Source organism: Netta rufina, assembly GCF_964035555.1.
Source record: "Netta rufina genome assembly, chromosome: 2".
Taxonomy (NCBI): Eukaryota; Metazoa; Chordata; class Aves; order Anseriformes; family Anatidae; genus Netta; species Netta rufina.
This window is the reverse complement of record NC_140124.1, coordinates 15,366,679-15,438,767: the sequence shown is the minus strand read 5'-3', so window position 1 is coordinate 15,438,767 and position 72,089 is coordinate 15,366,679. Positions and strand designations below refer to the sequence as shown.

The 72,089-nt window shown below is 39.2% G+C and overlaps 1 protein-coding gene across 2 annotated transcripts; it reads right to left on the bottom strand.

Moving 5' to 3' along the window:
• Positions 1 to 17,277: 17,277 nt before the first annotated feature.
• Positions 17,278 to 61,136, bottom strand: ITGB1 (integrin subunit beta 1). Of its 2 annotated transcripts, XM_084283200.1 has the most exons (17): positions 60,936 to 61,136; positions 41,318 to 41,387; positions 40,997 to 41,082; positions 39,240 to 39,462; positions 37,130 to 37,300; positions 36,591 to 36,829; positions 35,545 to 35,700; positions 34,315 to 34,410; positions 33,293 to 33,382; positions 32,277 to 32,417; positions 31,953 to 32,155; positions 29,763 to 30,001; positions 27,503 to 27,725; positions 26,049 to 26,281; positions 25,287 to 25,453; positions 24,384 to 24,464; positions 17,278 to 18,488 (listed from the first exon to the last, which is right to left on the bottom strand). In XM_084283200.1, the coding sequence occupies exons 1-16, from the start codon at positions 60,942 to 60,944 to the stop codon at positions 24,390 to 24,392; spliced, it is 2,421 nt and encodes an 806-aa protein (XP_084139326.1). In that variant the 5' UTR covers positions 60,945 to 61,136; the 3' UTR covers positions 17,278 to 18,488; positions 24,384 to 24,389. The 2 variants fall into 2 exon arrangements, with proteins under 2 accessions (XP_084139326.1, XP_084139327.1); XM_084283201.1 differs by lacking the exon at positions 24,384 to 24,464.
• Positions 61,137 to 72,089: the final 10,953 nt, after the last annotated feature.

Sequence of the window (72,089 nt, the reverse complement as noted above, 5' to 3'; positions counted from 1 at the left end):
AATAAAGAGTGTTTATATCAGTCTGTTTTTGGATGCGTGATTAATGTCTAACCACAATCAGAGTTTTGTGAGCTCCTAGAGTGATATGTATGTATTTAAATGTATTCAACTCTTATTAATTTCATTATGACAGAGACACCGTATTAATACCCACACTGAAGAAAAATAATTGCACAAAAAAAAGACCTGCAGTGGAGGCTAGATTTGTATCCTTCCACTGTTTTAAAAATTCTCTAGTTTCTACTACCGAAATTATTTTTAACAAAGTACCATCCTTTCTGGGGACATTTTTGTTTGTTTGTTTGTTTGTTTGTTTGTTTGTTTGTTTGTTTTTGTGTGTGGGTCCATTACCATGTTAACAGTTCATTTGTCTGTTTAGGATTGCATCCTATTCTTTGGCGTAAAAGGAATACTTTCACCCCATTTGTTGAAAATTTTAGAAATTGTTGAGAAACCTGGTTCCATTATTTTACGAAGTAAAATGTATTTTCTGGCAGAGGTAATCTCCCTATTTCTACTGATTATAATTTTAAGAAACATAAAAGAAGAAACTCAAATTTAAACCCCTGTTGAAAAGTAAGGTGCCTCCATAAATAGATAGTTCTGGGTGGTGGGGAATGGGAGAGCTTTCACAATATCAGAGAAATATTTTCTTTGATGTGAAAACATAGCAAATATACAATTAGTGGAAACTGAAAAAAGCACAAGAATCTAGGCCACATACAGATCACTGAATGCTTTTGCTTGTTAATTTGGCATGCTCATATTTCTCAGTAATGCAAGAATGTAAGAACAGACAGAGTGAAATGAAATGTCAGGCTGCTGCTGCTGCTAACGACAGCAGGGAAGAATATAGGAAACAGGTCAAGTATAGAGTGATCCTTGCACTGGTATACATACATGCTCAGCTCTGACAGGTGGCAAGTTAGGGATTTCTGAAGCTTGTGTTTGCGTTACTACTGATATAGCTGATGTGGTTCACAATGCTTATTTGCCACCAATGGGAATACACTCCATGACTTCGTGCATTATTTTTAAAAGCCATTAATATTTTTCATTTGTATAATATCCCATGATGTCCAGTTTGACTTTATTTGTAAACGGCTGATTGTCTTCTAACATACCACTCCCACTCCCTGTCTATTTAATTTTAAAAATGGTGAATAATAATTTTCAACTCATATTCTCCAATCACTCGTAATTCTACACCATTATTTCTCTGACAGATAATAGGGATTCTGCTGTATTTTGGGGGAAAATAAAAGCAAGTTCTTGACTTCAAATGAATCACAGAATCACAGAATTTTCTAGGTTGGAAGAGACCTCAAGGTCATCGAGTCCAACCTCTGACCTAACGCTAACAGTCCCCACTAAACCATTTCCCTAAGCTCTACATCTAAACGTCTTTTGAAGACTTCCAGGGATGGTGACTCCACCACTTCCCTGGGCAGCCTGTTCCAATGCCTCACAACCCTTTCAGTGAAGAAGTTCTTCCTAACATCTAACCTAAAACTCCCCTGGCTCAACTTAAGCCCATTCCCCCTCGTCCTGTCACCAGGCACGTGGGAGAACAGGCCAACCCCCACCTCGCTACAGCCTCCCTTGAGGTACCTATAAAGAGCGATAAGGTCGCCCCTGAGCCTCCTCTTCTCCAGGCTGAACAAGCCCAGCTCCCTCAGCCGCTCCTCGTAGGACTTGTTCTCCAGGCCCCTCACCAGCTTCGTCGCCCTTCTCTGCACCCGCTCAAGCACCTCGATGTCCTTCTTGTAGCGAGGGGCCCAAAACTGAACACAGTACTCGAGATGCGGCCTCACCAGAGCTGAGTACAGGGGGACGATCACCTCCCTAGCCCTGCTGGCCACACTGTTCCTGATACAAGCCAGGATGCCGTTGGCCTTCTTGGCCACCTGAGCACACTGCTGGCTCATATTCAGCCGACTATCCACCATCACTCCCAGGTCCTTCTCTGCCTGGCAGCTTTCCAACCATTCCTCTCCCAGCCTGTAGCTCTGCTTGGGGTTATTGCGCCCCAGGTGCAGGACCCGGCACTTGGCCTTGTTGAACTTCATGCAGTTGACCTCAGCCCATCGGTGCAGCCTATCCAGATCCTCCTGCAGAGCTTTCCTACCCTCAAGCAGATCGACACACGCACCTAACTTGGTGTCATCTGCGAACTTACTGAGGGTGCACTCGATGCCCTCGTCCAGATCATCGATGAAGATATTAAAGAGGACCGGCCCCAGCACCGAGCCCTGGGGGACGTCACTAGTGACTGGCCTCCAACTGGACTTGGCTCCATTCACCACGACTCTTTGGGCCCGGCTATCCAGCCAGTTTCTAACCCAGCGAAGCGTGCGCCAGTCCAAGCCAAGAGCAGCCAGTTTCTTGAGGAGAATGCTGTGGGAGTTCAAAGCCTATTTTTATCTTTGTGTTCTTTCTTTGCACCTTTTCTATTTTTTTTTTTTTTTTATTCTGAGATAGGAATGTCAGAAATAGATATAGTATTCAAGGTGTGACCATGCCATTCATGCATGCAGCAATAATGAAGTTTTCTGCTGTATTTTAGTTTTCTTTTTTTCTTATTCTCCTCTCCTTATTTTTGTTTTCATTTTCCAACAGTTTTTAACATTATTTTCTAAGTACTAAGAGTTAGTTTGGAGAAATAACTGCAATAATTTCCATGTCTTCCTTTTGCAGGAGAGGCAGGAATAATTAATAGTGACTTAGGATCCATTTATATATATGTAGTTTTGTTTGTTTGTTTGTTTGTTTGTTTGTTTTTCCCAATGTGCATTATTTTATACTTATGGAAGTGATGATGACTCTTCCCCAGGTATACCATATTTATCCATCTGTCTTTCAGTACTATATCTATAACAGTTTCTATGAATTTTCCCAATATGAAGGTAAGTCTTGGTGGTTTATAGTTCCCACCATGTACCATATTTTTCACATTTAATTTCCCTGGTACTGAGATTTTAGAACTATAAGGTCCAATATCACCACATTTTGGAGCAGGGATTTGGAGTTTGGCAGCAGAACCTCTCTGATATTAATGATATGAATTTGCTACTTTTATGACAGCCATCAAATATTGGCAGAATAAACCCTTGAAAAACAATTTCCATCTGTTCAGTAAATACTACTAGGTTTCTCTTACTTCTGCCTATAAATTGTCCAGTTTTATTGTCTGCACTTCTACATGCACATCTTGTAGGGCTTATACATTTCAGAAAGATTGCATCTGTATTTACTCTGCATATGTAGAGTTCCTCATAGCCACATAGCTCCTATATATTTACTAGACTCATATTCTGCTGCATCTTGAATGTCATCAGATCCTTACAACAACTGTTTATATAGTTCTGCTCTGCTTTCTCCTCCCTTCTGGCTAACAAAGTGGTAGTTAGTCTGAAGACTTCAGAGCTCAGCAGAACTTCTTACACTTCTGTTATGGCATTAAAAGTTACAGTGGTGCTAAAACTAAGACTGAGGATAATGTCTGAGGGTTTTCCTTGTTCAGCCACTGATGTGCAGAGAGTTTGCAGATGTAGTCTGACTGGAATACAACTCTGCTGGGCTGCCCTTATTAAAGAAGACAAAGAGAACTTGATTAGGAGGAAAAAAGCAATGTAGAATGGCTAAGGAGGAAGGAGAAACTTCCCTGAGTGCCTGGAATTAACCCGTAATTCTTGGAGCCAACATGTGCCTTTGCCATCTGCAAATAACAGTGGAAACAATGAAAAGGTATGTGACCTCTCTTCTGATTTCTGTGTGTAGAAGACAGTGACAAGTTACTGGGAAGTTGTCTGTGTGGCCAGTCTGAACACCGCAGTATTGTTCAGAATCTGTGTAACGTATATACATTTCTACATCATTAAATGTCTGACGTAGAAAGGCAGAAAGCATGCATGTGTATCTCCTGCCCCCTCCCCCCCTCTTTTTAAAAATGTTCGATAAGTTATTTGCATATTAAAGCAAAAGAAAAACAACATACAAGGCCCAGTTTTAGAGGTTATCTCTGATATTCCAAGTTCATTTGTTTTCAGAATATGGAAACTGAATGTGCAGTGAATGAGGTAGAAAAATGCCTCAGAAAAAGAAAGGATTAAGGCAGCTTCATAATCCCCAAACACGACTGAATTTCTCTCTTCCTGTATGATCCTGGCCCAGTTACTCCAAGAGAATTTAGAAAAGTGGTGGAAATGACCAATCTGGAAATGTCACAATGTGCAGAGGGACTTAAAATTCCTAGTGCATGGGAAGTGAGTGGGAATCCTGTTTGGAACACACCAAGTGTTAATGCCAGAAAAATTAAAGCTTTACTAACTCATGTTGGATTTCAAAAACAGGTTGACACTACTGACTTTGGTCTTCTTATGCTCATATGTAAAATAACACCATGACCTCATCCACCATCCAAAGCGTCTTTGAAAACGCGTGAATTCACATTTGTAAGGTACTCATATTGGTGACCTGCATTGTAAAGAGGAAAAAGCCATAAAGTATTAATAATCCCTTATGTGTATCAACAGTAAGAATAGAAGGAAACAACCACTTACTGCTAGTTTAGGAAAAGTGAACATGGAAAGTGAAGAAGTTTTAGGTATATGATAACATATTAGTTTTTCCATGGGACCTTAAGGTGTATACAACACAGAGAGGCAGGAATTAATATTTTTTTGTGCAAATTTTGTTATGCCATTTCCTAACCTGCAAAGACTTGACCATACAACAATAAATATTTAAATATAGTTTATATGCATGTTCAACAACTACAATATAGTCCAGTCTAATGATCTGCTAATGATTATGCAGCCTCACTGTATTAATTATGAAGTATGAATAAATAGTCTCTGTGTTTATATAAATTATTCAGCTTCAGTGTCTTTTCAAAAGTGAATGATCATATTCATTTTTTCCCCATTTTCTATCTTAGAAAATACATGGTATAATGAAGAGTTGGTGTATAAAATGAACATACACAATTGCAGATGTTTATATATTTCTTTATTTTTTTTTAAATGTTAGCCACTCTTATTTGCTCTTGTTTTATTCAATCTATCATGTAAATGCTACTCTGTTTTATTTAGACTTTATGGCAGGAAGGGGGTTTCTGTCTGTTTATTCAGGGATGATTTCTCTCTCGCTGGAGCTGAGCACTCCTAATGAAAATATTATGTATATGTCAAGAAGTGCTATTTAAATTATATTTCAGTTGATAAATTTACTGCACTCTATTGTTGCATCTCATGCTTCTCCTTGAATTTATATTTGATCTAAGCAGGTTATTTGTAATGGGAGAATTTTCCATTACAGAAAGTCCCTGTTGTGCTTAGCAACCTCTCCCCCTCCACATTTTAAAACAGGATTCTCTAAAACAGGATTCTCTTTGGGGTTTATGTATACATTAAGTCTGATGTATTGGAAAGATTTATTTACTCTTTTTCCCACAGGGTGAGAAAGAGATTCTCCTCTTCCCCTGTCTAAAAGGCTCATTTCTGTTTTTTGTTTGTATGTGATGGGAATACACCACCTGTTGCCTGTGTGTAAAACAGAAAGTGTTGACGTTAGAGGCCACATCTAGCTGCACTTTAATGTCAGATTATTTTAATTAGAGTCTGAGGCTGCAGTAACAATAAGGACTTTAGATTACTTGGTTGCTCTTTGACATCCTACATTATTCATTTCTGAATTGCACAGCCCTGGCTGGGTTAACCAGTTCCAGGCCCAGACCACTGCTATCGTGTGACTATAGGTATGAACATGTGATGAACAATTTTTTTTTTTTGGGGGGGGGAGGGGAAGAGAAGGGGGGTAAAATTCCTTGTGGACACCTGAAGCTGTTACAAAATTATAATAATAAAATTTAGGTGAACAAAAATTCCTTCTGGCCTTTGGCAGATTGTAAGCATGCCGGAACACTTCACATTATGTAGATCATAGTTGTCTGAAATGATACCATACCTATAGTCTGCTGCAGGCTGAAAAGTAGCCTGTGCCTCAGGTACTGTTTTACGCCTTTGCCTTTGTTACTACATCCTTGTAAGTCTTCAAAAGGGAAATGAAATTACCCTATTCAGAACAAACACCATCCAGAAGAAATGTTTCTTAAACTCCAACAGCTTGGTGCAGTGACTACTTCCCTGGGGAGCCTGTTCCAGTGTGCGAGCACCCTCTCAGCGAAGAACCTCTTCCTGATGTCTAGGCTAAACCTCCCCTGCCTTTCCAGGCTGAACAGGCCAAGTGACCTCAGCCGCTCCTCATACATCTTCCTCTCTAGGCACTTCACCATCTTGGCAGCCCAGTATCTTACTGACTTGAAGAAAGAGGCTTTAATTTGTCCTGGTTTGTTTACTAATGAAGGAGCACAAAAGATGCAAGGCATGTCCTTGTCTCTGAAGAGGAGGCGAAGGAACAGCTAGTGCAAGGAACACAAAAATCCGTTGCGCCAGCCTAATATGTAGTTGGCTCTGAGCTTGGAGACTGCAACCCTCTTCAAAACTCCAGATCTAGAGGAATACTTTGTCTGCAGCCTAAAAGCCACGTGTAGCCATGAGCTCCCCCAAGCCAGCCAATCTTCTGTCCATGACCTGCCAGGAAACAGAAGTGAAGGCATGTAACCAAATTAAAGTCCAAACCTTCAGCCCAGTCCTTGACCTGAATAGGGAGTGGGGATCCGGATCCTGACATTTATACATGATAGTTTATACGCAGCCAAAATAAATAGTGTAGTCAGAGGTCACGGGGCTAGATTACGAAAAGTCCTGCATAAAGAAGAGATCTCAGAGAAGCAAATTGAAATAACATTAATGTCAAGAAAAGTCATTCTGATTGCTACATTCTTTATCTGTCTTGACTAGACAGATGAAAATCTATGACGGCAATTTTTCCTTTAAGGTTGATTTCAATTTTCTTTTATTTATTTAGTTTATTTATATTTATTTATCTTATTTTAACAGGCTCTGTACTACTTTTCCTCACAGAATGACTAACAGAAATATGACCCTTACACACCTTTTGTAGTTAATTCATTAGGTCAACTCTAACCACTAAGCCCCTTGTCAGGTTATTTCTCTTAGCAATAAGGAGCAATTGACCTCAAAACATTGAAGCCAGGTTGATGAGCCTATTCCACAAGGTCTCTTGGCTCCACCTTTGTTAAGTGAAATCTGCCAGGTGGGGATCATTTGACCTTTGCTATATATGAAGCATGAGGAGTTATGGGAAGAATTGCCTCTCCAGGGGAGTTTGAGGCTCAGGTTACCTAGGGTGCTTTTCTACTGTCATGGTGAAATGGACTCAGTGTTCCCCAGTAGGCTGCTTTTTCTTCATGTTTTCTACCATCTCTGTGCAATAGTTTTAGAGACTCTATGAACTAGTTATGTTGGTGGTGCCTTCTCAGTACAGTAAAACCCTGGTGGTACTACTTCACTGGGAAGTAGTTTGTCAGTGACTCAAGTTCAGAAGCTGGCAGGTAAGTGTTCCTGGATTCTACAGTTGTTTCATGTTGGGGAGTTGGAGTACTTCCTTTGCCTTGTCTGTTTTCAGTGAAGTTACTTAAATGAATTCTAAGCTTCCTTCCCAGCCCTAAATAATAATAAAACAACCTCTGAAGCTCAAATGTATGCAGGTAAGGCTGACTTTGAAGAATATTTTTAAGTATTTGTTAAGATTGAAGAACAGGCTGCATGAAAAAGATGCCTTACTGTGAATTCTTACCTTGCTTTGTGGTAAGAAGAAACAGATTTGGGTAGATACAGGTGGTGTTATCATTACTTTTGTGAAGTGTCAACTGTGGGAATATGCTGTTTGTAAAAAATGCTGTTTTCACACTGAGCAAGTCAAAAGCCTTTAAACTACTAGAAGTTACAGTTTCAAGGAGATAACTTGACAGATAGAGATGATTGTTGGCCATCTCCCCCTGAACCCTCCATAGACCAGATCTCCGAAGAAAAAGTCTGAAATGTGTCATTGTTAATAGTTTCTGAGGTAGGGTCATGGGAATATGTGTTTTCCCACTTGTTCATTGTTCCTTTCTTCTTCTCCAAGCAAGTTCTGGCAGCTTTGCAAACCTTTGATTGTTCTTGGGATATTCTGATGAGATGTTCTTCTTGGTATGTCTCTAGAATGCATGTGAGGTTTTATCTAAGGTTAAGCAAATTCTTAGGGGTGTCATCCACACATAAGACTGAAGCAAAGACTGAGGCAAGGAAGGCATTAAGCACCTCAGCCTTTTCCTCATTGTTTGTAACTAAGTTTCTGCCCTCATCCAGTAAAGGACAGAGATTCTACTTAGTCCTTCATTTTGTGCTGATGTATTTGTAAAAACATTTTTTGTTGTCCTTAATGGCCGTAGCCAGACTGAGCTCCAGATGAGCTTAGGCCTTTCTAATTTTGTCCCTGCACAGCCTCACAACATTCTTATGGTCTTCCTTGAAGTATGTAAGCTAACAGTTAAAAGGCACGTTGTTAATCCCCTGGGGAATATGTCCGAATACATGTTGTGTCTCCTGTGTGGAACTTGTTTTCTGAAATCAAGGAAACAGAGGCTTTTTTGTCCTGCGTGCACTTAGAAATAACAGAAGGGGCTTTACAAATGAGGGGAGTGGCTACATTGTCTTTACTGAGTTGTGGTTGAAGCACTAGTATCTGTTAAAACAATTAAAGTGGGTTAATTCTTATACTGGTGTGGTTGTCACAATTAAAAATACAAGATTTGGATTAGATTAAAAAAAATCAGCAATCTGTACAAAGTTAGATATTGATTTACTTAATTCAACTATTGTCTTGATTTACTTAAAATTTAGATTACTTCTTACTTAGTTTTTTCAAGGTAGGAAAGAGTTTCCATCTGCTGAGAAACAGTAATGTAAAATTGAATTCTTAGAATATTTCTTCTAGTAAGTATTTGTTTCTTCTAGTTTTTCTTGTGTTCTAATATCAAGGTGTCTTTAACTTTCCATTACTTTAAAGGTCATGAATGCTTGTAACTAGAGGGAGCTTTTCCACAAATGCAGAAATGGTGAATGCAATAGTGGCAATTATATTCACACTAAAGACTTTGATTCATGATGTTATAAAATGGTTTATAAGTAAGCCCTTCTTTCTTACCATATTCCTCTTGTTTCAGTAAGCTAAATTGTGACTTTAGTTTAAAAATCTATATGTACATAAAGCATGAACAAAATTGAAGTATAAAACAAAATCTGATCTATTTAAGAAGGAAAGGAATATATGGAGAAAACATTAATGCCCTTCCATTTGCATGCTGAACACAAGAGCCAAAAGCCCAAAGGTGTTTTCTGCTGTGTTTTGTAAGGTGCTCAGAGTCAGCTTGAAGTCAGGGTTATCCAACCAAATCAGAAAAGCCCGAGAGCTCTTTCATTTTTACCACTCTGGAAATGTGATCATCTTGCAACATTTTGTCTCTGATTATTCTGGAACTGTGCATTGGCTTCTAATATTTGATTTGGCTATGAGGATTTGTAGGTAACCCAAAATGTACCAAACACTTCAAAAATATATATTTTTATGTAGTGCTGTGGAACACTTTGCTTTTAAACTTGCCAAACATTATCTTGAGTGTAAGTGAAAATGTATAGTACTCTGTTTTGAAAAAAACACTTTGTATACAATTGCTGCAGATAAATGCTAACTACAAAAAGCATACATCCTCTTAAAAGTAAACAGTACAATTTCTTGCTTACCTGTTTTCTTTATATTTTTATGTTTAAAAACAATACAATAATGCCATGTTCTTCACAGTGATTTGATTTCCTTGATAGCAATCAGGGAGCTGGATTTAGCTTTTCAGCAGTATGACTATGCAACAGTGGGAAAGATCAAAACATCAGGTTGTGTACATAGTGACCTACCTCTTAATTAGGTTTTCCCCATTTAATCATTTAATTAACTGTTTATATCAGGTATCAGTAGAAGATGGGATTGCATGTGCTGGGAGACAGGGCTATGAATTGTTGAACATGGTGGTTTTGGTATAATTTTAGGCTTTAGTTTGTGAGGAGGTGGAAAGAAAACTTTTGCTCTGTGTACCAGTTTTGTACACAGCCTCAGCTGTTTGCTCTTAGCTGTCCCTGAAAACATAGCAGGGAATGTCTTGGTGTGACTGGCCATAGTAATCACAGTATAAATACGTATGGCATTTATGATGCCATTTTGACCAGCTCATACAACTCTTCCATGTAGAGCTCGCTCTTCTGTTTAGGTTGATTCTAACCAATTCAGTTCGAGTTCTAACCTGAATTCCTACCCCATTTTCTTGATATTTACTTTATTGGCCATGTATTTGCACACAAATTGTATACAAGAATCACTATTTATAGAAATAGCCTATAGCTTTCCAGGGATGCTTTATTCTAAGGAGAAACTTTTCAGCAGGGGTAATGTTATCTTGTGTCTTAGCCAGCCAGGAAATGCTTTGGAAAACACAGTAATTTATTTTGCTTGTCTTCCTCGTACCAGAAGTGACCTGGAAGGGAAAGAGAAATACCAGCTTCTTCTGCGTTGTTTAGGGAGGGAGGCTTGAAACAATAGAAAAATAAGTTCAGAGTTAGTAAGAAAATAAGCTTGAATGAAATTGGGTTTGTTCATCTGTAGGCAATACACCCACTTCCACTAAACCCATTTGCAGTGTCTAAGCACTACTTTTATATTGGTCAATTTTTATATTGGATATTAACTGGTTCTGCTAGTCCAGCCTAATGCTGTTACTGCCTTTTGTTACCAGAAGTGGGCAGTATCACATGGACACTTGTAAGGAATGAGAGCTTCCGTAATTGGCTCTCTCTCCCAGCCTCAACAATGTCTGTGGAAATGGATGTTTCATAGTTTTCTACAGCTCTCAGCCTCTCTGAAAACATGTACCTCCTCAGACAGGGCTGAATGAAAGCAAAATAAAACCTGATAGGTTTGGCCATGAACAAATGAAATTGCATTTTCTGTCACTCTGGTATCGATTAAACATAGTTTTGTATTAACAGCTGATGAGGGTTTTATACTGTGGTAAGCGTTTAGCCAGTCCCAGACCTACCCTCATATACCCATGGCACACCTTGATGATGACAGGAAACAGCTGCCATTCCTGCAGGAAATGTGATTGCAATCATGTCTTTCCTTCCTTGGGTGTCCTTCCTTTTCTACATGTTATTCATTAATTGCTGTGTGTTTATTTTGTCTTTAAACATCTGCTTTGCACAGCTCCTGATAGCACAAAATGAAAATGTTCCAATCTGTATGAGACTGCTTTACCATAGCATTTTTGGCTTCTGGTGCTCTAATAGAAGCTTCTTATGCATTAAAAATATGAAGAAAATGATTGTCCTGATTGTGTCCTTAAGCTTTCCTCAAATCTTCCTGTCTTTCCACAAATCAATACTACTAAGTTTTAATTTCCTTGCAATAATGTTTACAGAAGCACGTAATTCTGTCTCCCTGAACATAACAAACAATAACAGAAGTCAATTTTGTATGTTTACACTAGCAAGCTTTGTCTTTAGCTTGCTCTCTGGCTTCCTATCTTCAACACAGACTGGAATAGGTCTGCTTGTGGCATTTGACAGTTGCTAATTAACTTCTGTCAATACATTGGCTAATTTAAAACTAGCTCAGATATTTCTTTAACTTGGTAAGTAGCTATAGTCTACCTAATATGAGGTTTGATTTTATATATTAAAGATGTATGTTCATTGCACCTGGACACTTACTGAAAAACAATCAATGTCAGAGAACTGGGAGCTGGTGGAAGAATTCATGTAGGACAGTGTTGAAGCAAGGGTACATTAACAAATCAAAAGGGTTTTTATAAGGGTTTCCTATTCCTAACCTTATATAAAGACTGGAGGGAAGCCACTTATGTTTGTCCAAACAGGGAAAGAGAGAGGATGTTGAGTAGGGAGCAGGCATTGGTGATGAAAGAGGAAACAAGATCTTCAATCCTCCCTCTGCTTTTTATAATAACATTATGAGGGAAAACTGTAAAAGTATCTGAGATTGTGTACCTGAGTATCCAGAAAGTTATTTTCTGGAAAGTAAAGATACTTGGGAAAGAAAAATAGATCTTTACCAGAAATTTCATCAAAGATGATAAAACATTGAAATGATGTAATCTGAAAGGACAGAGGGAGAATATTACAAGAAGAACAATTGATGCTGAGCTTGATTTATTAGTCATCAGCATAGGAATGATAACTGAAGATGTGTCAGCTGATGAAATTGCTTAGAGAGAACATAATGTGAGATGAGGAAAAAGGCAATGGATTCTGCCCTGGGGAATATTGAGGGTGGGAAAACAGCAAAAAGGCTCATCAAGACTAAAAGAACAGTCTTCAAATGGACTGGAACAAGAAAAGCAATCTTCAAGCCTAGTGGGTGTGAAGTGCCAGGAAGGCAAGAGGGGTCAACAGCATCCAAAATAGAAGATGGAAGAGAAAGAAAAGATGGGAGAAGACATCATACATTCCCAATCCATACATCTGACCATGATTCCCTCTTGCTATTGTAACATGTAAGATGGGAAAATAAGATAATATGATCCAGAGATTGGAATACAAATCACAAGTGCATTGTGATACAAATAAAAATAATCTTTGTTTTGCAGGGCTTAAATATATAACACATAGGGGAGGGCAGGGCTGACAAAGATAATAAAAGTATCATTGCTTTTGTGCCTTATGCAATGTTTCATGTTATTATTTAAATACAAGGAGAAGACATTCTTTTCAAGGCAAAGATTTCTTTTAAATATTACTTACTCTACAGGCTGACTTATTATATTATGGATGTTATTTCCAATATAAAGTAAGTTTTATGTTTAAGGTCAGTATGTTAGGATTAAATTTTTAAACAAAATACATAAAGGTAGTTTTCCAATTAACCACCTATATTTTACATTTTTTGCAAAGGATAGACTAAATGAGCTACCAAAACAGAAGAGATCTTGTGATTTTGGTATCAGATCTGAAAGGAAACATTGCCTTCAGGAAACTGTTTCTGGCAGCTAGCCGAACAGGCAGTATGTGTGGAAAGCACACAGCTGAAGTCTGACACCATATTGCTTACAGACACAAAATTGTTACTGAATATACTGGAATTATGGAGACAGTCTTATCTTCCTGGAGTAACAGTACTGGATTTTTATGAACATGGAAATTATTTCAGAAAAATGTTAATGTTTAGAATTCTTTTGTTTGAGACCTATGTAAAAACAGTTAGAAGGCAATGTCTATTTTTGCATATGTCAAATTATTCATTGACTAAAGGAATGAGCAGTTCTGGCAATGGAGAGTGATATATTAGGTTGCCTAAGTGGTACTCTGGTATTTTGTAAAGAAAATGTATTTTTAATGGCTGATAACTTAGGAGCATAGTACTTGAATATATGTAAAAATATCCTCCTGATCTTTGTCTGAAATACTAGATTGTTACTATAATTAGAAAATGTTTTCAAATGTACTATATAATAAGGTGCATGTTTCAGCAGATAGAAAACTATTTAACTATTTCTTTCTTCATTTTTCCCTTTATGCCGTACGGAGGCAGGGTTTTACATACCTGCATGGTCTCTTTTGTGAAACTGCCCATGAAGTTTATAGAATAGTTTAATTCTTCTGTGTAAATATTTTTGAAACAACTTGGAGTAACTGTTGTACCTGATACTTAGTGTATTGTTTTTACTATGGGGATGCAAAGGCAAGTTTAAACAGCCTCTGAACTGTATTATACCCATCCACACCGAGGGGAGGCTTAGTGCTCTGGATCCTGAATGGATGAAGATGACACAAGTGCCAGTGCAATTCAGTAAGTGATCTGCAATTTTATTTTTCACAATTCTTATTTAATGTTTGTTATTTGCTGACTATGGATAATTTTTCAAATGGGAACACAGAATCATCATTTTAGTTTTGGGGATTAAATTTGTTGGTATGTGGTTTATTGCTAAAACACCAATTCTCATGGACATACTTCAAAGTCTTAGGTGGTTTTGAACATCCCATATGTTATAAACTATATTCAAATAGCTAGATTTTCTGTTCTGGTAAATTCCTGCACAGTGTAAAAACTGAATATAAAGCAGCTGACTGGTATCTCCTTAGCCATGTACCTCGAAGCATCAGCATATTTTTTTCTAATATATTAGATTAAAGGTAAGTCTGCTTCTTTCAGGAGAAAAATCAGGAGGTAACAGAGCATAAATTTGCATACTAACCTGGAATCAAACTGGAAAGGTCTGTGTTCTTATGCTTTGCCATTTTGAAATTAAGCATTGCTGTAAATGGTTTGTTTTCCAGTCTTCCAATAATATCCAATCAGTTACCACCCTTAGACTTTCTGATACACCTATTGCATCAGCATTCTTATTTAAGAAAGCAGAAATACTTATACTATTACTGCTTTTGTAGAACAGATATATTTGATCTGTTTTACTGCTTTTCTGTGCCTTTTTATTTTTATGGAGCTCTGAAGTAGGCTTTGATCTTGATTCTGTACTCTTCCACAAGTGTATTACTAATTTATTCTTAGAGCCTCTACTTTGGTTAGGAAATATTTCTAGAGTAAAATGTTTGACACCTTTAGATATGCATTTATTTTTCACCTGTCTTCATCCTGTACTAATGTAAAAACTAAATTAGATGAGAATAAAGAAATAGTTTGTTCATTTTCAGTATCTGTTTTACATCACTTAATTACTCAATCTAATGGAATGCAGTGGTTTTCTTAAACTACATGGACTGTTTTGTGTTGCCATGATAGTATTGTTGAAAAAATGCAAGCATTTTTTTCCATGTTCAGCATTTCAGTTTTCATTTTACAGAGACAATCTTTAACACCAATCACACCTTGCGCAAGTGCCATGTACTGGCTCCATCCTTTTCTTTGGTATACGGCCTCATAGTTAGCAGAGGAAAGGAAAAAAGCAGGTCATGATGAGCAGGTGTATTAGAGGCAAATCCACAGTACCTAATATATGAAGAACACTCTAAACTTACATCTACAGTGTTAACTCATTCTTCACACTGAGGTAATTTTAGCTGATAATGAGTATCTTGATAAGAAGTACAACTTGAAAATTTCAAATAGCAAGAAAACTATGACATGTAAAAGACACTATTGAATATAGTTTGCAGACTGATAATGGAAGTCTTATTCTTCAAATTATTTAACAGTGACATTAAATATAAAGTGTGCATTAAGGTTTGCTTTGACAATCCTAATGTATGTAAAATGAGACATGGAAACGAGTTTATAATTTCACAAAGCAGAGAATCAACAATGCAGTACTCTTAGATCTTCTCTGGATCCAAATACTTGGTTTATATGCTGTGTAACAGTATTAAAGCATGTCAAGACAGATCATACAACCATCCCATCAAGAATGAATATAGTGTATCTGCTAACTTTCCATTGACAATATTTTGCTCATCTTGTTTTCTAAGATATTTCTTAGAAGGATCTGTATTATTCTCTTCAGTTCATCATTAATCTTATTTAAAAAAAGTCCTGCCTTCAAAAATTAGTATTTAACCCCAACATCATTATTTGATATTGTGCCATAGAGGTTGTTTTTCTTCCTAGCTGCAATTTATCCATTTTAATGAGGAATACATTAATCCCATGTGATTATCATTAACTGGCATTCATGTGAATTACTTTGCAGCACTGTGTCATGATACTTATATTCATGGTTGCTTATAAGTATTTTCTTTCTGCTGAATACTTTTTTTTTTTTTTTCAAGAAAGAGAATTGCTTAGAAAACAGCCTGTAAACAGTACAGCTTTGTAGCTGGAGTATTCTTTATCACCTCATCTCACCTCATTTGATCAAAACCAAAGCTTCAGTAAATAGTTCTACTTCAGAAAAAGGTGTTTTGGTATCTTTGTTTACTATAAACATGACTAAAAAAAAAGATAGTGAGGTGTTCTGGACAATATTTGATCATGTAATCTTTTCGGATAGAGAGTGAAGACAGCTACTTGACTAAGAATAATATGCACACACTGACGTTTAGGGAAAATGGATAAACATTGACACTGTTTAGGGAAAATGGATTAAAAAATAGAAGTACCAACTTTTTGACTAGATAATTTTGTCCAAAATAAATCTGATTAAATTATTATTTACAATGCCTTTTTTTCTATATTTGGACTGAGAACACAAGCACATTCTCAAAGTAAGAAGCAATTCAGAGCACTACTGTGGACTTTGTTATGAAGGACAGCAGGCTACAATAATGTGTGGCTTCTTCTGATCTGTGAATTTGCTCTCATTTGCACTGATCAGCAAAAACCACACCTGTTGCCAAATCCAGTAGCCCAGGAGAAGCAAGGCTGCTGCAGCACCACATCACCAGGGCTAATTAATAGTGAGACATCACCAGGGCTAATTAATAGTGAGCTGAAGAACAGAGCAACTGTGTATACACAAAATATGCATATAGTACATACATAGACACTGACAGAGAACAGCACTTGGGATGAATGACCTCATCCTATTTCCCCTGTCTGGCTGATTAGAAATGAAGGCCCACTAGTGGGAGACAGACTGACACCGTGTGTCCCTGCAGTGACTGGGCTTGGTTTAACCAGCAGCTGGCCACTGTGTCTCCATTCCCCCATTGCTGCTAGCTGTGAAGGCCCTGCTCCAGCAGAGATGCAGATCCTCCCCCCCCGAAGATACCAATGCACACAGACACACCCAATCTATTGCTACTTTAGTTTATCCTGAGAAGTTTAAAAAAAAAAAAACCACAAAACCCCAAAATCATAGAGTTGATTCCATGAACATACTATACAATGTTTTTAATTACAAAGTGATTATAGAAATACAGATATATCATCTGGAACATTGCACCCTTAAAACTTCATTAACCCTTTATTTTCCTAAAAATGCATTATTTTTCTAACGTTGTGTGTTGTGAAACAGCATTACCCACGTAGTCCATTTGGTAGAAGAGTGTTAGATGACAGAACTTCTTTAGCACACATACAAATAAAAGGCAGTGGCTTAACATCAGTTGTCACTGTACCTGATACGTTGATGCTGTATGTGCTGCACCCTGGCCTTTATGCATTTTTATACAACAACTAACTTCTGTTACTTGAGATCACTTTTACCTAATCTACCTTTTTAACCTAAATTTTCTCAAATTTGATGTAAAAGATGTACTTTGTATTATTACGATATTTATTACCTCTTTCCCAGACATAGTTCTTTTTTTCCCCCAATAGTATCATCTTTTAAAAGACAAAGAGACAAGATTCAAGTATTTTAAGGTACTTTTATTTAATAAATAACTTCAGTAATAGCACTGTAAAAAGTGAACATCTGTTAAAATAAAAAGGCACTTAAAACAAGAAGATGACTATGATGCAGTTTGAATGGTCAAAGGCAAATATACATGGCACATGTCAAAAATATGTGACTCGTCACATGACAAACTATGCAATCTTAGCTACAGGGCAAAGGCAAATTTACAGCTAAGACTGCCCAAAAAAAAAAAAAAAAAGCTTGTGTTGATACAAAAATATTACAAAAAGAATTGCAAACAAATACATTAAAAAGATTAGAAGGGTGACAAAGCACCAGGCTTTAAACTAAGGAAAAATTACAGAAGAAAGACACAGTATGACATAAGGCCCTTATGGGTTTTGAGGATGTCTTGGTAAAGTACTTCACGATACTGCCACCCAGGGCTTGAATTTACAAAGAAAAACTAGGCAAGTTACCAGTCAGCAACTTTTTCAGTAATGGCACGTGTTTTAAAGCTATTTATTCCTTCTTAAAATTCTTTCCAAACCCTTTCATCTTAACCATAACCTGGCAATAAGCAATTAAAATTCAAAAATAAGTATACACACACTTTTTCAGTCCTTTACTCTCCTCGCTTCCAACTTACTCAACTTACCACATACTTAATCATATAAGTAAGCAGAACACCAGTTATTCACCAGCTCCATGCTACATGAGTTTAATTATACCTGCGAACTCAAGCCCTGATTTCCCTGTAAAGCTAAAAAATTTAATACTAAATGGCTAGGCAGAGCCCTCATGCTGATTGCTTTAACCATTTCCCTCCCGTCATGTCATAGCAGTATCACACCCTGTAGAAGATCTAGATTCACAGCAAGGGAGTGGAAAAAGGTCAAAAAGGCACCATGTGACCTTAGCTGACTAGGCTATACAGTCTCAAGTTTTTTTGTCAGACCCCGGCACTGATTATTTTTATTTGAAAAAAATAAAAAATAAAAAAATTACATATGGTACATTCTCAAAACCTGAACAGGAAAACAAACCTATATGTAATGAATTAGTAAAATCACTGCAGTTTGCCCTAAATCTATCTTACTGTGACTACAAAAATTGCTATGCTGCATACAGTGTTGTGAAGTTATACAAGCAGTGTTCATTTTCCCTCATATTTAGGATTGACCACAGTTGTCACTGCACTCTTGTAAATAGGATTTTCACCCTAGAAAAAGAAAAACATTTTATTAACATTCAGTGAGATGACATAAGCACTCTGTTTGCAAGAAGTATGAAAATTAGCTTAAGAAATTACCCACAAATGTTTTGTTTGTATACAAACTGCTTAAATCAAACTATTTTTTCCTCTTGCAACTTTAACAAAGGCATGCTTAGCTAATTAATAAAGCAAAGGGTTAGGGCATGATCCTATTCAGTTTATGCCACAGGTTTACTTCGAAACTGCTGCACCTCATATGCTCGTATCTCAGGGCTGAGCAGTCAACTCACGTCTGTAGCCCATTACACTTTTTTTAAAGAACTGCAAACGATATCTTTTGAAACCATTACAGATCACAGACCACATTCTGCTATAATTAACATTTAAATAGCTTATTTCACATTATAAATTAATTCTAGACACAGACTGGAAAGGCTTGTACTACTTTAACAATACACACTCAATATTTCATGTTGAACATTAGCACTTGTCATTCTCATTTTATTCCTGCAGATTTCCCCCTGTCCCAATATACAGAAAATGCATACTTAAAACTAAGAGATTACTGTCCTGGTGAGAATACTGTAATAAAAACATTATTTCTGCTGATAAGAGGAATGCCCACATAACTGCTTATATCTCTCCTACTGAGATTTGAAAACCTCTAAAATAAGCTTATTTTAAGTTTAAACTTCCCTTGTTCCCAAGTTTCCTTTTATCTCAGTAAATCTTACTCCATTTATGGCACATCCTGGCACACCTACGATGAACTCCTTGAATTCCAAATGAATATGGATATAGACAGATCTTATTCGAAGTAACTGCTCCAGCTAGAACTCTACTGATACAGCCTGCATCTCCGGTGCTGTACTCTTACCACAATTGAACTTAAAGCTAAATAAACATTGTTTACCATTGCGAAGCTCTTCTGTGTATGCATGAATAATTTCTGAGGAAATTCAGGACAGAGCAGATCTCAGCCTGAGCATAGCTCAGGCCAGAACCGTATCTGGCCTTCATTAGCAGCAGGGGAATATCTGAAGGTTAGGAAGGGAGTATCTTTGAGGTTCCTCCCAGATGAGATAGCTTTTACATTTTGGGTTAAAAACACTGTTCCTACAGTCAAAGGAAATCCTTCCCCAACCCTGGATGCTAATTTTTTTTCTTTAATCTTTGATAGTCTGGTTTTGGGTGTACAATAAGCTGTGTCTGGCGGAGACTTCTTGCTTTAATAAAGTAGATTTTCAAGTAGTCTTTTATTGTTCTTCACACAGCACTACAGAATAGCTGCTATATACCATCTGAGCTGAGAAGTGTCTAAACTTAAGTGACTCATATTTACCCATTAAACGGGTTGCGTCTTGCTATGAGATGCTGTTCTGAATATTCGTTTTATTTCTAAGAAACCCAAAGCCCCTGTAAATATATGTGATTCATAGAGATTAAGCATGCCTGTTTTTTCCAGGGTCGTAAAACCTTGAACATCAACTACAGATACCACAGGATGTGCCAAAAGGCGACAAGGCAAGTAAGAAACAACTTGGTCTGAAACCATATCAATTCCTAGGAAGCTTGTTGCCTTCTGTTTTCAAGACCTGGTAAGGGACAAGTGACTGGTCTACCCAAACAGCAGCAGCTCCTGCTGCTAGGGCAAGGCCATTTAGCTGGTATTCTGCGTTTCTGTCACAGTGTCTCTCAGACGGAAAGAGTATTTCTCCTTAAGGTAGGCTTCTCTACATGCCAAAAACAAAGAAGCACATGCAGTCTTGCTAGATCTGCCACCCCAGCCTAATCTCTCAAGTCCAGAAACTGCACTGCTGGACAATGTCTCTTCCCTGGAAATCCAGATTCTCTACTTCATCTCCTCAAGACCTGAGTCAGCATCATCTGGTTTGAGGTAAGCTTGGAACTGGGTGTCCGGTGTTGGCTAAACTTCACAAATACACAGTAACGGCAAAAGGCCCTTCTATCAGATGCCAGACAACTCTCTCTTGATTAAAAATCTGTCATCTACTGGTTTGGAAGGGGATGGGGAGCTGAGAGAAAGAATTTATTTATCACAGAAACACAGTGTTGTGGCTAGTTCTCAGCCAGAAAAATTATCAAGGCAAAAATTACTTGTACCCCCTTCCCAGGATATTTTTTATTAAAAGGCTTTGCAACAGTAAGATACAGATTAAAGTTAAAAAAATATCCAGGGAGAAGGGATTTCATCAGTAACTGAAATACCTCATTATGCCTCAAAGGGCTTGGCAATGTATGTTGATTTTTTCCTAGACAAGTTTTAACACAAACTTCTGAAACAAACAAAATAAGAAAAATCCACACACACACACGAAAAACCAAAACAGTAAAATTTGTAATTCAGAGAAAGTCTGTAAGCTTAGTAAACTATATTGAATACAGATTAGAAAATAATGCACATAGCTCTTCAACAGCAAGACATTATATAACACTTGTTACCCTGTGCTTTTAACCTTCACCATTTTACAAAACAGACTACCCCCTGCACAAGCAGGGAGGTACATGTTTACATTTTCTTATTTGTAAAAGATATTCATCTTTTACAAATCAGATATTGCAGGAATCAGTCCAAAGGTTAGGAGTAAAACCTGGAAATCTGCAGGGTACGACTCATGTAATTAATTTCTATTTGGAATCAGGTCCAAAATGCAATTTGCAGAATGTGACTGTAAATATTTATTATAACGCTTCTTCAAGAGAAATCATGATTTGAGATGTACAAGCTCTTTATTTAGCTAGCATAAGGCCTATTTACATGTACAAAGAAAGTGAGATGCTGCACTGTCTTCCCCTTTTGCTTGCATTTTACATTTACAAGAACTCCCAGTGGGATTTAGGCAGCACTTAACCAGGTGCCTCCCCACACCAGCTGAGTGTCTCAGTTCCCACTACAAATACTGGAGATGCAGTCACCGCAATCAGAACTGTTCAGCTTAACCCAACCTTACGCTTACTCAGCTTAGCAGCTTGTGTGGCTTTACTGCCTGTAACCAGAACAGAGGCGCCCAAATGGCTTCTGTTAGCCAGGCACTGGCAGCACTGGCCTTGCCAGCCATGCTCAGTCTCTATCTCAACAAGGTCTTCTGGACAGACAGCTTATTATTAAATCTAACATGGAAGTAGTAAATAATACGTGCACTAGTCTAACCCAACTCTCACCTCACTTAGGCCCCTGACAGCTGGCACACGGTACGAACTTCCAGAGGTTAGCAGCATTCTGTGTTTTTAACTGGCCACCAAAACGTGGCATTTCAAACTTGCTTAGGCAAGAGCTACGGCTTTGTAAGTAAACCCATTTCCTTTATGCCAGTGCAGAAAACACTGGTTTAAGCATGCAAAGTTAGGAAAAACTTCTGTCACAAGTTCTTATAAATTAAAACATCACACACACTTAAACAAAAGCAACAATAAAACAAAAATCAACAAACAATAATTATATGCAAGATAGAGTGAAATACATTGGACAAAAGATAGAGGCATTTTAAAAAATACCTTCAAGAGAGAATAAAGCATCATGTTCTTGCAACAGTACTTATTTTTAAGCAGACTGGGCTGTTCAGAAATAAACAGTTTAGTCTGGTGCTTTGTAAGAATAAACTTATTATACAGGATGTTTGATCAACCTTTTTATTCCTTTTATTTTTTTTTTTCCCCTGTGGACTTACTGCTTTAAGTCACCTAAAATACCTATATAGTGGGTTTAAATCCTACCATCCTACTCACCCAAATTGTTCAAGAGCTGGCTCCTACGATTTTCAGCTCTCATACTTTTGTTTTATTCATTATATTATCAATATTATTACTCATTATTTTACAGTAATAAGACAAGTCATCTGTCAATCTGTAAATATAGCAACTGAATCAGAGGGTAAAGCAAAGGCCCAGGTCGAGGGCAGCACAGATGACAGAGGGCATCACCTACTACAACTGGAAGACTAGAAGAAAACAACTAGCCTACAACTAAGCAAATACTTTTTTAATGGCACAGATCTAAACCACGCAGTCAGTGCTGCAGGCCAAGGACAATACTTTCTGCTGGCCAATAAAGCTAAAACTGCCTGCCCTCTCTCTCCAAGGATCGGATATTTCCATGAATGCTAGAAAGGATAAAAATCATACTTGAAAACCTACACTCCTTCATAGTTTTTGATTTTCACAATGAGTGAAACAAGAAGGCAGGATTCACTCTCCATGGAAAGAAAGCTTTCTGCAAGAAGTAATATGAGGAGAAATGGCAACACTGAAGACATTATATTTTGGGAGGAGTCATGGGGTAGAGAGTGAGAAGAAAGAAAGGAAGTTACACACCACGTGGTTTGTTACATGCTTGTTCTGCACGGAACAGAAAATACACAAGTCAGTGAACAGCAGAAAAGAAGGTAACAGAGACTTAACAGATGGAATACGTGAAATATTAGAGAAGACTAAGAACTCAATTTCCTCCCCAAAATAATCAACTCTGAGAAGAAAAAAAAAAATGGAAAGAAGGTGAATGTGGTCACTGTGTCAAGCAAAACAATTTTCATTTCTTTTTTTTTTTTTTCTCCAATCAATTTTGGACACGCTGGAAAATAAAAAGATTGTAAAGAGAAAAGGAAAGTACTTTTCATCAAGCTGGAGCTCAGAATGCTGGACAAAGTATTTGAAAATGTCATAGTGAGGACAGGTAAGAGCTTAAATACTCTTAATTCCCATTTTCTCTTTACAAAATCTTTCAAATGCAACACTGAAAAACTGAAACAGCAGACAGAGTAAAATTTGAGATAGCGATCCTTCCCTTCCACTAGCTCCTGAAAAAAGCCCTTTGATATTTAAAGGGATGTGCTGCCTTCCCAACTTTTTCAGGTCCCACTCCCTTCCTTTACTCAGATTTTCTGCATTTCTTAACTCTCAACACTCTGTTGACATCTGCTCCCATCATCCTCCCTTTCCTACTCCTTCCCCAGCAACTGGGAATCCCAGGGAAGGAGGAGAATCCTAAAGCATTCAAGAGAGTGCAATCTTAAAAGTCTACACAGAATATCCATCACTTCTGGTTTACTGTCTTGCTCTTCTGGATACTTCTGTTTCTCTTTGGGTATGAAGAGAACTGAAGTCAGCATTTCCAAACAAATTAGAGTTCAGACAAAGTTTAGGAAGGACTAAGAAACTAGGGCAAAAAGTACATCTGGAGGGGACACGAACACTTCCTCCTCTCATATGAATGCTTTTTTCTAATAAAGGCCCCAAGCTGACTGAGCTACAAGGACTGATATTGCCAGTTACAACAAAAATAGGGATGGAAAAAATAAGATGCATATTTAATTACCAAATGAGTAGAGTATATGCATTTCACACTTTAAATTCAGGCTCATTCTATTCTAGGTTAATAAGCCAAAGCACTTAAAAAAAAATAAATCTGTAAAGGACACCCCCAAATGGTCAGAGTTATTTTAATAAAAAGAATTATATTTATAGGCTGGATATCTCAGGAGTATCTAACCCAGCTTTGCAAACACATTAGTTTTAAGCAAACTGATTGCTGACTTGAAGGCGTAGAAGATAAATCCTTCCCTGAACACTGCATTTCTTCACAATCTTCTTTAATCCAAAGAGCTGTTCTATTATATACCCACATAGTTATTCACAAATAGTTCATTTAAAAATATGTATATATTGTAGAATAGTTTAAGCCAGTACTGGTGATATTAGTAAGAAAGCAATCTTTCTGTCAAAACAAGTTAGACTTTCAAGCTGCATTCTTTAAAACCCCAGAATCAAAGCAGCAGCAGATAAACTGCACAAGACTCAAATTGTGATTAACTGACTGTGACACACAGTGAGTTCGAAGTGACATGCAAAGGAAAAAAAAGGAAGAAAATGAAAGGAGATACAAACTGAGGCTTAGAGACCAGCTTTACGTCCATAGTTTGGATTCTTGAAATTGTTAATAGGACTCTTGTATATTGGGTTTTCTTGCTGAAGTAAAAGAAATGGTCAATGTCGAATAATTCAACAGGAAAAAAAAAGCAACATTCTCAACTGTCACTGAAAAAATCATGCTATATATAAAGTTGTTAGTATTATTTTTCCAGTTTAGACTTAATTTTCTTAACAGAAGACATCCTAGGACATTTTTTCAAATTATTCTCTCACCAACCGTATATGGGTATTGACCTATAGAACAGTAGCATAGGGTTTCTGATTGCCAGGTTCCTAACATTTCCCAGAGGCAGAGACCCGATACCATATGTAAGCCTACAGACCATAGGCTTGTTTTTCTTACATATTTTTTCTACTGTCAAGAGGTTGGGAAGATCTCAACAAGCCAGCACCATGACCTTGCAACCAGTTACTGAAATCTCCCAACTAATCCCATGTGAATATTTACAAGATCTCTTTTATAAGCAAAAAATTTCCTTCTTTATTTTATACAAGTGTGATTTTCACCTTCTAACAGACATTTTAATTGTATCTTATAGAATGTGGTACAACTGCAAAACTGAACTATTCTCTCACCATGACATTTTCTCTCTGAAATTTTATTCCAACTGAAGTTATTACTCACTTTACTAAACCAAGATGTTCTTCTTGAAGAGGACTCTTTTTTTGTTTGTTTGTTTGTTTTTGTTTTGCTATTGGTAACAAATGACACATTTTAAATCAGCTTAAAATTATGATATTTCTGTATTCCTGTCCTATGGAGAAACAAATCTGAAACACACAGGGCATGTGAACAACAGTTTCCTAATCCTCGCCAACTACTGCAGCTTTTATACAGATAAAAGCCTCCTCACTTACCGTATCCCACTTGGCATTCATCTTCTCCTTTTCAAATTTAGCAAATTCTCTTCTGTCATGAATGATCATTAGTAGTTTCCAAATCAATAACAATGCAAGTCCAATAAGAACAATTCCAGCAACCACACCAGCTACAATGGGAATGATGTCAGGGCCACTAGGGCATTCTAGGGAACAAAACAAGGGAAACATGATTTTACAGAATGATGAAGGTAATGTGTATGAAGATGCTTTTAAAATTATATTTGGTACTGAAGCCAGTATTTATAGTACCAAAAATAATACTACTTTCACTTTAAATTACTAAAGTTTTAGTACACAACATCTTGCAACATTGCATCTTATTTTTATCCTTCTAATTTTTGTTTAATCTTAGTAATAGAATATTTAATATTCTGATGAAGTCTACACACTGCTAACGCTTTAAGCAATTCATCCAGAGTATAAGAATAAAATAACTAGCAATTGTATTTTAAACGTGCAAGAGCTCTAAGTCAAAAAAGGTGTTCCTCGTTTTATCTTGGACTGTAAGTAATATATATAGATGTTACTTAGATATGTGCTAGTTAGCAACTAACACTTTCCTTCTACGCAACTTTTTTTTTTTTTTCTTCTTTTAAATATTTCCTCATCTTAGGAATTGATTTCTACTGAAAGGAAAAAAAAAAATACATCTAACTCAGGCAAAACAACCAGAGCTACTTTATACTATATAAGTGCGAGAATTAAGGTGAGGGAGAAATGACAACATCATGTTTATACCTGGAGTCTCTACCACATGGACATTGGCTTCACCATTTGAGTTGACGGAGTACGTGAAGTAGAACCAGCAGTCATCGACGTCCTTCTCTTTGCAATGCGACAGTGGATCGGGCTGGCCTGGTTGCGGCAATTTGTCTCGACTTTCTACCCGTGTCATGTTAAAATGCATACATTCCTGAGAACATGTTTCCTTCTTTTCACCCTTATCGAAAGCTCTGCACTGAACACAGTCCCTGTGGAAATGCAAATCAGAAGCAATGCTTTCTAGTATGTTCACAAAAGATTTAACATTGAATCGAAAGAAAAGCAAATGAGGAAAAAAAAAAAACAAAGACCAAAAACATTTCCATAAAAGCAAGAAAAAAAAAGAAGGAAGACTTTTTTTTTTTTAACCAGTTGTAACATTAATGTATCTTTTGATTAACAAAAACCTGCTTTGCCAAATTTCAGTTTTACTGAATGACTGGCAAGCTTCAAGGGCAGGGGTTTAAAAAAAAAGGATAAAAGACCTAAACTTCTAAAAGGAAATAATTCTAACACATTTTCAGCGGTTACAACTGGAAAATGAATATTCTCTCAAAGAAGTTAGTGTAGGAGCAGAAGATTTACAATGAAACAGTATCAATGATGGGTTAAAAAGAACAAACTGTGATTAGTTTTACAGTAAGATATCACTTGAATAAATCATTGAAAAATAGCAGACTTAGTAGGATTTTTACAGTAAAAAGACTGTGCTGAGAGAAATCTTAAAGTCAGTTGCACAAAGCCAGGAATCAGCAGAGCCACTACTCATAAATTTATTTCAAAATTCTGCATGCAGAAAACAGCTTCCTTGCAAAAATCTGGATTTCCTAAGACAGGGATGTAGATTTCATTGACCCCCCCCCACATCTAAGTCTAGTTTTTGCTTGTCAGGATAATCTGACTTCTTCAATAGGTTTTTAGAATAAAAAAAGTTTTAAAACAAAACAGAAGTTCTCAGCAAAAAGCTTATCTGAAATTTTAACTATTCTGGAAACTGTGCAGTTTATCTATGCTTACTTTTGCTGCATTAATTTCAAAAGGTTGACAGTGGGACTTTACAGCCTGTCACAACAGACCTAAGCTTCCCACAACTCTTCAGAAAGTTGGCTGTTAGCAATCATACATGAAATAGGGAAAATCTGTAACCTGCCCAAGTCAACGTGAATGGGTAAAACTGATTTAACATAATATACACATTTCTGTGCGTAACAGAAAACAACAGTGAAAGAATTTACGAAATAAATAGACTATCTGGAAGCAATCAAACTGTTTAGTTTGTAATTCTTGATGCTCACCCAACGACTTTTACAAACTAAACGGATAGCATTATATTCCTCCATTTCAGGGCATACCACATTTTTCAAATTATGCATAAATTCACCATGAAGCCAAATGAATGGAAGCTAGGACTTGGTTTTCTAGATACTTACTTGTGCTCTGCACAGACGCCAAGGCAAGTCTGACACATTTCACATGTGGGGCCTTGGAATTTGGGATCTGTACAATTACAAGTTCCACATTCACAGGTTCCTCTTCCGTTGCAAATCTGCCCGTTAGATGCCATACATGGAGTAGTATCCAGGGAGCAATCACAAGCACTGCCAGTGAAGTTGGGGAAACACTCACAAACTCTGCATTTGCAGATACCATTTCCTGAGCATTGAAAAGATATTTCAGTTAAATGAAATCTAATATAAAACAAGTTTATGACATTAAGAAACAAAATGTTTACCAACTTCAAATAGACACAGGGAAAAGAAAACTCTGGTCAACAAAAAATGAATATACTAATGAATCAAAAGAACTAAAAAAAATAAATTATTTCCTTAAAAAACTACTTTCAGAATTCTTTTCTTCTCCCATTTTCCTACATTTGGATTTCCTTTCATAAACAAAATGATGAGACCAGGGAAAGCTGATCAAGAACAGTGTAATGTGATGGCTATACCTCATGGGTGGATAGCATCACAGCACTGCTTCAGCTGGCAATTTTGTATGTATATAAATACTCTACAGATCAATATTTATTGATCACTGCTGTACCTATCTCTATGTAAATTTATAATGCAAGATCTAAAAAGATGAGGAATGCACTAACTTAGACTTATACCACAGAAAAATGAAACACCTAGAAACATAGAATATTCTGAGTTTGAAAAAAAAAACAAAAAACAAAACACAAGGATCATTGAGTCCAACTCCTGGCTCCACACACGGCCACCCCAAAACCAGACCCTGTGTCTGAGAGCATTGTCCAAACACTTCTTGAACTCCAGCAGCTCAGTCCTGTGACCACTGCCCTGGGCAGCCTGTCCGGGTCCCAACAAGTGCAGAACCTTTCCCTAACCCCCATCCTGACCCTCCCCTGTCCCAGCTCCATGCCGTCCCCTCGGGTCCTGTCACTGTCCCCAGAGAGCAGAGCTCAGCGCCTGCCCCTCTGCTCCCCTTGTGAGGGAGCTGCAGGCCGCAATGAGGCCTCCTCTCAGCCTGCTCTGCTCAGGTCTGAACAAACCCAGGGCCCTCAGCTGCTTCTAATACACCTTCCCCTCTAGACCCTTCACCATCTTTGTTACCTTCTTTTGGAGGAGTCTCTAATAGTTTAAAGTCCTTTTTATACTGTAGTGCCCAAAACTGCACACAATACTTGAGGTGAGACCACACGAGTGCAGAGCTCCCTTAGCCTCCTTATAAAACCATTCAGTAACTCTGTCTCACCTGAGCTTTACGCTCCTTACATTCCCTACAGAGGAAACAGATATCCATATCTCGAAAAGGCCAATTTGGATTGAATTGAAAGATCTCTGGCTATACTTCTTCTCCATTGAAAATAAAGTGTTCAGGTCAACACTCCTCTGTCACCATCTATTTTGGGACACCACCACCACTGCTCCTATCCTTTGGACAGCTGATGAGCAACAGGTGTATTCCAACTAAATCAGACAGATTAGGTATTCTCTTAATTCAGTTAAAGCTTAGCAGCTTCTCTGTTTAGTTTTTTGGATCGCAGTCAAAACTGAGGTAGTAGTTACACTCCCACCAGCTACTTCCACGTATGAAGAAGCCTAAGGAAGTTACAGGACAAAAACACATGCAGCAAAATTAAGTCAGACACTCGCTTCTAGACGGCTTTCTAAATTGCTTTTGATTTCAGAATAAAGTGCTATTTAGAGTCTTGTTTCAAGCACTTAAGGCATCTTTCTGGGTCTAGCACATTCTAAGCTTCACTCACCTTTTGAAATAGTCTCAAGATAGCATCTCACTGGTATGTTGTCAAGCACCAGCTCAAACACTATTACAAGTAAACTGAGGTCATTATCTCTTATTGACACAGTGGTTACACTGAGCCAGAATAACTTTATAATCTCATGACAGTTGTCTCAGCATTCTTTACTATAATACCTGAAGGCAATTCTGCAATAAACAGCAGAAGTCAAGTTCAGGTTACATCCTTCTTTTAGCTCTGAATCAAGGAAGGCTGAAACATGTATTCATACCCTATGTTCAGGATCACAAAGGGCTGTTTTATTAATAAAGAAGCATTTTCAGTCACTGTTACTCTGTGCATTTTCTCATCTCATCAAGCAGATATGTATTTTTAAGCTAAGTATCACTGCTTTACAGGGTACAGTTGACAGACTGGTAAACTATTCACCAGTTTTGTCTATAAAAGAGTCTGAAGTCACTTCTCACCTCCACAAATCAGACCATTTGATCGATCACAGTTGAAGTTATCACATTCACAATATTTGCCAGAATACACTTCGTTGGTGTTTTCTCTTTTCTTGCATACACATTGTCCACAAATGCATTCTCCATTGTTACTACATATTTCTGTACTGTTCTCCCTCCTGCAGTAAGCATCCATATCCTCACTATTTACTTCATCTGTACTACATTCACAAAGTCTTCCAATACGTCCTTCATTACATCTGCAAGGTAAGAACATGAGAACAAAAAAGCCTGAAAATGTAAACCTAATTAATTAAAACATATACAATAAAAAGACTGCAAAAATAGCAGAGAACAGGAGTAATAGTGACTTATCTCAAGGAATATTCCAAGTTAATTTTAAAACAGGATTTCTAGCTATTTAACAGCTCTTGAAGCTGCTGGAGGTAACTCAACTAAGCTGCTCCTATCCTGATTACTTCCAGGTGAGAAACTGTTGTCACCACCGCTAACTAGATTGTCACATAACCACTATTAATTCCTCTCCAGTGTGACAGAACAATAATTACTTTTAAGTGACAGTGACTGTTCACTGTAGCTGCTGTTAACTTTCAATGAAAGAATTTCCCAAGAACAGCAGCAATTAGTCAGGGGAGTAGCTGATCTTCAGAGCTTCTGAGCACCAGCAAATTCAACCAAGATCTTAGGGGCTCAGCACCTATCAAGCATAAAGCAATGATGAAGAAATGGATGTTCTTGTTCAGCAATTGGCAACCTGTCAATCAGAGATAATTCCATCATGAAACTGCTCCTGCTCCAAAAGCAAAAGGCAGTTCTTATCCACAGGTCTGTTATCCCCTGTGTGAAATCATGGGGATGCTAATAACAGTGATACCAAGTTCAATAATTCTTTCTACAGTCATTGATGGTTCCTTATTTAAAGGAAACACCAAAAAAGTCTTCAAAATGAAGCAATTTATTCAGTGTTTATGGTCTGAAGCAGTTATTCCTCAACTTACTGAGTATTAAGGAGTTAAGAGCCATATGTCATTCTTTCACTCAGTTCTCTACAGTCATTAGCTTCACCACAAAGATATTAGTCAGTCCTACACCAGACATCCTATGAACTTGAAGTCAGTAACTTCTTTATTTTCAGTCACATAAATAATCGCATATTAAAGTACGAGGAAAAAGATTTATAACTCTTATTTCAGCTACAGTTCACTGAGCAGGAACCGGTACTGTTTTCTGAAGTCCTGGATCTTGTTTTCCTTGGGAACTACTTAATTTTGTTCTGGTCTTTGCACTCTTGTCTCAAGGATTTCCAAGAAGAGACTGTTTTCATTTTTGCTGTAGGTTTCTTGGGAAAAAAGCCTTAAACTTTGATGTACTAGAGGTCAATTTCCAACTACTCTCCTAGTGGTGTGTAAATCCAGAAAATCCAGTCTTATTTTACTTGATTTTCAAATGTGTAATGAGAGATATACATCTAATCTAATGACTATGATTGGCAATAATGGAAATTTTAAAGGCATAGGTACATAAAAGATTGCACATAAAGATTTATATATGCATGTAATTAGAAGAAATATTTTAATAAGATCCTAAAAGGCTAAAAATAACATATGGGAAGAGACTGAGGGAGAAAAAGTCATCTAAAATAAAAGTCGCAAAAGAATAGCTACTTTACTCTTCCCTTCTATGGCATAATTGGTGCCAACCTAGGTAGGAGCTCCTATCAAAACCTAGGAAGACTTTGAATTTCTTGAAATCAGCAGAATTCACATTAGAAAGACAAAATTAGATAAGTATTAATATTTGAAAAAATATCACAAGTTAATTCTACTCATTTTCTCCCATAACTCCGCTACATTAGATAGACCTTAAAATTAAATGTGGGAACAAAAAAAGCATTAAGGCCTATAAAGATATAAAGGACTATAAAGTCCTATAAAGGACTAACCCAAGGCCACATTCTAATTCTGATGTGTGCAATAGCTCCAATATAATTATCGATATTATAAATTCCAGCACAAGGATTATTTGCAGATATATGACAGTATGTCAAGATGTCCTAAAAGAAACAGGTTTGTAACAACAATTCTTGTTCCTTCACTCAAAAATTATTAAAATCAAATAAACCTTAATTAAGTAAACCAAATATAGATCATATTTCCCATTTTCAAAAATAAATAAGGTCTATATATTTACCTGCATGCACCACATTCAAATGTTCCATTCCCTTCATGGCAGGCTGGACTATTAGGTTCTCCTTCGCTTTGACACTGACATTCGCAGATGAACTGGAGATTAATTTCCACTTCTTCAGTGAATCCCAATGGTTTAATTTTAATTGTTTCATTTTGTCCTTTCTTTGGACATTCGTAAGCAGTTACATTAATCTCAAATCTAACCTGCAAACAAAAATACATGGAGTGCTATATTATTAAAAGAAACTTAGTAATATTTATAAAAGACAATAAATATTGGACACTTCTAACGAAATTTCTGAGTAGCACATGTATTGTAAGTTACCTCATCTCCTATTGAAATGTTAGAACATTTCCTTCCATCTTCTTGTGTGTCATTCACTCCATTCTTGCAGTAAGACTTGTAACTGATTGCCACTCCTTTTGGTAGCTTACTGTTTTCCAGGATCACCTCTGAAGAAAGGGACTAAAACGATTGCTATTAGCTAACTCAGAATGGAGTTGCAAAAGCATTTTGATGAACAAATACAGGACAGTCTGAACAAGGTAGCACTCTCCCTCACTCCTACTGATGCAGAGATATGCCAGGAAATGCAAGACATGCAGGAGAATGAGCATAAGAGGCTTTGGGACCTGATTCCAGTCCAACCTCGTGTTGTGCCCAGTGGCTCTCAATGGGAAGCACAAGTGGTCTCTGGCTCTGAGCACAATGAGGTCCAAGAACACTCTTCTCCCTCAGGTATGTTTTAAGCAGAGGGAAATGCCGCAGTGCCTGCCTGTGCCCAGCAGTCTGGGACACTTTGCCTCAGCCTTCCAGGTTTCTGGGATGGGCAGTTCCAGTGTGCTGAGACAGACTGCTTCAGGGCAGCCCATCCTCACACATGGTGAGCCCTTCTCACACCTGAGCCCTGCTATGCGTGGACGTTGGCAAACACTTGTTCTATGTACTCCAAAGGGGCAACAATTCTCATTTACATAACACAGCTATGAAGAAAATATTTTGGAGCCAAATGAAAGAACCACTGAGGTTGATGGAGACATTTTCCAGGTTGAAAAATGGCCCATTCCTTTTCCATGTTAAAATAAGGCAAAGAGCCGAAGGTCCAAAAGTAAGGGTTATGTTTGTTTGTTTAAAGGGAAAACATAGATGATAAAATTAGAAAGAAATAAAGAGGTTAAGTGACCGTAAGCGTGTATCTTTCTAGTCATCTAAGCTCTGATCACCACAGTGCCTGAAAGTCTAATGTGGTTTTACTGCACTGGCTGTATAGTTACATTTTAGAATACAAACTTCCTGTTTTGTAGAAAAAATTAAAATCTACCTTGGAAAAAAAAACTCACATTGTATGCATCAATGATCAGCTGAATCACATTGCTGGAGTTTGAAGACAACGTTCCCACTGCTGATTTTGGTATCAGATTTTTCAGTTCCTGTCAATATTTACAAAAGTAAAAGGAAAGTTACAGCTTGACTAACAAACGAAGTATAAATTGTAGTGTAAGTACCTGTATGGTGATATAATGCTTTACTGGATTAACTAATCAAGATCAAGTACTTCAAAAAGTAAAGCTGAAGTGTTGTCATCGTTCTTCATGATTTTTGAGGTTATACAAAGGAATACTGGAATAAAAAAAAAAATCCACCTTTCTCTTCTGCATTTTCACTTTAAATTTGCCAATTAAGACATTCATTTTATGGTAACAGAATAAAACAGAATAGAATAAAAGATGTGCTCTTGCACAAATTTACCACACACATCTTCAAGATCTTAAAAAAGAAGCACAACACTTCTAGAGATAGGTATAAAAAAGATGATTTCCAGTGGAAAAAAAACTTACAATTTGAATACAGATAAAAGAAATAAATATACCTTGATGCATTAAAATGAGGAAAAATAAGCAACTCTTTTAAATAGTAATTTCTTATTTCATAATCATATCCAATATTCAATTTTAACGATAATGAATATAAATAGAGCAAAAAGGACAAAGTATGTTCTTTCATAGGTGCTCTCCTAAGCTATTTTGTTGTAAACACGTGCATAAAAAGTAGCATTGCCAATATTATCTCCACTGCCTTATATCTATAAAGGTATAAAAAGAGATAAGGAGGATCATTTACTGAGGAAATATGAGATCTGTTACCTCCTTGGAAATTACTAAGGTGTTCGGTATCACTTTGAACAACTTAAAAAAAGGCTTAATAACAAAAACATAAATAGCAAAATACTACTGTGATCACTTCCATCCATACTTGTTTTAATTTCAAATTAAACAACTTTAATTAATTCAGTCCAAACCTGAAGTCTCTAATTGGTTGAGGAAAAATAAGTAGAGACCAGAAATATGTTACTTATCTTTACCTTATAAACTGCCTGAAACTCTTCAGTAACAGCAAAAATTGTCTGAATATTGTTCTCACTAAGCTTCTGTACCAGATGAGCAATAGAGGGATAATCCTATTAAAAAACATCAAGCATAAAATCCAATTCAAAGTTTGTACACAAAGTAGAAAATCAGAAACATTTTGACAGTAGAAATACAAATCACTTCTAGAAACATTCATAGGACTTCTAACTAGCCAGCTTATGTTACAACTCTAAAGAAAAAACAACCCCACAAGCAAACAATCCTTGAAAAGATTCCATATATGCCCCATGAAGATAGGTGATCTTTGAAGGTACAAGGTACAAGAATGTTATCCTATTCACTGACATTTAAATACTCCAATTTAAATTCCTAATCTCAATTTTCTCCAAAAATTATCTTTGATAGTTTTCCATATGACATCTCTGTGAAAATCACTAGCTTCTGCACTGTTTCATAAAGAAAAGATTAAATAAAACAATTAATTGTAGGTTGTCATTAAACAAGCGCTCTCAATTAGGAATACAAACATGGAAACTTTGTAAAGCTTATTGTGTTCACCCTATCAAGTAAATGTTTTTCATTTCACTTTTCATCTGCTTAACTTATCAATAAGACATGGTAACAATGTTGTTAAACATACTTTTTATCATAAATTTTGTAGCATAAGATGTCAAGCAGTCAGAGTTCTATCATTTCAATTACAAATAAGTGCAAAATTGATTTAAAAATTACAAGTATACAGTGAGAGTTCATGATAAAATGATTCAAAATGGCTAACAGGCATAAAATAAAATCAAAAATAAAATATAAAAAATAAAATACTTATGAACAGAGACTAATTGCAAGCAGTTCATTTGGGCCCCAAAGAAAATACAAATAGATATGATGTTATAAATAACTGGATAGTATTAGAACTACTTTTGAACAAGCAGACTAATGAAATAATAAAATATTAGGACAGAGCACCAGTGGACAAGCAGAATTATTAACTACCACAAATCATAAAGTGAAGTTGCCACTTCTTGAAGTTTTTGAATTAAGACTGGATTAATTCTTGCAGTTTTGCTTTACTTAAGCTAAAGTCACTTGATTTAATACATAGGCAAATAGGTAAAGTTTAAAAGATGTAGCATTCTGAAACAGTGCCAGTTTACTAAAATGATTTTTTTGAGCTTAAACACGAGAAAACATAAATTTCCCTACAAGACAATGCAAAGACTTACATAATAGTGGCTCATTGTGTACACATTATTTTCCAGGTGACATTTCCCATCATTTGGTAAAACAATTCCACCAAGTTTACCGTCTCCTGCGAAGTGAAATCCAGCATCCGTGGAAAACACTAATAGTCTTGTAACATTTCTCCATCCAATTTGATCCTTAGGAAATAAAAAAAAATAAATAAATTTCAGTATTCTGCACCACTTTCTTTTATATTAACGTGGACCAACAATGAAGAGGTAAATACATAATAAGGCAGACAGACTTAGGAGAAGCCATATAACAAAAGCATAGTCCTGGAAACTGTAATTCACTCAAATCTTAAAAGCACTTATATTTAATTAAATGTCTCCTGTAAAATATTATCTGTAAGATTTTCACCAAAGGCAATAAACTTTCCTTCTGCACTTTTAAAATAGGACTCCATATAGTTTCATAAAGTCCTTACTTCATTGATTAACAATATATTAATATAGTAACAAAGCAGTAAAGTAGGATATAATTTTTGAAGAGTCTATATTGTGCATAGATTCGTGTCATAACAGAAACATCAAAGAATAATGAAGCGATCTAGATCAGCTCTCCAAAAATAAACAAAAATCTGTTTTTGATCTACTTCTGTCTAAGAAGCTAGTAGAAATTAACATTCACCAAGCTATTCTGAAACATGAGCTAGAAAAAGCGTAATGACTCTTTGAAATCACTGGATAACAATTGCCTGTTTAGAATTCCATGCTTCTGTGAGCAGAATTTGACTCTTCTTTTGCAGCAGCCTTTAAAAACATCATCTTTGCAACATATCTATCTGATGTGAATACAACCTGTGATCACCACCTTCACATTTGCTGGCTTCATTCACTCACTAGAGGTCTCCACAAAACAAATCAAGGTATTCATGCAGCCTACTTTACCCTATCTTGCTAGCACAAGCATGACAAGTTGAAACTCAGGTCAGGCACCGTAAAACATTATTAGATGAAATTGTTTAAATACAGCCTTAAAGTATCAGTTAGAACAATTTTATCTCAGAAAACTAACACACACTTACCCCACAAACTGCAACCTGCATTATTGCATCAAATCCACCTTCAGGAGAATCCAAATTACCAGAAATGTGCTGTTTACCTACAAGTTCATTAAATCGATTTCCTTCACTGGTAAGACTGAGCACATTTTTATAGCTAAATGGACTTGTACAGTTCTGGTCACCTGTACAAGGATTTCTGAGTTTGGCTGGTGTTGTACTTATATATGGCATCACAGTTTTCTCCACAAAAGAGCCAAACCCTAGGAGAGAATGAGAAAAACCCTGTAAGTTGAAGAATGGAATTCTATTATTTATATTGTGATACAATACAAATTCGTTATAGCTGATCTGTTGTTAAAAATAGCTCTCATACTTGTTTACATTCTACCTTCTCCTTCACAACTATTCTCATATTCCTCAATAGTTTCTACATGCTAGTATATTTGCCATAATACTGCTAGTTTTTAAAAAAAGAATTATTCTTCATATGAAGTGATTTTCACTTTACTGATGTGAAAAACATCAGGAAGGAAACTTTTGAATAAGCAAATCTTTCTTACCAATTCGAAAGTCTGAAGTTATTTTTTGCATTTCTTGCATCAGAGCTGTTCCGAGACTTTTCACATTCTCTAAGTCATCTTTCATAGAATAGGAGAGGTCCATAAGATAGTAAAGGTCAATGGGGTAATCTTCAGCTCTCTTAAATTTTAATGAAAATGTTTGCGGTTCCCCTGTTTCAGAGATTAAACAACAAACAGAAGCCATTAAAAATTCTACAATAACTACATTGGCAAGAAAAAAGTCTTTTTAAGGAAAGTCTTTGAGATATTGATGATGGAGGTTTTGAGCTAGTGTTTTTTTTTTTTTTTCCTGTTAATTGAAATAGTTAACATTAAATTATGATGAAAAAATTTTCAAGGAGTATTTATTTCAGATGCCCAACTTTACATGTCAATGCATTTCATTTCCCCATAGAAAATAATATCCTGATAAAACCAAGCCTCTCTTAGCTGCTGTAATTTTAAATCTCGATGCTTGCAATAATTTTAACAATCTAATAGCATAAATTTTCAATATCTATTTGTATCCAAGATGACTGAAGAAATCCTAAGGGTTTAGTTTAGGAAAAACACTTATAATAGGTTTATAAAAGAAAAATCAGTTCTGGATAGAATATTTCAAGTTACTTTGCATCAAATACAGGCTGAACACAAAAACAGTAGTCGAGATAATTGGTTACTGTCTGTTGCAATTGTAAGCCCAGACAACAGAATTGTAAGCCTTTGCCAACAGAAGCATGTAGTTTCACTCTGATGTTGAAAGACAGTGCAGAAGAACTACCCGCAAGTTAAATGGAAAATAATTCTTTTGCCTATTGTTTATGAAATAAGGAATGGAATTGAAAGTTTTTTCCTTCATCCCAGCTTTTAGTCACTAAAGTGAAATAGTGATATTGCTGCCAATTAAGTCTGCTTAATAATTAGCAAATATTTGCTTAATATGAGGAAAACTAACAATCTGGGGAAAGCATAAAATGAGCAAAAGGAATGGGCATATGGATCAGGCAGCTATGCAGCACGTTTTATTTAAAACAAATAAAAGCTTTAGATTTTCCTTAGCTACTGTTTAAAAGAGCCTGCACAGAAAGCAAACATCCCCCTCTGTATGCACACAAACCCTCATCGGAGACCTTGTGACCAAAAGAAGTGCTCATAAACTGAACAATGATTTTTTGGGTTAATAGGTTTTGGTTGCCCAGGTCCCTTGTATGCTCTGCTGATCAAATTTGTGTCAACAGACTATTATTTTGTCTTTTGAAGTTGAAAGGGTCACTAGAACTAAACAGGGCTAATACCAAAATTGTAAAATAATTTTAATTCTTTTCCTTTTCTTCCCTTTCCTCACTGTGCTAAGCAGTCTCGGATCACGTTGCATTTATTGATGCAGTCCCCAACAAGCAGCTGGCTCCAAGTACAGGCTCTTATTCCAGGTAAATATAAGGTATTTTTGGACACTGTTACAGCACCTAGGAACTCTCCTTAAGGTCAGTTTCCATTATGTTCAAGTATTGTGTGAAATACTAGACTTGTTCCCCCACTCCCATTTTAATCAAATATTTCTTTATGGGTTTGAAATGGTACACAACTGCTTTGTTTTCATTAATGCAGTCTCATATCCACTTCTTTACCCTCTGGAAACTATTTTATATAGCAAACTGAAAATCTTGCCCATATTATGAAATCATTTGGCACAGATTGCCTAACAGGAGTACTTCAAGGAATAGCAACTGTTCTCATAACTTCTCTAGGTTTTTGCATGCTCCTCTACTTTTGTTACAAGAAGTCACACTGCAGAAAATCAACTGTAAAATGCTGAAAACAGAACAATTTAATTTTTGTGATATATCTGAACCATGCTGACATTTTTATGAGCTTTATCTATTTTCTCAGAAATTATATCTGGAACAAGTGATAAAAACCTCTTTTCTAAAAATCTGACAGTATTTGAATTACCTAAACACCTGGGGTTAACCTGAATAGTTCTGCTATTATTCAGATTATCGGAACAACAGCAGTTTCAGAAACAAAATGATTATACATTCAAAACACAAGATGCACTTGTGGTGGTGACGGAAAAATCATATGAAGACTAGAATGAAACTGTCCTTACCGACTCTTAGTTTCAGTACTAATTTTTGTGGCTGGATCTGTGTAATGGCCTCTGGTTTCAGTTTCTCTGCAGCACCTATTTTACGGTTTGTTACTTCTCTATCTTCAAGCACCTGTTTGCTACCTCTAGGATTTTCTATATCTTCCATAGGACAGCCTTTACTTCTCAGTGCTGCCAAGTCATCACATCGGGCAGACGTTGGTTCTCCTTCTTGCAAGAAGTCCTGGAAAAGAGGGGTGAATGAATATCAAATTTACAGCTATCTGAAACTTGCTATACTCTACACACAGTAACACTTTTTACAATGACTCCATCCTTATAAAAAAAAAAAAAAGAATCCAGTAATAAAACACAGTTCTGAAACATGTTAAATTTTACTCAATGAAACAGTGGCTATAATTTAATCCAAGAGTTTGCATTTATGTATATAATCTGTGTAAAAGATATAAGCAAGATGAAAGTAAAAAAATATATATCCAATGTCACCTCTAACAGAAGCAGTGCATCCTTTTAAATCAGCTACTCCATAAGTGACAGCAGATGGGAAAGGCTCACATCTTCATGCAGTTGTCAATTAAGTTGTGAACTTATTTGTACAGCCTACTTTCCAATTACCCTCCTTTTTTTTTTTTTTTTTGAAAGGCTTTAATTAGAGATTACATAAGGGTACGTTGGTACTCCACAACAAAACAATGGCAATACGCTGACAGAGAAGTGGAAAGAAGGACAACAATCCAAAAGTAATATCCGTTAGCAAAGAAAAAAAGTAACTTTGCTCTGAACACAACTTACTATTACCTCAAATCTTCAAAACAGCTCTAAACTCAAATATAAGTAAACAAGGTTTCTAACTGAGGAGCTTGGCAATTCTGATTTTTCCCTCCCCCCAGAATACACATGTAAGTAAATATATGATAAAGTTTATCAGTTCTTGATGAGAAGTTGACTAAGACCAAATAAATAAAATTTGGCCAAATGAATCTGAGAGCCAAATTTTAAAGTCAAGTCAGTTTACTAGAAAAGTTTAAAGCTTACAAGCTGATCCAAGTGACAGTAAGTTGGTAACGCATGGAATTAAGTACACAGTATCATCTTACAGCAGGAAACAGGAAAGTTTCACAGTTTTCATTAACAAACCAAAAAAGTGCTCTAAAGCACCTTTCCTTCTGTTTCTAACCTGAAGACACTTCAACTCAACTTTAGCATATACAGCACATAATTTAAGATTTAAGATTTAATTTTAATTACACAAGCTTTCTTTTGAAGGTTCATACTAAAACAAAAAACCCACCCCAACAAACCAGTCTCCCACCCCCAAGTCTACCAACAACAGACGGTAGATGTTCTAAGATTTGAACATCTTTCCTTTTAAACGCAGACCTTCACTCTCTTCCTCTACTCCACCTATGTCTAAGTTTACCTTTTACTCTAATGTCACTGAAAGCATATAATTAAACATACCCAGACAGCCTCCATGCTGGAAGGATATGAAATAGCTATGATACAGCTTGTAGGGTCTATATACATTTAACTTTTAGAAAAGGAGAAGTAAACACATTGTAAAAAGATCTACTCAAATCAGGACATCAGGAAAATCATGGTACTGAATTTTTATGTACTAATACATAAAAATAGCTCTTCCAATTGAAGAGCTACAGAAAATTATCGTTAATAAAAATGACATTTCTATACATTTAAAGTATTTATTTAAATTTGAAACCGAGGGAAAAAAATAAAAGGAACTGTACAATACTTACTGTTTTTTTACACCAACCACAGTTCGGTCCTGCTTGTATACATTCACCACATGATTTTGCATTAGCTTTTATGCAGTCACTTCCAGCTATGAAAGAATACAGATAGGTCACTTCATTTATAAAGACATGCTGACAGTAATACAATTTTAGTTTGTTTCATACTGCCCCTGTAAACTACGTTCTACATGTCATGACTAAGAGATATGAGCAACATCTTGCTAGGAGCACTCATCTAACCAATACATTTATTGGCACAAACAACTGCTAAATACATAGTTTTAAAGCAATATTAAAGTAGTGCAGTGAAATCAAATGATTTACCTTGCTGAGCAAATCCGCTCCATATCAAGCAACAGAGGATGCCAGCCCACGTGAGAAATTTTAAATTAATCTGAAATACAAAACCAGACAACCAGATTTTATGATTTATTGCGACCAGTAAACAAAAATAAAGTTGCATGGAAGTACACACATGCAACTGTTTCAGAGGGGATAGGAACAGAGTAGACTCAAACCAGATGTTCCTATCCACACCAACTGGACAGACAGATGAATTTTCATCTAATACAACCGTATTTATAAACCAAACTCTCATTTATAAGACATCAAACAAGGCAGCTGCTACTTAAATTCTTTTGAAACACTCTTGTTAGATAGCCTCTTAAGATACAAGAAATTTGGAAATTCTGTTCAGTCAGGGCAAAAAACAAAACCAAAAACCCCCAGCCTATTAACACCCCATCCAAAAATATCTATGCTCTGAATGTTACCAGGGAAAGACTTCAAAATAAAGATACCCGAGAGGTATGAGAGAAATACAGCTTCTCTAGTCAAGCCTCTGCTTTAAGGTAAGAAAAACTTCAAGGCCCGTTCCAGAATCTTTTCCTAGAAATCTTCAAAGGGTATTTTACAGCCTAACTTGGCACCTTATACTCCAAACTAGAAATTTCCTCTCAAAATATGTAACCTAAAGCATCCTTGATATAAATTCAGCTTTTTTTTTTTTTTTCCTTCTTCTTCTTCTTTAGGGATAAGGATAATTAAGGGGTACCGTTCTTACTAATGAAAAAACTCTTTACCCTTTTTCCAAAGCTACAAACCTTAATGAAAACCTGCTCCAAAAAAATAAATACATGCAACCTTTATAATCTGTAAGTTTTATAAGATAAGATTTGAATGCCTATAAACCACAACTTAAGGTCACTGAACTGTAATTTTCCATAATTATTAGACTTCACTTATTACTCCAGAGTTAGGACTACTGACTAAAAACAGGTTTCAAACAGACCATTTTTTTTGGCCAAATTTTATTCTCCTCCAATAGTAGATAGCCACCCGAAATCAGTTTTCACAAATTTTATAAAACTTTGAAATTTTGGTGTTGTTATTTTAAATTCCATTTCTCTATTATTCATTATAAGAGCAAGAACTTGGAGCCTGGCCACCAATTTCCTTTGTAGCCCTAAAATGTTACTGCTAACTGCAGCCTTTCCAGGCATCCTAAAAATACTAGAATTCATAACAAGTTTTTGTTCTAAAAGCTATCTTGCAATTTAGCCAAGAGAATCTCTTAAAATGAACCTGCCATTTTCTGGAAGAGGTACCATTATTCATATAAATTAGCAGCAAAGAGCGCAGTGCTTAAATTAGCACAGCAGTTGAGTTTTGGTTTTCCCACACTGATTTAGGGCCATTCATAATTGTAACTTTGCATATCCAGGCCTAAGTTAGATGGGACAGCTGCTCTAAAATCTAGTGGAGGTTTCAAACAGGAGCCAACCCTTTGTTAATAGATTTTATCCAACAATAATGTTAGATGTTTCATATTTTTCTGACAAATCATTTTGGCCCACTTTTGCCTTCAGCGGATCCTGCAGCCAGAGGGCGGGGGAAGTTTAGACGTAGGAGAATTGAGAGAATTTGGTGTGGGATAACTGCTAGATGGTGGGCACAGGCACAAAAGAAACTTCTGGTAAAAAAAAAAAAAAAAGGAAACAAAACAAACAGAAAAACTGAACTGTGAACTACACCCAACCCAACTTTTGGGCATTACTCTTTGCACAGCTAACTCGGATTTCTCCCTCTGGCCATCCCTTCAGAGGTGTTGCTCCTTCATGAACACCCAGCGTTAAATGGGCTGTCTAAGCAAGCCCCTTCTAAATCAAATGCGTGTGACCGCAAGCCTTGCTGAGAGGGTAAGTGTGATCCAAAAAAGAGCCGAGGTGAGAGAAAGGGTGTGATGTTGGTGAGGAACAGCAGTCAGAGGGCCACGAGCAGCCCGGAGGGGAAGGCCTCACGGGGCTGCTGAGCTTCCTTCTGGCCTGGCTTCGCGGAAGCCATGTTGTGTTTAGCCAACCTTGCCCCCCTCAGATGAAGGGATATACTGCTGCCATGCCTTAAGTTTTGCTTTAAGTACAGCCCAGAAACGGGGTGGTCTTTTCAGTAAGAAAAAAAAACAAGCTGCTGGCATCAGTTTAGTACTGTCTTTTCTGTTGGCCAAGATTATAAACAGTTCACCTTTTTAGGGCAGACTAGCAGTGGATGCACAGCGAGCCCATGCAGACTATATAAATAAGCCAGCAGAGATGTGACACAGTGCTAAAACTATGACTAAGACGATTTGGAAAAGAAACGTTCCTGTGGAAATGCATCCACATGATGAATGCAGCTCTGGGCACCGATTCCCCGTGAAGTTAACGAGGAAAATGTCCTTTCCCTTTCCCATATAAGGCCGCTGCGGTGCCTCTCCTCAGCTGCTCGCCTGCCCTCCCACGTGCTCCGGCTCACTTCCTTCACCTCCACCGCTGAATGGCTTTTCCATCTGTGAGGGCTGGAACGACTTCAGGAAAGATTTGCTGGTGTGGACGCTACTTGGACTGCGAACCTCCTCCTAGCCCCTGCCTCAACCTGTTCGTGGCGGTGTCAGACCCGCTTGGCCTGTGGGTCACCACTCATCACTCCGGATTGCCGTGCTGCCAACTTGTAAGTGAAGGGAATAAGCAAAACCCAAAACCAGTAACACCCAGCTACACCAGACCGTCAAAAGGAGCCCTTGGAAACCTCTGGCGGAACAGGAACTAAATCCTGTGTTGGTATTTAACCACAGAATATGGGAACAGAAAATAACCCATTGTTACAAGGAAAAAAAAAATGAAGCTTTTTGCACAACTTTTACATATTTTCCTATTACACTTGTTGTTCCCCTTTTAATTAAATCCTTGAAAAATATCCCAGAATCCTTGAAAAAGTGATTTTTCCCCTGAAAAAGCAGCTCAAAGCATTCAAAAGGTAAGCTTGCCAAGAACTGAAATCTCTCTATATTTAACAACTAAATCACAACCTGGATCCTTTTAAAAAGGCTGCAAATGGTGTGCTGTTGTAAAGCTCATTTTAAAATTATTTCTGTATGTTTGCTAACCCTAATCTATTTTTGTTAAATATTTTAGGAAGACAAACACAGGCATAACCTTGAGTGCTTGAACTAGTTGCTTTCCAAGATTTTTCACTAAGTGCCTCATCAAACAGTAATGTTTGAATAGACTTTTTTCAGTACGAAAAAAACAACCCAGCTTTTATGTACGTCTCTGAAGCTTCTAATTTGAAATAAGAGACTCATCAAGTGACAACAGAAGTAAAGGATTACTTCTCTGCAATGAGACTAATTTTAAATTTGCAAATCAAGTATCAACACCTTTGTATTCTGCTCATCACCATGTATTTAGAAATAAAATTTACTCCTCCATATTACTAAAGCCTTTTGCAGGTTTTTTTCTTTAAATTAGAACAGCAATAGCATCTGTGTAGAAAATCAACTGGGCAAATGGGATCAAGAAAAAAAAAGATAAACATTGCGGAAGCATTAATTCCTTTGAAATTAAGTGTCAGTGGTTAAGATGCTCAACCACTGCAGCATTGTCCCAGTCCATCAAGCAGCTCCTCACCTCACCCTGGGCTCCAGCATCCATCTGGCCAATGCCAAGCAAAGGATAAAAAAAGTACGAGGCATCTGCCTGCATGGTGTATTGAGTTGGGCCTTGCTGCAAAACGTTATACGCAAATACATATCCATGCTTCAGAACGAAGGGGAAGTATGCACAGGTCAGACACCCAGCAAGAATTGAGTTGTTGTGCAGAAGCCACCTTTTTGAGGCAATAACCACAGAGCCTGCTTACCCACATCCCCACAGACCACTCTAACTAAACTTATAAAACTAGAAATGAATAAGCAGCTCACACTTTTGGACTAGCATTTGCGCTTCCTGCAGACTGACACCTCTATAAATCAGCTGTGTTTTCACGGGTTTAAAGCTTGATTGAGAAATGCTGTACGGAATTAATCCCTTCTAAAACTGAGACGATGTTTACAACAGCCACTTTGACCTAGAATGGAAAGTTACTAAAGAGAGCTGTCCCATCCTACTCCTCCTTGTCGGTAATTCCTACTACTTTCCTTTCTGACCTGTCACCATTAATAAAACCACCAACAAGAGCTACAGCAGTGAAATGATCTGGCGGATGCACTAAGCCAGCAAAGAAAGTACCTGTTTTCAGCCACTGGGTACAAAAATGCTCATCCTGGTATGGCAGAGGTGGTGAGAAAAAACAAATGGGGATGGAGGAAAAGAGAATTGGGAGAACAAAGGATGCATCTGCCCCACACAGCCCGTGGCTGTATGCTGGGCTGGAGTAGTCACACGGTCGGCCCCGACCCCCAGTCGCCAAGGCTCTGTTTATAAAAGGAGCAGGAAGAGACATGTTTCTAAAATAAGCAGAATTAAATACTCTCTGGAGACGCCTGATTCAGTACTCGATGGATACCGTGCTAAAAAAGTTTTCTTCATTCACTCCAGAAAGTTTACGGCCTTTACCTAAAGGCCTGACTTTTCAGTGTGAATTTTAGAGACTGGCAAGATGTATCCCATTCACATTTCTGTAAAAGATGGAAGATAAAAAGGACATGGCAATTTTCCTTAACTGGAAAAAAAACAAACAAACCTGGTGACATGGGACAGATACTAACAACAGCAACCCACACTACTGCCAGCACTCCTGATGGCCACAACTGCAACCAATGTTCACTGCAAACCCGAACTTGCCCAGATATGCAACAACTGTACGCACTATCCCTTCTGCTTGTACAACAGTTCACTGCTAATCAGCAATTCGCTATAAAAAGATGGTGTTAAATCAGTGTCTTCCTGCTCTCTCTCTTTAGTTTATTGGTTAAAAAAGCACAGGTGCAAAAATGAAAATGTTTCACGCCATAGAGTTAATCTTGGTATTTTGAATCAAAGGTCTGGGGTAGATTTTCCAACAAAACTAAAATAGGTAATTCCTTACTTGATACCTTAGCAGCTATCTTATTTAATCAACAAGAATGTTGCTGTGACACTGAATTCTAGCTGGAATACACTGCTTGCACTGCAAAACCTGGGCCCACCACATCAAAAATATACCTGTAGCATCATTCCACATGGCAGTGGAGATTTGGGGTATGCACTGACAGCTGAAAAAAAAAAAAGCAAGACATGTTAAAGAACCCAAACCTTCACTCACCCTGCAAAACTGCTTGCTTCCCAGCTGCAGACCTGGCTTTTTGCTCAGCGCCCTGAGGACACACTTTCACAGGCAGGCCCAGCTGCTGACCCTGAAGTGACAGAGATCAGCGAGTTGGGGGTTCGTGGGCTGGGAACATGGTGGAAATGGTTGAGAATGACACTGGAAATGCAGGCTCAAGAGTGGGACTTTGCAGCATTACAATTCACACAGACCTAAGCCTGTTTGCACCAGCTTAGTGCATGGTTCAGCAAGAGCAAGATGTTCCTTCCCTCCCCAGGAGCTTAACAGACCTTAACAGATCACTGCAGTAATATGGAAAGAATGGGACATTAACCCAGATTAATGTGCAAAATAAGAAATTCTTTAGTACTGAAACAGCTTTTGCACAAAAATTCATCACATCAAGACTGCTTACTCAAACTATGTCCTGAAAAAGCTTTAAGTTAAGGCATAACGTCTTCAGCTACTGTGCAGCCACAGGATAAACCAACCGGCAGCATTTCACATTGGCCTTCATTTCTCTTTGTTATTATCTCTAAGTTGATGGAATAAAACAAGCATGTTCAATAAATACTTGTGATAAGCATTTCCACAACCACTCTGCTCTACTGGGGCATCGTATGTTAAAGTAATATATGATACACAAGATAGGACTTATATTTCAATTACAAAGGGGATCTATAGGAAACTAGTTTCCTGCTCAGGTTAGGGAGCACAAATCCTCTAGCATGGTTATCTGAAGTTATCTGACACAACTAGTGTATGTCACGGTTTGGTTCATAAAATTTCTCTGCAGAGCTGGGAGTCCAGAAAAAGGCAAAAACGCACATTTCTGAATTGAGAATCACTGGGAAACGAACCATAATTCTGCAGCCTCTGCAAGGGAACTTGTGTCCACCTCCTGTGTTTAGGAAGGAGGACAAATATATAACACAACTGGTTTGCTGAGAGGCTCAGAAATGTCTTGCATCACATAACTACCCATAGTTAGTTTACACGTAGAGCTGCAGAAAAGTGGCTTAAGATTTACTAAAAAGCATGGGAGTCAATGGGAAATCCACAGGTGTTAGGTTCTAAAATATATTTGTGGCTCTGAAATCACAACTGAAAACCCAGCATGTGCACTTGTGCCACGCTGCTGTTCAGCTCAATTCATGCAACTGTTCACATGCATGTACCAGCAGGCTGCGACCACAGCTTATGAACAGAGGTCCAAATGTGTTCTCATGTCTGCTTGTGTCCCTAGAGGACGGGATTTCTCTTTGTTAGTTTATAGAAGACACAGCTGTTTTAAGACAGAATAGCTAATTTAACAAGCACTCACAGAGTTTGATCATATTATTCCTTTTATATATGGTATTTATTGTTATTTGTTCCCGGATTTCAAGGAAGCCCTCAACCTAGTGATAGCTTTAAATAGTGGAAGGAAGCAATTAAGTATCTTTTCTGAAGATTACATTTTGGTCTTGATTTGAATCACTGAGTGGAAACAAATCTGCCCCAGTTAGGTGCCTGGCTGCACGGAGGCGGGTAGAGATGGAGATTTTTCTTGATAGAACACGTAAGTTTCCTCTGTTAGCAGAAAAAGGAGGTACCTGTTTCAGAACAACTGCAGATGTTAAAGTTTCCTTCTGTGTGACACCTTTCCACCTCAAGAAAGAGAAAACTATGAGGACATGGCAGATCTGGTGGTACAGTATGACAAAAGGGTGCTAATGGTTCCCAGATATTTTATAGCACATACCCAAGACGTGAGATAACTGGGCTCCGGACCCTCCTCAGCCTCAAAGGGTTTGAATTCACATTTCCAGGGAATGCTGTGGATATTCTGGTAAGAGCATTCATCATTATTCTTATAATAACAACGTTGCCGTGCAGCCAAAAACAAAAGGCACCAAGACAGAAAAGAAGCTGACAAGGTTTTGACTGTTGTTTAAGTGCTGAAGCACTTGGATGGCAGGAGGTAGAAGAAAAGATGTAAGTGGGGTTCCAGATCCTATTCACTGTAACTATATTGCTGATGGATAAAAGCAAAAAGACTTGGAGATGATCGTTTGGAGTATTAGCTGTCCTTTTTTCTCCCTGAATAACATAATCTGTAGAGGGAAATGAACACATGTTCACAACCAGATGCAGAAGAGAGCCTGAACTGCACCTCTCCTGTATCACGCACGACTACTCTGACTTAGTGGACACCAAGCAAAAATCATTAACTGTGGACCTGACCGCTCGGAACCATATGGTCTACGGAGGAACTATGGAGTAAAAGAAGGTAAGGTTAACATTTATCCTTTAACACCTTAAGGCAAGGAGAGACCTACTGAATTTAGACTCCTATGGAGCACAGCAATCCTATTTAGGCAGGCTCTGTTACATACTATGTTTTGCTTCATTGGACTGCATTTCTGTACAAGTTTTCAGTAGGAAAATCCCTTGATGATTTCACTTAATGACTAACAAACTCCTGCAACGAGCTTCAAACCTAAAAAACATTGATCACACACAAAAACAAGCTGTGTAGCTTTCTAGTAAATTGTAAAGATTACTCTTACCATGTCTAAAGCCTACTCAGATAGAAAGATGTTCCAAAAAGACAAAGTAAATAGTTACACAAATCCAGATTTCATGCCGGTGACAGTGACCGAAACTATCAGGGTGAGGAAAAAAGGGAGCTCAGGGACACCACGAAGATGCTGCCGCTGACAAAGCCTTTTCACCTGTTGAATCAGCAAGCCCCACGAGCAACCTCAGTCTCTTGCCTTCGATGTAACACCTTCTGGAGAGCGCTGCGGTACGGGCAGGCTGACGTCAGGTAGTCAGCACCGCTTCCAAAGCGGGGACGGCTTCTCAAACAGTATGGGTACGCAGAAGCCTCCTGTGCATGGCATTGATTCATGGCTAGATGTCCTCTGCACTACCACACTACTAGTAATTATTTATTTAACAAGAACAGTCATCTGCTGTATTGGACATCTGTCCTCAGCTTGGTCCTCATATGCACACAGAGCTTATTTGTATAAGGTTTTCTTTAACTGTTGAAACATACTTGAGAGGCAAGGTTCCACGGTTCAGGAGTTGCTTTGGAAAGTGTATCGATGCTTCTAAGGCAAGTAGTACATGGACACAGCTCAGAAAAACAAGCCATCCAAGATCACCACATATAGCTAACACCTTGAGAGCCAACTGAGATGCTCTGTCTCTAGGGAATATTATTTTTTTCCATATAGATTTACTTCAAAATTAAAAAAAGGAATTTATCCTCAGAGTACAGTTTATAGAATAAACTCACAACTGTATTTTGGAAATGACATGAACTAACAGGTACATTGTGCTCAATGTTCACCATTAAATTAGGAGAGAAACGCAGCTCCTCGTATTCTGAAGCGGAGAAGGCAGAGGCCTGCAGCTACATCTAATTGAAACACCAGCAATATGCTTTTACTGTTTAATACCTATAACTTATTCCTAGTTTCAACTACGATGTGCGCCTTTTTTTTCTGAAAAGCCAGTTTTTAATTTCATCTTGCTGTTGCACACCTCTCAAACTACTGTGTTTGATAAAATACCAAATAAAAAAGCAGAATACCCCCCCACATTTCTTTTTCTCTAACAAATCCCATGTTGTTGCATCCTGTCTGCAGAAAGCTGCAATTCCTATAATGACATTACGAGGTTGCTTGAACTTCAGTCAAGGAGAAAATACTAAAACCTATTCATGCTCCTGTTTATGGTAGTGTGCAAGCACATCATAAAGAAAGCTGGTTAGCCTTCCAGAGATGCTAACAGCAAGACCCTGTGTAGATACTGTGGTTGAAACTAATAGTTTCTCTATCAACAGCTTCTTCACAAGTATACTTTGAAAGCTTCCTCTTTAAGGATAAATATATGGGGATGGGTTAAGTGTTAAGAACTGAAACACCTCACTTTTTTCCCCAAACGTTGATTTTCTTTACCTCAAAATCTTCACTGCCAAAAATGTTTCCTAATCTGTTCCCAAGACTTTTCTGACAGTCTAAGTCCACCACAGCCTTAATGACTCCAAGCACACCATCTCCAAGACTCCACGCTGTACCAATTCTCACTGTTATCAGTAGCTAGTTTTTCCATTGTAAATACTTAAGTTTTTCATTATTACAAGCACCTCTTTACACAATTGCAATTAAAACAAAGCAAAGCATCTGTTGTTGCATCACTTTTCAAATGCTTTGCAAGCCACCAGTGATTTCTGCCATGATAATTTAATTTCCCCTCTTGCTTAAATGTGGTGCTTTTGCATGGGGGGAGATGAATTTAGCATCCAGCTTGTTCACAAAGGTCTTACTAGTACACAGCATGTTGGCTAAATTTAGCATTTCCATCTCAGATTACAATTAGGAATGCTACCTAATGATTTAAGGCATTCTAGTTGAAAACATGGGCGTCTGTTCCTTGTGGTAGTATTAAATTCCCATACACTCTGCACCACTTACTACTCCCATAAAGAGGCTATTTAATTTTGTGCAACTCAAACCTCGCATTTATCCACACACGGGGAAAAGAAAAGTTTAGTTAAACATATAAATATAGCTCCTTAACACAGCTGGCCGTAATTGATGCTTCTGAGGCCGTACTGCCTTAGTAATATTCCACGACTGCCGTAACGTCTGGCCAAACTTACTTTAATCCAAGGCTTTGTTTTAAAGGGGAAGCAGAGGAGAGGTATGGATGTTCTTAGGCAAAAAGAAAGTCAGTTAATGCAGTGCTGCACGTCTATTTCTTTAAGAGAAAAATGCTTGAAAACGTCCCACTCGCTGTCACGGCAGGTACTACAGGAAATCACAAGCTGGCATACCACAAAGTGCAAACTTAACGGAAACTCCGTTTTTACATGGCAGAGTTACCCACCAGTAACCATTGTGAACACTCTGGTACAGTTTCGGCGACTAAAACCAAGACGAAAGCCAACTGCTGCTGCAAGAAACCGTAGTGCTACAGCATCCCCACCTCCAAAAAAACCACTTCTGCACTGCCCATCTTGCAACCGCCCCCTGCCCTCAGCTGCCACCTCGGCCTGCAGGGCTGGTGGAGGACACCTTCTTCATCCCCTTCCACATCCAGGCCAATTTTCTGTAAGCTTCAGTGAATTGAACCCGGCCTCCAAAGGGCCAGATGAGCACTGAAAAAGCAACTTCTGCAAGGTCACAGCTGGCTGCTGGAATGACTGACCTTGGTAACTGCGCTGCGCTCCTTGGGTGCTGCTAAACCAAGGCGGGCCCACCTACCTTCCTGCCCTGCTCTCCTCGGGTACTGCTCCGTCACAGCGAGACAGTCTGCAGAGCTGTTCTGAGTTATATATATGTATATATATATTTTTTTTTTCAATTGGTTTTTAATTTATTCTAACTGACAAAAAATTTAAAAAATAAATAAAAAAAATTAAGACTACTGCAGAGCAAACCACTGTTTTTTTATTTCAGGATTCTAATGACAAGAACGTGGCATAACATTAACATCTAGCATCTAAATATTTAATTGTGAATTGTAAAAAGGTGCGTTATCTAACACAGTTTAGAGTGAGACTTGCACTGAAGCAACTCTCAGCATACTTTGAACATCAGGTAAACGGCCAAGAAAATGGATATACAGAGTTAATAATAAAAATTAAAAAATGGTCATCCCACTACATACAGCTTCATAGACCTGTACTTATTTTTACATACATATATATTAAAAATATATACACACACACACATACAGCCCTATAAACAAAATGACTAATGATGATGATTAATACAATGGCAGTGACAACTGGCTAGGCGTAAGCATGCACTGCAATAGTGGACTTCTCCCAAATTTTAATATGGGACTTTGAACACTTGGCAAAAAGTTCACCCATCTGACAATAAAAAAAAACAACTGCAATCTCAGTATGAGTAAGTTTTACAAGAGATCCATCACAAGATGCTTTATAAAAAGCCATCCTTGCCTGAACAACCTGCCTATTAATACGCTTTTGCTGCTTTCCAGAGCAGAATTTTAAGCTCGGAGATCACAAAGTACTTGTAAGGGTCCTGCAAAAGATGATAAAAAATGAGGTTTCTCAAAGCATCTGAGCAGATCTGCCAGTTTGTTGCTACTGAATGGCAACACCTGTACTTCTTCAGACCCTAATTTCTGACTTCGCACCCTTTGTCTATAACTCATATTTACTGTAGACAATCCACCTAACTGAAACGCTGAGTTATTTCTCACCTGACCTAGCAAGGTAACATGGATTACTCAAGTCAGAAGAGCACCATCACATGCATGAGCAGATGCTGTAAGGCTCCACAACAGTTTATACCAATTTAATTCTGGATTGTTGCAGTTCCACACTCCTCTGATCACAAGCCACACATTTTACCATTCCTCCCCTTACCCTAATGAGTGTTACTAGTAATGCACACGGCCACCCACTCGAAGCAGCTGATTTAATGGAAAGTTATTTTTTGTAATGATATTTTTCGACCAGATCAGCTACTTCAGTGACTTACTGTACTGCCTTGTGCCTTCCACTGCTGGTGCAAGGAGGATGAAGACTGCAAGCTACAGGCAGCAGGGAGAATCAGACTGCAACAGTTATGACCTACTTTGGCATAAATTGCTGCAAGACCATGTTCCTATGAAAATGAAATGCATTTTCACTGGAACGTATGGTCCAAGGGCTACTGGGACACTTTATGAAACACAAAATTCAGGTCAATTTGCAGAACACAAGTGGTTTTCATAGTTTTGAGTTCTCCTTAATGAGCAAGTTCCTTTTTTTCTTTAAACTCTGCAGAAAGACAGTATTAAAACTGCTGCCAGCTACAAGCAAACAATAATAATATTAAATACAGACATTAATTCAGTCAGAAAGTGAAACTGCATTGAAAATTATGCACCAAAAAGAGCCAGTATCTATGCAAGCTTTTTTAATACTACCTAAACACCCTCCAAATTGGTCAGCTGGCAGTGAAAGAAGTGCTGGCAGCAATTTTACAGTTACTTTTTAATGCTAAAGCTGAGTTCTTTGCTGAAACTGCTGATGTCAGCAACGTGGCTACGTAACATTTTGATCTGGCCTTTGAAAATTCAAGCAACATCTGCAGTGGAGGGAGGTAGCACAGAGGAAAAAATAATGTTTATCACTGTTTTTTCAATTTTATGATGCAGTTTAAACAACCTATAGCTGATATGTATAGTATGTTCTTCCGAAAAAGGAAATTTGCTGTTTCCTTTTTTTTTAAACACCCAAGTCCACACCCAAGAAAATCTAAACACTGACATTCTTGAACATTTGTTTCTCACACAGATTCTTATTTGCATAGAAATGAGAAAAACAAAACAGATAAGGAATGCCCCATTTTCGAACTGCACAGGAAAAGCAAAGAAAAAATGTTACCTCCTAGAACTTTACACTTAGAGATATTTTGCAAAATGACATAGGCTGCATTCATGCACAATTAAGGATAGATTTGTATCTATTCTGAGGCAAAACCATAAGGCCTACATTTCAAAAATGGCCAAGACTTGTGTTTTACAGAAATCAGCCACAGTACTACTCTCAGTATCTGGACAATCTCCAGCTAACGCCAGAAATTGGGCACATTAACGTATACTAAATACAAGCTTGCAAAAACACAAAAGAAACCTCATAGACTTTAATTCCTGACTTTCTCCTATGCCCATCAAAACTGATTTTAACACACTAAAACACAATTTCAGTCCAAAAAGAGAAAAAACGGCCTGAACACACTGTTTCAAAGGCAGCAAATAATCAACCTTACTTACACTGGTTGATCTTGTGTATCGTGCTAATAAAACCACCTCACTTCTTCTTTTTATCATCAGAAGAAGGTATGTTTCACAGGATGAGTGCAAAGTTTTCAGTTACTCCACTATTAAAGATGCTTTAATAACACAGGAACTCATCCTGATGCAGAATTTAATGCAATTTTAATCACAACCAACTACTGAGATGCGTCACCTCTTGATCCTTTGGAGAGTGCTTTATATTTAACATCAAAAAATTGCAGTCGTTTGTATTTATCTTCACTTCAAAAACAGTCCTTCCTTTCACCTGTTCTCATCTTCACACAAAAGCCTGAATCTAAGATCAGTAAAAGCAGATAGCTGAGGTGCTCGGCAGAGCGTGGGTGTTGCCCGGTTTAATACTTGGGCAACTGAAGCTGCAGAGGATGCTGGCCAAAATGCCCCAACGCCAGGCCCGCCAAGTGATGTCCTGCAGTTCCTGCTAGGCTCATGATGTTACTGCACAGCTCATCGGGACAGAGCGGCACAGGACCCCTGGTTGGGACAGGATAAGGCCATGGCACACTGCCCCGTACAAAGGCACCAAACCGAAGGGCTTCCCCCGCAGCCAGCCCGCTGCACCCCGCTAAGATGCATCAACTGCAGCTCCTTCAACGAAAATTAACAAACCGTGCAATGACTGATTCTCCTTATTTATTATTTTTTCCCTTTACAAAAACGAACAGCCCCACGTCCTGATCTCCATACTTGCTTCAAGGTCAAGGTTGTACCAAACCAGCAAGCTCAGCAGCAGGTTTCTTTTTCAAAAACACGATTTCGGGGATTAATACACGTAATAGCCAAGATACTGCCTTTGACTTACAAGAATCACCATTTCCTAAATGAAATGTTGACTCTTTCTAAATTGATCTAATCCAATTATTTTTCTTCTCTTTTAAATAACCACAATTCAGTCATTTTCGCATGAGGGTGATTTCAGTGTTTCAGTTTAGCCCAATATATATAATTACTGTTTTTCATTTTACCGCAAGTGAACGAGAAAAGAAGATACTTTCACTTTTTCAGTTCAGCTTCCACATCAAAAGTGCCATTACCTGTACAGTTCTACACGTAAAAAGAAAATTATTTGTTAATAGTCATAACAGTAAACTAATTACACATGATTACTTGTACATAGTATGGATACTACACAGAAGTCTACACTTTAATATGAGTCCATATAAATGATGGCTCTCCTTCCTGCTCATACACTAGAAACTATCGACAGCAGAAGTTAAAGCTACGTGAACTCAAAGCTAGGACTAAGTTGAGCACAAGCAATCTTGTACAAAACACAAATCATAAATTCATAAATTCATAAACTGCATAAATCATAAACTGCAAATATTATGTTGATTTTTTTTAAGGGGAAAACACTATATCGAACTTGTTATAGCTTTTAAGCATTTGAGCATTTTAAGAAGAATCTGCAATTAAATGTGGTCTCACAAATGAGAGGTTTAGGGAAAATATCTATAGACAGGAAACTAATGGTTTGTTGGCAGAACTTGAGAACTACATTAATTTCACAGAGACACATGATGTTTTTCTCTGAGAAAGCGAAAAGAATGAAAACGATGGTGAGAAAACACCAAACTCTTCTTAGCTCTTCCTAGCAATAACAAAGTTAAGATTCCAGGCTCAATTTTGTTGCTCAAAACTCTCCCCTCTAATAAAAACCACAAGAATACTAATGATATTTCACTGCTGCTGCTGGAAAAGAAAAAGCACATGAAAGGGCTTTTAAGACAGAAAACATATTTCATAACCCTTTTTGCAGCTGACTGTAAAGAGAAATTGAGAAAGATATAGACAAAAAGATCCTTCTAATACACAAAATAGCTTTTATTCAGTGACATCCCAAAGAGGATTATAGGTCGGGTAGGAATCCCATCGCCTTTCCCCAAAGTAAATATTGATATTATAGTCTCGCCAAGCTGCTTTTGTGCATTTGCTTGGTTATGCACAAATTTTGTACTAAATTACTGACTTCACCATCTCTGCAGATTTAAAACATCTTCAAATTGTTAATGGGACAATTAAATACCCTAGGAAGCCCACAGAATCACTCTAATTGGTTTAAGAATAGAAAAGTAAAAGGTGGTTATTACAAAAATAGAGTATGTTTATTAACAACATTCTTCTACAGAGTACACCCTCAATACTGAAAAACACAGCTGTACTACTTAGTGATGCCAGTGAGATGCCTGTTGTCTTATTTTCTATTCACAGAAGTCAGAATTTTCATTTTCTCTGCATGACATTTCCAAAATAATCTATTAAGCAAGCTGATATATGTTTTACATCAGACTAGAAGCTCCTACAGCCAAAGCACATGTTGTTTTCTCACAATTAAGTTGTATATACTTTTTCTGGTACTTACATTACTCATCCACATGGGGGGAAAGAAGTAAATTTAGAGAAAGGTCTTATTGGAAATCTACCCTGACTTAAGATTTCAAGTTTAGGTTACCAGGCCATGCCCATGGAGGACAAACTGGGGAAGAACAACAACAACAAAAAATAATAATTGAATTTGTTTTTCCATTTCTGGGTAAACATGAAAAAGACTCTGTAGGCTACCCCAGGATGTCCATAACTATGACAACACACAGACACTGGTCAATACTGTGGTCAGCTGTGGGTAGTGCACAGCAAGTAACATCAGCCTTTATTCAGAAGGTTTACAACACAATATGTCACAAAACAGAGCAACACAGGAAGAACTACACGGAAAAAAAAAAAAAAAAAAAGATTATATTGGCCAGTAAGTGACAACATCAATTAATATTAGAACAAACCAACTAATTTTGACTTTTTGTCACAAAAGGAGCCTTAAATCTGGGCACAATACTGCCAACATCTGACCAGGAGATCATGCTGCAGAACGTGTTCATCTGCAGTTCTCTTCATGTTTTGTGATTCTCTGTCACCCCCTGCTTGAAAAATAATCAAGATCCTCTTCAGAAATACCAGCTAAGCCTCTGCTAGGCTAAAGATTCATTTTCCTGTAAAGCCTTAAGATGCACATCATTGTGTAAAAAATCCCAATGCATATATACACGAAAGCTCTTAACAAGCACACTACTGTTATGAAGTGTCTTCAAAGCAAGGCAGAGTAGAGACAAGTGCATAATTAGCAATATACAAGATGGGATATGAGAGGCAGGAAAGTACAGAGCTAATTCTGAGCTTTCTGCTGCTGAGAGACAGGCAAATTTCTATGGGGGCACAGAATGTGGTAGATGGCATAAAAATTTAGTCATAGGGAAATAGCACACAAACTGGTAAGTACTTTTAAAATGACAATAAAAAAAAATCTAACTACAAGTCGCCTTAATTGCATTTTAAAGAATTATTTAATTTATGTAATTGCTTTATGACCTCTACCAGTGGATTCTGAGAAGCTTAAAAAAGAAAAAAGACATTCCAACAAGGGTTCCCTCTCAGAGGGCTCACCGCAGTTTCTAAAAATAAAAATTTGCCAAGGAGAACAGTCAACCTATAAAATAAACAAATACCTACATCACTTGAAATTCCAGAAAAGAAAATAACAGCAGAACAGGCTCCACTGCTGCCAAGCCTGGATTCCTCTTCCAGGTCTAACTAATGTCCTTCCAAGTGTCATCTGAGAAGGCACGATGAATCTTAAAGCCAGTTAACTTGACATACTTAATTAACATTGATTTAAAAAAAAAATAAATTAAAGTGCTTGTTTTAATTGCAGTTTTGCAAGGTCTGACTGCTTGCAACAGCAGCTCTCACATGGAAGATGCACAAAAAGTATTTGGAAAGGTGGCAGGGATGGGGAGGTAGGGCCCATCAACTGCCAGAAAATGTCCATTCTGGCTCTGTTCTTTCCCCCCCAAAAAAACACTCATGAGACCACACACTGGGGGCAACATTTTCTGTCAACTAGCAGGGAACGGAAGGCATCTGCACCCTACCTGCAGTGGTGACATGCACTGAGGCTGTGCCAGGCATCACGCATTCGTCCGCATTTATTTCTGCAGGTGCCCACCTCCATGTCTGCTGCTAGAGGAGAATGAGCAACATCAGGGGGAGCCTGTTCCAAAAGCACAGCCTCTGATATCTTACAAAAAAGGTCCCACTGCAGAGCAGGTACTTCATTGGTCCTTAACAGCAGTCATGCGGCAGCCACCATCACGACGGTTTCTGAAGGCCGCGCTGCCACAAAGAGCCATGTGGTCTGTAACAGGCTGGGCCTCGGGCTTCACCAAGGGGCACTTGTACATCACACCCATCGTCTAAATCAAGAGTGGTGGAAGGTGGGCATGACAACTGCTTATGGGCAAGCTGAAGTGCTCATACCAAAGGCAGAGGGGGAACTATATTCGGGGGAACAGCATGCGTCAGCCCCACGGCTGTGTCACCCTCTGAGCTGGCCCTGCTGCTGCCCAAGTTACTAGTTCCTGAGCTGTAGCAAATGTGCTCTTTTTAAAACTGCATGACAGCAGATCTGCCCCGAGAGAAGTACGGGGAGCATGGCTAAGAGCAGAGGGATGAGAACATGAATCAGGAAGAAAGAACAGCAGGAAAAGTTTCCGGACAGTTTGCATTCAGCTGTGGGAATCACTTCCCAAAGGAAGTGGCAGAAGATTAACCACTCGAGTCACTTAAACTCAACAAGACAAAACACTGCAATTCTGCACTCACATCAGAAGCTCATGAATATTCCAGAGAAAACTTGCAGCCCTCTGAATCTGTCCCTCGTGAGGGCGGACACAACTAGGACCATTATGCAGATGGGACAAATGCGTGTCCAGAGCCAAATGGTCTCCCTGGCTGCACAAAAAGGACACCAGATCTGTAACTGCTGACACTTCATTTTTGAAGTAAGACTGGTTATTTATCACTCGGCTGGCAAAGAGGCACAGCACTTACCAGCTCCAACTTTGACTACGGTAAGGTACCATCCTCCAAGCCTGTTGAGTTTGCACCTTCCACTTCATGAAACATCTTTGAAAAGGACAAAAGTTGAAGGTGTTCTCATCATGAACTTGCCTCGTCTTGCCTACCTATTGCCAATGGCTCACTGTTTTTGCAACCCTTAAAAATATAGCCTTAGGCAGGCTTGCAAAATGCAACTTAATCATTTGCCAGAGGCAAATAATTTTTTTTTTGGTGACAGGACAATGAATCATCAGTTTCATCACGGGGGTGGACGCGGACAATGAATGTCTTCGCTACTTTTAGAGTCTTGCTTAATTTGTCAAATTTAAGTCCTTCTAGTCGCACAACGCTTCTTTAAAAGGAAAAAAAAAAAAGTTACTATCAAGTCATCTCATTTCACAGTAGGAAACTGGTTCTTCTCACCCCGCCACCATCACCTAGTGAATGTGCCAGGAGCGCAGATTATCTAAAGCCGTCTCCACACACACGAAGCCCCACTCCATTTCAACACCTGAGCACATGCTCAGCGCCTGCCACAAGCGGTTTGACTGATCTGAATGGCAACGAGCCCTCCCCTTAAAGGTTTGTGTGCGTTGGCATGAACAGGACTGCAGCACCAAGCTGGTAAATCCACCAGAAAATCAGCATTTTTCACCCAACAAGTATGCACACATGTGTTGGCATGAATGCACCGTTGTATTATACAAAGGAGAAACCCAGCAGAAATGAAGAACTCCTGTCCAACTTTTTTTTGATAAAGAAACACAGCCACGAAGACCACCTGATGAGTCTAACAGGCGGGCAGACGTTTATTCCATAAGACGAAGACATCTGACATTGGCGCTAAACACGACCTAACAGTGAGTCAGGGAAGAATTTCCGATCCCTTCACCCTTCAAGCTTCCTCCCAGCCATCTGGTACACGAAGGCAGCGATACTGGACAAAACGCGCCGCTCGCATTGTTTTAGGGCATTTCAGAAACCACCACGTGAAAAGGGATCGCATAAAAGCCCCCCACCCCAAAACAAGCTCGTATAGAGCGAAGGCTCAGCGCCAGCAGAAAAGGCACCGAGCTGAAGGCAGCCCGAGCGCTGCCTTGTGCCCCCGCAGCCATTCAAACAATCCAACAGGCCCAAAACCTCGAGATAGCCGCCCAAATTCCTGCCCTGCCCCACTCCTGTCACTCGCCCCTTCCCCTCCGCCATGCAGGCAGCCCCGCAGGGCGGACACCCCTCGGTGTATGCGTGTGTGTGTGTGCGGGGGGCGCCTCCAACTTCACAGACACCGGGGGTAGGGGGCGGGGGGACGGCCACCGAAGCGAGCTCCCCGCATCCCTCCCGGGGCCGGGCGGACAAAGGGGCCAGCGGGCGGGGAGGCCCGAGGCCGCCGTCCCGCCGCCACAGGAAGGAGCCGCAGCCCGGGCCCGGCACCTTCCCGCCCCGCTCCCGGGGCCAGGCGGCTCCCGGCCGGGGAGGAGCCGCGCTCTGCGCCCGCCGCCAGCGGAGCCCTCCCGGACCCCTTCCCGGGGGCTCCCCGCCTCCCATCCCCGCCCGGGAGGCTCCGAGCCATTTCCCGGGGGGGGCTCCAACCTCCTCCCGGGGGTCTCCAACCTCCTCCCGGGGGGCTCCCGTCCCACCCCCGTCCCCCCGCTACCTCGGCCATGGCCGCGGCGCTGCTGGCTCCTGCCAGGGGGCGCGCTCCGGGCCGCCCGCCTGCGGCTCCCCCCGCGCCCCGGCGTCCCGGGAGCGGGCTGGGCTGGGCTGGGCTGTGCACGGCGGGGCGCCCTGCCTGCCTCCCTCCTCGTCCCTCCGGTCCTCTCCTCTCCTCTCCTCTCCTCTCCTCTCCCGTCCTGTCCTGTCCTGTCCTGTCCGGCTGCCCTCCGCTCCTCCGGGGTGTCGGGGGGGGTGCCCGGCGCACGGGGCGGCGGGGGAAGGGAGAGGAGGGAGGGAGAGAGGGAGGGAAGGGGAGGGAGGGGAAGGTCCGCGCTCGGCCGCCCTCTCCCCGCCCCGGAAACACATTCCTCCCCGCTGCCGTCAAGCCCCGGGCGGGGGCGCGGAGGAGGCGCTCCGGGCTGCGGCTTGGGGAGGGAAGGAGGGCGAGAAGGGCGAGCAGGGGGGCTGGAAGGCGAGAATGGGGGCTGGAAGGCGAGCAGCGGGGCGGGAGGGCTCGCCCTGGCCGCCGAGCAGCACGGCTTGGCCGCCCCGCCTGGCGCTGGTTGCGCCCCATCAACAGCCCCGCCGGGCACGGGACGGGCTCTCAGGGATCGCCGGTGTCCCCGCTGTCCCCCAGCTCCCCCGGAGGCGGCCGCCATCGCCTTATTTGGTGGCGTTTCATCAGCTGCACGCCCGCCGTCGGGGCTGGGAGCACGCAGGGGCCCCGCGCTTCCCGGCCCCGGGTGTGAGGGAGCGGCAGGGAGCGGGCGGGGTCCGTGTGCTGAGCCCCGGGGCAGAGCCCAGCGGAGTCCCCAGCCCCGGGGAAGGAGCCTGCTGCTCCTCTCCGAGTGCCCCCCGACGTGGGGAGCCGCTGATGGAGAAGGGAAAAGTGGCACTCGGGGCTCTTCGGGGAGGTAAAGTGCCGCAGGGCGCCCTGTGCTTTGGGACCGACCTGCTGCCGCTGGAGCTTGTGCCAGTGCTTCTTTGGGAAGGATAACTCACGACCGATAATCGTTTTTATCCCTTTTCCTCCAGTTTCTCACTAACAGCGCTTTAAAATAAAAATAGAAACTCTTTCTGCCTTACTCAGGCACGTGTGGTGTGGATGCGTCTTCCCTTTGTGCAGTTGTTGAGGATGGAGTCTCTTGATGCAGCAACAAGCTTTTAATGCTGGTTCAGCTGCAATCCTACAACTTTACACCGTGTTTAGAAAATGAAATTGTCGGTTGCTTTCCAAGCAACTTCATCACAAGCAAACACCGAACAACCAAAGTGGCAAAGAAATAACTCGCACGATGAGAGATAAAGAAGCCAGGAACCATATGGTGCAGCAGTTAACTTAGCATGCATTATTAATGCTGCCAGGAACAGGGAAACAAGCTGCCATAAAAACAAACTTCCGAAACAGCATATCACACAAAACAAAAGCAAATGCAGGATGGATAGCAATCTGCCACAAGGCATTTAGGTACTGGGGGAGAAAAATGTCTTTAGGCGAGGTATCTATCCTTACTGTAAGAAAAAATAAATAAATCATGCTTTGCCAGAATATGCAAAGTGCAAGTGGACATGCAGTATGGTGTACTGCAAACAAGCAGTGGCAAATATGGCCCCCATTCTCATGGCTGTGGCTTGCTGGGGCTGAGGAGTCAATAAACTGTTAGCAAACTGGTGCTTCCAATGCTACCACAGCTCCCAGCGCAGACATCTGCGCGTCAAGTTGCCAGTGGCTGACTGTGCGATAGGAAGCTGGCAGGAAAAGCCTCCCAAATGGCTGAAAAGAATCGCTGAATTATTTGGCCGCTTTCTGGACTCCTTTTGGAGAGTGCAGATGTGCACGAATGCCATTTGTTATTTTCCAACACTTCTGAAGTACTAAAGATGTCAGAGAAAATGCTGGAGGTATCTGAGCCAGCAGACGCAACTGCAGATGATGTCAAAATGTTTAACGTAGCATCTCCATATTGTGGTATACACAACATCTGTGAGAGTGAGTGAACATTTTTGCATGAAGGCGATCAAGCAAAGGCAGGTTTCCATGGTCTGAGCAGGCAGCAGGGAAGTGTTTGTTTGCTGTTAGGCGTGGGTATCATTTCTGGGAATCCACAGCCTTGCATCTTACAGAAAATAGGTGAGCAAATGTGACACCAAGCAAAGGAGTATGAAATTGTGTGTATTCACTCAGTATGTACACCATTTTTTTTTTTTTCATATTGCTGGATTTGCTTTCCGTTAGCTATTGCTTATTCTGTAATTTTGAGAGATTGTGGTTCTTTGCTACTGGACTTGGATTTAGGTTTTTCACTCTTCCTTCTCCATGTACATGCATGTGTCAAACCAATACAATAATTGGAAAATATCAGAATTATATTACTTCAGTTAGCTTAACTTAGTTTTATTTATTCAGCGTAATTATATTAAAATAATATTATTATTTTTCCCTGATTTCTTCATGTATATTTAATACTTGGATTATATTTAGGAAACCATAAGCACTGTCACTTGGTAATGGTGCCTTTCATTTTCCGTGTAATCTACATGCATTTTCTGTGAACAATGTAAGACATAAATTTCTGTGCTGCAAAATAGACTGTCTCAGGGGAGCTGGCAAAGTGATGTCTGCAGACATACCAACAGAAATAGCAAAATAGTTTGTAAATACCTCTTGTTTTTACGATTGTTTGCATATCATATTATCGAAAAAGTCATAAGTAGTCAGAAAAATATTTTAGCATTTTAGTTATTGCTTTCAAAATGGCTACAGTATATTTGGAAAAATATATTACTTAGTGAGTACAGCTGATTTAATTACATGGAGTTATCTTTTGTACCTACTAGAGTTTTGCTATAAAAGTCCATTAAAGAATATGTTTTAATTCTGTCTAGCTATCTTTTAATCTGAGCCATTGGCAAAAGAGAGCCACATATCATGGAAAAGTAGCGAGTGGTTGGTGGAGCACCAGGTCGCAGCCTGAGAATCTCTGGCCAATTTTCAGAGCATCATTTTATCTGTAGGTACCAATATATACATTTTGGGGTGGGGTTCTTGGTTGCAGTTCCCCGGTGGCTGCAGGTTGTTGGCACCCACTGAGCTCTGGTGGGTGCCCAAGCCCATGCAGCTAGGGGGATGTCACGGCTGTTCTCCACCTCGCTGCCTCTGCTCCTGAAGCTCAGCAAAGGGTTTAAAGGGAGATGCTTTGCAACTGGGGCCACAGCGAGGAGTGCTGCGTTTTGCATGTTGGTCCCCACATGCCCACAATTAGGCAGGCTCTCCCCAGAGCATTGCTCCTTCCCACCTCGCTCATAATCTCACCACTTCCTAACACAAGTCTTCGCTGCTTCACACCACATGAGATAACAGTCTGTCTCAGCCTCATTGAGTGTTATCTGTACTGCTCTTTCCCAACATGTGTTACTGAGAGTGGAGTACTTTCTTTCTCTTTTTCCCCCCTTCTTTTCTTTTCTCCCCCTTCCTGTTCAAAATGCTTCTAACCTACCTAGGACTTCATTTTTTTTTTTCTTTTTTATTTTCAAACTAAAAAACAAACAAACACCACCACCACACCATGCCATAAAAGCAAGGCAGACCTCCTGGGATGCTGCCACCTCGGTGAGCACCAACCTTCCCTGCCCTGGCCTGGGAGTGGAGCAGCATCCATGGCCCCTGCTAAGGAACCGCAGCCACCTCTGCATGGTTGTGGAGGTGCATGGCGAGCAAGGGGCCCTGCTGGAATCTTCTCAGCATGGGGTTGTGCCTTTTGAGAGGGAGAATGAAGGAGATGTTAGACATGGCCACAAGACCGCTAGCACGTAGTATTAAAAGATGGGCTCGCTTGGTGCAGGAAGCGATGGTGCTAAGTGGTTGTGGTCATTAATTCTCATGTCAGCCTCTGTCTCTTTTTTTCACAGATGCAGACAGCGAGCTGACCTGGCAGCTTATCGGCCACGTACAATGTGCCCATTATACAGAGTGGTACATTTACATTGGGGTGAGTTTCTCCTGCCCTACACAAAGGCTGGAGTGATGTGAGTCACAGGGACGGCGAGCTGGAAGATTGCAGCAGATTGTAGTCTGGCAGCAAAGACTTGCTCTCCAAGACTGTCCACTTGCAGGACACTGAATGCCCTGCTGGATCAGGTTCCAGATCTGTTTCTGGATCGGCCTCCTGGTCACGTTCAGCACTTAGCTGCAGTAAGCTTGATACATTAACGCCTGGTTTATGATCAACGCTTAGCTCTCTATTTTGTTTAATCAGTCCTGTGTCTAACATGAAGCTAAAAAGGTCAGAGTCCACCAAGCCCTTCCTTCAGCTCAGCAGTGTTTAAGAACACCTTGTGGCTCTGGCTGTCAGGCAGCAGGAGGACAAGAGGGCATCCATTGCACAGGCATGCAGCGGGCTGCTGGGGCTGAAGGGCAGCTTGGGTTATAGCTGTGCTGTGCCCCGTCAGTCTGTCTGACTTCCTCTGGCTCTTCTTCTGCCTTTACTTCACCCACAAAACTCCTCCCTCATCCTTTTGTGCATATTTTTGAATCAGCTAAGCTATTTCTGTTGCAGTCCTGTTTTCCCTGCTATCAATAGTATATGCATTCCTTGTTGGCCACATGGATATATTTCTTCCTAAGCTGCTTTCTGAATCTCTATCATTACAAAGACAATTTATTTTATGTATAAATTCTTTAAAATGTTTTGTCTCTCATAAACAAGGTAGAAATCCTTTTCCATGCCTAGGCATGAAGTACAGGCTCCTACCGTGTTCCAAAATAAGGAAGTGAGTAGGATTTAAACAAAGAGAATAAAGTCATTTAGATTTGTGTTCCAAGGAAAGGCTTATGATAACACAGGGCAGAGTTTCTGCACCAGCTCAGTATTTTGTTTGAAATCAAGCAAGTTTGGTAGAGAAATTGATTTTAAAACTTCAGGCTTGAAGATCTTCTAGTGTTTAATTAGCCAAGAAAAAACGCCTATGGGAGATTAGAAATATCCCCAAAGGATGATAATTCTGAATGCACAATAACCTTCTGAGTTTCAGCAGTTAGTTAATTCTTACCATGTGCTGCTTTTATTCTGTGATGAGGGAGGACGGGGCTCTGAGGCCACATGCCTGCAGATTCCGTTCCCTCTTTCTCAGGGGATTCCCACTGCTTGGAGAAGCAGCTCATGCATGTTAGGGGAAAAACTGAATTCCACTGCTCCCAAAAAAAAAGCATGCAAGGAGGGTTGTGAGAGTTTTCCTTTGTATAATTTTTCTTTCTCAGTTTTGCCATGAGGGACATGCTCCAACATTTTAAATTCAATGCAGTTGTTATTACTCTTGTAGAGCAGGGGAGGTACAGGAATGAGAGAGGAGGACTTTGATATCATCTGCTACAGAAAAAGGAGGAGAGGGCAACAACCTACTACCAGTGAATGTTTGTGGCGTAAGAGCAGGAGTAAGGACAAATTTTATATTCATTGGTGTTCAAGGAGGAAGAGGAGCTATACGGAAAACAAGATGGTAAGCAAGCAAGACTAGAAAGCAAGAAACAGGAAGAATAGTCTGAAGTAAATAAATAGAAATGCCGCCTCTGGGAAAGGAGATGTGGGCAAATGGAATCACTATTGTATAAGATGATCAGCTGTTCTAGGAGAAAACAATGGCAAAAAAAGACCAGAACATAATATTATTTTTCTGATATTGTTTCCGTCAAGTAGAAGAAAGAGTCCTATGCTGAGATTCTTCTGAAATCCCCAATTTATCCTCCTCATTCCTACACACTCAGCCTTATTCTCCTGACTGTTTCTTCAAATAATTTCTTCTACTCATTTTTCTATTTCCTATACTCATATCTAAAATACTTTGGCAGTAATAATGTTTGGTCTAAGATGCCAGTGATTCACAGCCAAAAATTCTCACTTGCAAACTCTCAACGATCTCCATATATTGTTCTCCTTCTAGCACAAGTGTCATAAATTTTCTTGTTCTTAAGAGGTTACGTCTGGATGTTAATAGCAGTTTTGCCCGAGTATTGATTTATCCCACTATCTTGTCATCTGTGCAGAGGCTAATACAAAGCAGTTCTGACTTTGTGCTATCCACCAAGTTTCTCTTTGACTCTGCCAGCAGTTACAGTATTTTGCAACAGTAAATTGTCTACCTCACTGGACTCATCAAGAAAAAAAATCAGTTTCTTAGTCTGCTCGCGCAGGCTCTTAAATACCTCATTAATTAAATGTTAGGTGTGAAACTACAGTAAGAAGCCCTGATATTTGCTGATATTCTTTGTGGTAGGATATTCTGGCCAGAGTTGATATTATAATTGCTACAAACACAAACCTCCATTCTGATTTCTCCTGGGTATAATGAACCAGCAAGGCATGCAAGTACAAAAACTATCGTCAGTGAATATAATGGAAAAAAATCACAAGTAATTCTTAGAACAGCTTAAAAAGAAATAGGTGGAACACCATGAGGAGGTGAACTCATCAGTCTAGTTCTTGTTAAAAAAAAAAAAAAAAAGCAACAAAGAACCACAACAAGCAAAAACAAAAAGCAAACAGTAAGAAATACTACAAGGGTAATGCAGTTGTAGGCCGTGCTGGATGTCACACTGCTCAGGTGGTAGAAAGTCATTTGGCTTTCAGCCCTTTGCCTCACAGCTTACTCAGAATCTGTGGTATTTTCTGTAACCACATACTTTAATATGTGGCATTGCCTTTCTGCTGTAGCTGAGGTTTAGCTAAAATTAAACTGTCTTCAAACCAGTAAATGTGAATTTTAGGTCTTTTTGCTCGGGTAGTAACAACATCAAAGCAAAACTTGTTCCCTATATGATCCATCTTCCATCTTATCCCATCCTTGTCTTTCCTTCGTCCTGTTTTCTTCTGTGAGCCTCTAGATCGCTTCATCTGCTTTGTCTGAATATTCTTCCAAAACTTTGTAAAATGTCAAATGCTAATAAGTTTCTATCAAATATATGTGAACTGAGATAGTCCACTCTCATAAAGCAGCCCGATTTACTAAATTGCTATCAGGGATGCAAAGGCAATTTGCATCTGATGGCTCATGGGCCAGATGAGTGCTGAACATCAAAACTTTGCCCCAAGTATGAGAGATTGCAGGAATTATTTTACCCTTTTTTTTTTTTTTTTTTTTTTTTTTTTTTAATATTAATTTTACGCTATTGGAAATGGTGGGTCCCTTTATTCTTTCCAAAGAAAAACATAAATGTTCAGGAAGATGATTTTCTTAGATGCGTAAATATAAAAAAGCTGTATAACAGAAAAAGGCAAGTTATAAACAGAACTTTGGCCTTGACTGAAAGTAGTAATGGAATCATATAATCACAGAATTGTAGAACCATAATATCCCGAGTTGGAAGGGACCCACAAGGATCATCAAGTCCAACTCCTGGCTCCACGCAGGACCACCCAAAAGCTAAGCCATGTGTCTGAGAGCATTGTCCAAACACTTCCTGAACTCCAGAAGGCCCGGTGCTGTGACCACTTCCGTGGGGAGCCTGTCCCATTGCCCGACCACCCTCTGGGTGCAGAACCTTTCCCTAACACCCAGCCCGACCCTCCCCTGTCCCAGCTCCATGCCGTTCCCTTGAGTCCTGTTGCTGTCCCCAGAGAGCAGAGCTCAGAGTCTGACCCTCCACTCCCCTCATGAGGAAATAATGTTTATACATTAATTTTGCTGGTTTACAGAAACATTGCTGAGGCTGGCATTAATAAATTCCCTAGAACCTTAAAATAAATTACTGCAATGCTAACATTGTAAAAAGCTCTAAAATGAAAAGATGATATTCAGTTCAAGATGTTATTCTCTCAGATGCCAGTGCACTGAGCTAACATGAACCCCAAATAAAAATTGGCCCGTCATTTTATTGTCTAAGCAGATCCAACACTGTAAGCTTAAAAACATGATTAAGAGTAAATATTAAATTAGCTTTGAAACATATCTGTTTTGATAATTTAACATTTTCTGCCATTACTGGCAACACAAGTCTTTTAAAAAACAACACAGTACTAGCATTTTTTTCGGTCTAAACCCCTCCTTTTGCACTTTTCTTTCTTGAAAACATCCTAAAAGTCTAGGATTTTAAATTAAATCCTTTGATTTTATTACTTTTCAAATATCAGAGGAGCAGTGCTTTATTGCTGTAAATATTTATTTGTGCCTTATAAAATTATTCTGCAAGGAGCCTTCAGCAGCAGACCAGCTGCTCAGAGGCCGCTGGATTGTAAACTTGGCAAAGGCCAAGGTGCAGATTGCTGCCCCCGCTAGTTTCATGGCCCCACTGGACCCACAGCTATTGACAGGCTGACAAAGACCATCGGCCTGTGATCCATCCTACATGCAGACAGCACGAAACTTTTGGTGGGTTTTGCCTCATCCAGAGACAGCTAATTAGTTTCTAGGCTGATACCGTAAGTCAGTGGACAGAGTGATTCATGCCACCTGAAGATAAAGGCCTCAAAGGTCTCGTATCTCTCTCTGCTGACTGTAGCAGTTGGCTTGTACTTGGCAGCGGACTTTTCCTTGGCAAAGCCAAGCACAAAGAGCCCTACCTTTTATGTTCCATAATCACGATTACTTGGGCTCTTCCAAATACTGGAAGAAACGCGTGGATGTCCAATTTTAGCCGTGACAGGAAGTTGCATGCTATCAGCTAAGTAGATTAGAGCCTGCTGGCCAAGTCCCAGTGTTTCATAAACTTCTTACTCAGTTCTTACTCGGCAGCGCACCCTGTGAAGCGTTTCCACTTAGTCACTGGCTACTCAGCAAGAATGATTGATCAGAAGCATTCCTCTAATATAAATCAGTCTTATCGTGTTTAAATGCAAATATAACTTCTACCAGCCAGGATGTTAGGCATAGTGTGAGCGGGAGGGACGCAAACAGCTGTGAGCACTGTGTTTACCCAGTCCGAAGTGCCACAGGGCTTCTTTGCATAGGCTGAGAGCTGCTGGGCAGAAGGAGCAGTGTGCAAAGAGTTTAAAATTGTTTTGCATGAGAGAACGTGGTTTGCCTTTCATTTTATGCCTTGATTTCATTTCACTGTTTGGGCTAAAAATAAGGGGACAGATATGTTAAGTATGCTGGCATTTTCTTTATTCCGCTGATTTCACTGCCAGCCAATAGTAGAGAATGCCTTCCCACCAAATGCTCCTTCCATATTTCAGAGACTTCTTTTGTACTGCCGAGAGTTGTATTTTTCTGTCTGTGATGGTACCATAAAAGTACACTGCACTTACTCAGGCTGACTCATGGTTGGGGCAGACGATGCTTGCAGCTCAGCTGATTCTGGATAGCATCACAGGTTATTTATACAAAATGTTTAGGGCTTTCAAGTGACTTGTGTCTTCTTCCCTTCTGTGTTTTTTTTTTTTTTTTTTTTTTTTAACCAGGAAAACCCTTGGGTGTTTCTGTTACCACTTTGTCCTTTTCTGTGGAGGTAAACCGAATATAAGTAGCATATTGTTTGCATGCATGCTTTTTGAATTTTTGTTGGGAAGGACAGGACTGAAGTGAAAATGAAGGTTGTTGTTCTTGTAATCTGGACATTTTCATTTTAGTCATACTCTTAGGAACATCCTTGGCTTCACCTGCTGGAACAGGTCCAGGCTTGCTTATCACACTTCACATGTAAGTGAAGGCTTGTCTTTTGCTCTGGTTTAGTTGTTGGAGTAAATCCAAATGACACAGAACTGATAAATCCATGTACTAAGCTTGTTATATCACCTTATACTTTCTTTTTCCTACCACAATTACTACCTTAAGAGCACTGTGGTATATCTGGAAATAAGTTTTGTCTTGGAATATAGGAAAATGAACTAACAGCAGATTATTATTATTATTATTTTCCCACTGGGCCATTTTTATCATTTTGTCTTTTCACAGACATCATTGCTAAAGAAAATGCTTGGTTATGAGATAAATACATGTTTTTGTTTGGCACTTGAAAATAATTGTTACAGTTTGTCTTTGCAATATTTTTAATCTGATTTAGCCTTTTGATCACTGGAGGAAGAAGTATCATGGATAGACTAGTGCAGGAAGCAAAACAGCACTTAAAGACCTGCTTTGACATAAATTATGCATAAAAGGAAATCCCAGGACAGTTGTGTTAAATGATCTGTTATATGACAGAGGAGGTCTCATCCACCAGCATCAGACTACGCAATATGCAGTTAATTTAATGCAGGAGTCCTTTGACTGTCTTCTCAACAGCTCATGGTTTTAAAGTTTAATTTCCCAAGTTTATATTCAGTGGTAGAGACGTGTCCCCCAGTGGCTCAGTGCTGGGTTCTGGGTAAGGAAGAAATATGAATTCTAGCTTTTTTTTTTTTCTTTCTCCTGGGTTTTAGGTGTGTCTCACTATCAGCTACCTTTCTTTCCAGTGCTAGTAAATAAAAGACAAGTTTCCGGTTTTAGGTTTCTTGAAATGAGGGAAAAGAAGTAGATTAATTTTGTGAATGGAATCTAAACCTCGAACTGTTTATAGACATGTATGTATCTATGTTTGTATCTACCTATACATACGCACATATAGATACGTATATATCATAGAATCATAGAATCATAGAATATCCTGAGTTGGAAGGGACCCTTAAGGATCATCAAGTCCAACTCTTGACACCGCACAGGTCTACCCAAAAGTTCAGACTATGTGCCTAAGTGCACAATCCAATCTCTTCTTAAATTCAGACAGGCTCGGTGCAGTGACCACTTCCCTGGGGAGCCTGTTCCAGTGTGCAACCACCCTCTCTGTGAAGAACCCCCTCCTGACATCCAGCCTAAATTTCCCCTGCCTCAGCTTAACCCCGTTCCCGCGGGTCCTGTCACTAGTGTTAATGGAGAAAAGGTCTCCTGCCTCTCGACACCCCTTTACGAGGAAGTTGTAGACTGTGATGAGGTCTCCCCTCAGCCTCCTCTTCTCCAGGCTGAACAGGCCCAGTGACCTCAGCCGTTCCTCGTACGTCTTCCCCTCAAGGCCTTTCACCATCTTCGTAGCCCTCCTCTGGACACTTCCCAACAGTTTCATGTCCTTTTTATACTGTGGTGCCCAGAACTGCACACAGTACTCGAGGTGAGGCCGCACCAGCGCAGAGTAGAGCGGGACAATCACCTCCCTTGACCTACTAGCGATGCCGTGCTTGATGCACCCCAG

What these genes read in the sequence shown, in the direction of transcription:
- ITGB1 (XM_084283200.1), bottom strand. An exon ending in TTTGAATGTGGTGCATGCAG is followed by an intron (nt 30,002 to 31,952) that starts GTAAATATATAG and finishes CTTACCTTGCAG; the next exon opens with ATGTAATGAAGGACGTATTG. An exon ending in AAATGGTCTGATTTGTGGAG is followed by an intron (nt 27,726 to 29,762) that starts GTGAGAAGTGAC and finishes TTCAATGCTCAG; the next exon opens with GAAATGGTATCTGCAAATGC.